The sequence below is a fragment of the Mesoplodon mirus genome (assembly GCF_964341445.2).
Source record: "Mesoplodon mirus genome assembly, chromosome: 14".
NCBI classification, from domain to species: domain Eukaryota; kingdom Metazoa; phylum Chordata; class Mammalia; order Artiodactyla; family Ziphiidae; genus Mesoplodon; species Mesoplodon mirus.
The window spans coordinates 81,487,447-81,559,535 of NC_138990.1; the positions used below are offsets into that span (position 1 = coordinate 81,487,447).

Sequence of the window (72,089 nt, forward strand, 5' to 3'; positions counted from 1 at the left end):
CCAATACATTTAGAAGGACATATTCTGTGTGTAAGCAGAAACAGAGGCAAGTTGTGTCTCTGCCCTGACTGCAGTGGGTCCAAGATGGCAGCAACACAAAATCAGCCTCTAATCTGTTCTTCTCCACCTTACTAGATCAAATCTGCACAGCCACCTCTCCAGAGGCCCTACACTTTCATGTGCATGGGTAAAGGGGAAGAACGAAATTTTCCAAACATAATTTCAGTAGTAATTAGAATGTGTGGGTATGACCTTTGACGTCTGAGCTTACCTTCACTGAATCCAATACCTACTACTACATCATCCTACTACTACTTCCTCAACTTGAATGAGTGATTCCCCCCACCCCACCTGACATCCTGTGGAGATCTAGTCCTGACAGTCACGAGCAACTTTCTCCATGTCGCACTGGAAAAGCACAAGTTTTCCCTTCTACAAAACCCAGGGGATACCTGTAAAAGAGGAAGCCCCTCAAAAAGATCAAGATTATCTAATGCTTCTGAGATGTGAAGTCAACCATGCTCATTTTTTTTTTTTTTTTTTTTTTTTTTTTTGCGGTAAGTGGGCCTCTCACTGTTGTGGCCTCTCGCGTTGCGGAGCACAGGCTCCGGACGCGCAGGCTCAGCGCCCATGGCTCACAGACCCAGCCACTCCACGGCATGTGAGATCCTCCTGGGCCGGGGCACGAACCCGCATCCCCTGCGTTGGTAGGCGGACTCTCAACCACTGTGCCACCAGGGAAGCCCAACCACGCTCATTTTACAGTGGTATTCTTAGATTATTAAAGATAACTCCAGAGAAGAGAAAAGATAAAGTAAAATTTGGAAAACTTTCCATGGAAACATTAAAAATATATGTTGTGGAGAACTAGACAAAAATAAAGGTGTCTTAATTGATTATTTGTAGATTAGCTGTTAACTATTCTTAAAGCATGTGTAAATAGAAGGCTTTCTTCTTGTGATTGTATCAAGTGAACCCTAAGCTTAAAAAGATATCAACACAAATAATCCACTTTTAAATCTTGAAAATTATACAATCTCTTTCTCTGTAGATGAACATTATATTAAGAAAAATTATTTATCATATTAATAGCAAATGTTTTCACAACTTTAAATATGTTCTGTGTAGTCATAATTAAATTAAGATCTTCAAACACAGGCTAATTCTTTTGATTTGAATGAAAGAAACAATCTATGGGCTATATAACTAATATTTTTTGGCCTCTACCACCAGGAAAACATCTGGTTTTCTGGTCTTAAAATAAACTTATTACTGGTTTTCTTATAAGTGTCAAAAAGAAATCCAGAAAACATCAGCCTAAACAGAAAAACCATCTCTCCCGACATTGCCTGGAGCAGTAACACAAGTAAGCATGCGTGTGCACGCGCGTGTGTGTAGTATATGTGTGATGTTGCTGCTTTTCCTGGAATGTTTTCTCATTCCTCTCTTGCTAATACAGGTTTAATTCTTAAATATTAATGCAATCAAGGAATTAATCCCTATGGATTATACCTTAAACACAAGGGATGGTTCATAGTGATATTAAGTTGAAATCTAACACTTAGAGACTAAAGAATAATCCTGTGGTCAAGTTACAGAATAGATATTGCCATAAAAATATTTAAACTAACTACCATGGCATATTACATTTATTCTTTTCTGCTATTGATAGCTACTTGTATTGGGCTGGAATAAATGACAACATTTCTTTACCAGTATGGTCTTAATGAAAAATTATAGATTATGATTATATTCTTTTGCCAAGTGAGGACTCATGGTTTACTTTTTATGTCTTGACATTAATAAGAAAAGAAAAAGTAGGTTTTTCAAATAAAAAAGTTTATTTGAAATCTCCTATTCTTATTAATAGCTTCTTTCTAAAGTATGAAATATATCTTTTTATTGATATTAGGATAATTTTTCATAACTTTTCCTAAACCTTACCTCAAAATGTTTTAGAACATGAGGCAGACGGGAATATGAAATAACTTTAACAAATTGCTGAATAATAGAGACTGATTGCAAAACTCCATAAGAGTTAGCACTGTACCAAGAGCCCAGGATACAATTCGGGCTCTGCCATCTAGAACAGGGGTGGGCAAGCTGCTGCCCATGGACCAAATACAGCCTGGGGCTTGTTTTTGCTGGACTCTCTACCTAGAATAGTTTTCAAAGAATAAACAAGTCCCAAAAGAATATACAACTAAGATAGTATACGGCCTGCAAAGCGTAAAATATTTACCATGTGACCTTTTACAGAATTTCCCCTGGTCTAGAAGGTCACAATTTTGTCAGGGAAACGAGATTTGCATATGTCCAATAATTAGTGAGAAAAAGAAATTATATAGAATAAACTGAAGGTAAGGTGGGAATTCAGAGAAGAGACATTAATCGTTGTGGACCAAAATTACTAGGGAAATTGCTAGGTGCAGATAATCACCTCTCAAACTTGCTTGTGATCATGAATGACCTGGGAATCTTGTAACCATGCAGATTCTGATTCAGCAGGTCTGGGACAGATTCTGCATTTCTAACAAGCTCCCTGGTGATACCTCGGTTGCTCTTCCACACACTACATTTTAAATAATGAGCATTTAAAGGACAGTGAGGGTTTGGAAATGCCAAAAGTAGCAGGTAAAAGGGCCTGCCTGTTGCTGCACTTAGAAGCCATGGTAACAGGCTTAAGAAAATAGTTCAACAGCAGAATAAATGTACCTGTGTTTTCCATATGTTTCTTGCCAATGAGATGACAACCTCCAGGGCCCACTTTTCCCCAACACTGTTACCCAGATTATTGATACTAGACCAAAGCCACATTCATATGAAATATACCAATCATTTTTTCCAGCAGTCTGAAACACAGGAAAACCCCTGTTGAAAGGAAAAATTTCTTACGCTGGGAACTGAATCGACATGAGTAGAGTTAGTTTTGTAATATAGACTTGGCAATTTAACTACCTTCTTGTCTATCCTTTTACATTCAAACTGATCTAAAATGTTATTTATAACTTTAATATGTTTTCAATGCTGTAATTTCATTCCTAAACAATCAAAAGCCATTTTCGGCTCTGACCAGAAGATTCTGTATAAATAACCATTCACAAAAAGAAACATTTGCATGTAGGACACTTCAAGCACCCCTAAGCATGCATTTGGCTAGGCTAACTTAAACACTATTAACAGTAGTAAAAATATTAAGAAGACTTTATTTTTACCGTGAAATAAAGAAATTTGTAATAGTCTCAGATACAGTTTAGGAGTGTTTTAAAATTATGGTGGCAGAGTGAATGATGTGAACCCTGCTGCTTGAAGAAGAGTCAAGGGCAGTCTTTAAAATCAGGCCATCTTCCTGGTGGTCATAGCCGCAGACACGTGGATGATGACTGAATTCCATTACAGCCAGGGAAAAGAAAGTTATTAACTTTGAATAAGACATTTTGGGGCTGTTCGGATTTTTTCCCCCAAGGTTTCCCTTAAAGCAGTAGAGAAAAATATCTTTTTAAATTACCTCCATGACACCCACAGACATTATTCCTGGGTAGATACAGGCCCAATGGGGGCTGGTGCCTGAAATGATCAGTGGGGTTGAATTCAGTTAGTGGCACTGCTAAGTGGTGCCTGCGGAAACCACGGTGTGCAAAATATATGCCCCATTCCAGGATTTGAGTAACTTGCTCTACTTTCTCCTAACATCCCCAGACTGAACTCCCGATTGTCACTCAGTTAGAACGGGTCCCTTCCTCCAGTGAAGCTCCCTTTCCCAGCAACTTTCTAATTTCTCAGCCTTAGTAAGTTGCCCCAGGCTTTCTTTTCCTGTTACATTTACAGCTTGGCTTCATTTTTAAACCTGTAACCTATATATAGTGTAGGACTCTCTGAGTCCAATTCTGAGTGCAATCACTGAATTGGGAGGCTTAAAATTGATGAAAGGTTTGAAAAATAGGTAAGATGAGGAAATGCTGAAGGAAATGCAGTTACTTAAACTGGAGTAAAGAGCATGAGACATAAGAAAATCAGTGGTATGCTATAGCCAACTCATCCTAGCTATTAAATTTTTAGAAATTTTGTGAGCTGCTTGTTAAACACAACCATTAATCACAGGTAAATTATATAAACATATATTACAAACAAAAGTAATACAAAGAAGCACAGGAAGTTTTGGGGGGTGATGGTTATGTTTATTATCTTGATTGTGGTGAAGATTTCAGGAAGTATGTTGAGTACTGTAGAGTGATTGCTAGAACGTTGTAAATCTTATTTATTCCATTGTAAAATTTTATGTAAGATTTATCATAAGCCCATTGCTAGTAATTAAACCCTTCATTTCTCTTATGGTATCTATTCTTTCATAGAAAGTGGTAGAAATTTGGAATCTCTATTTTGGAGTGGGGAAGCATGCATTCTCCTAATCAATGAGATTTGTCACTTTATCATGTGACACTGAAAGCTCCTGGTGACCACAGGTTCATGGTGGCACAGTTGGGAACCTCTCCAACAAACTCAACAACTCAGGGGTGGGAGCTAAGAAAGCTAGTGGCATGACTGGTCCAAAGTTTGAGGCCAGCAAAGAAAATGTACTGGCAGGTTGAGAGGTGAGGAAATTGAGGAAACATAAAACAGGTTATTCTGGAGTACGGGCTGGAAAGACAAACAAATACGGTCCATAGTTTCTAAACTTTTAGGTATTTATAAAATAGTGAGCCAAGAAAAGTTTTTTAAAAATGATTTTAAACAACAGCTGGTGCCCACTATAATTTGTCTCAGGTTCAAATGAATCACTAAAATATTTCAGCTCCCAACTCTATCTTTCAGTGGGATTCTGTTACATTCAATTTTGAACTTTTTGAAATAATATTCCTTTAACTTATTATTTTAAAAAAACACTGCTCAAATCATTTATAATTAAGCATGATTTTACCAAACAACCTTCTTGTCCTTAAGAATGGTTTTGGTATCATGCTTTGCAAACAGCAATTAAAATAAGAACATTCTGGGTACTTCCCTGGTGGCGCAGTGGTTGAGAATCCGCCTGCTGATGCAGGGGATACGGGCTCGTGCCCCGGTCCGGGAGGATCCCACATGCCGCGGAGCGGCTAGGCCCGTGAGCCATGGCCGCTGAGCCTGCGTGTCCGGAGCCTGTGCTCCTCAATGGGAGAGGCCACAACAGTGAGAGGCCCGCTTACCGCAAAAATAAATAAATAAATAAAATAAAATAAAATAAAAGCATTCTGCAGTGGGTATTTCTCTGTTCCCAATTTGTGGCTTCTAATAAAAATTGAGAAACAATTAGACCATAACCCTTAAGCCAAAGCTTTGTTTTAGTTCAGCTTTTGTGCTTATAAGGAATACAGACTTACTGGCATTAGCTAGCTCAAGGAAAGGAAGTTTACTGTAAGGGTTCTCATTGAAAAAGAAAAGGAAATGATTGGAATTACAATAGCACCTGGTCTTAGGGACCCTGGAGCTGAATGGTTGTTCAGTTTCCAGTATCTGAAATCTATAAATATTCATCCCAATGATCCTGATGCTGCTTCTCTTGGTTCCACTATTAGGAGGTTTCCTCAGAGTTTCTGCCCCACCCCCCACCCCCATGTTTTTGCGCAGGGCCCTCTAGCAAATTCTTACTTCAAACGGCCAAGAGGAAATATGATTGTCTCAGTGTATCTTTTTATAACAGTCAGAGGTGGAGAGTCAACCTATGGATTGGCTCCCAAAGTCAAGAGCCCATCTCTAGTCCAATCAGGGATCACCTGGGCAGCAGAGGCTCTCCATGGGGTAGCTCCCCCAGAAGAGGGATAGACATGGTAGGTGATTTTAATTACAATTGCCAGCAGCAAGGAACTACTGTATAGCACAGAGAATTATATTCAACATCTTGTGATAACCTATAATGGAAAATAATCTAAAAACTGAAACTAACAGATTGTAAATCAACTATACTTCAATGAAAAAATTAACTAGTTAGTTAATTAATTTTCAAAAATTGCCAGTAGGTCAGGGCTGAGGAAAAATGGGCCCAGTACTTACCCAAGTGCATTCTGGGGTATATTTAAGAAACACAGTAACAACACTATTAAAAAAATTCTCTAGTCATTTTGTTGCCTATTCAGATTCTGTCAATTGTATCCTGATAGATTTGGAGCTGGGGTAGAGCTCTGTACACAAAGTGTGCTACGTAATAGGACATTATGATTTTAATTATTTTTTCTTGAAACAAAGACCTCTTACAATTGGCCATTGATCCAGAAGATAATATCATTATAATATAAATGACAGGGCAATCACTCCACAAAAAATCTCCTTAGAAAGGCTCTCAATGTCTCAAATTTTTGCTTAATAATCACTGTTAAACTTATGGGTAATTTCTGCAGGTAAAACAAGTCAGAGTTTAACTCTGGTTTATTAAAAAGTTTTTAGTTGTACTAAAATTTACTTATATGTACATGTTATTCAAATGCCTAGAAACGTTATTTTGGCATTTTGAATCATATTGCATTCAGATGTCTACAAGACTTATCTTTTGTTTATTGAAACATTTTATCCAGAAGTTAAGTGTACTGTATTCATTTCAGGAGTTATATTCAGGAAGCACATTTAATTTGAACTATGTTTAGAACTGTAACAGATTGTGTGAATTAAGTAAGTTTAAAACTAAAACTTATGATAGTTTCCTACCACATAATGATTACAGATTACAGCCATCCTGGGGGTGCTAAGATAACAACACATGTCTGTTTTTTGAGCTCAAGTTGTTCCTTTCTACAAGGGTTACCTGGGCACTACAGAACTTGGACAGTTAGGGAAAATTATTCATTGCTATTTTATTTGCAATATTAATATGCTTTAAAGGATTACTACATGGTTATTACTCCTATAAGCATTATTAAATTCTTCAAACACTTTAACTATTTTCTAAGTGTGGGTTAGACGTTTTTAGGATAAATTCAGTCTTAGATAACTATGATGCCATTTATTTAAGAAAGTGTTGTAGTATACATTTGAGTTTTTTTATTCTGCTTCTGGAATTCATGGTCAGTTGAGAGGTAGGAGAGATCCCAGAGAAAAATTACAGTATTCCTATTAATTTAGACAATTAGAGGCTCAAGAAGTTAATTTGAATTTTAAGAGATGTGACCTCCCAAGCAGTCATATCCAGTTATAAATGTATAAAACCAAATAATGGTTTTAAAATATGTAGATTAAAAACAGACAGGAAGGAAGACAGGAAGGAAGGGGATAGGGCACAACCATTAAAAGAATGACATAGGATACTACAAAAACTGATTAGACCCAACTAGGCCCAAGGTGGCAGAAGATTTGACTTACAGTAGACCTTGAACCTCATTGTAATACATTAGCTAAAGGACACACCCTCCAGCACCATGACAGGTGCCATGACAGTTACGAGGCCGACCATAAAAGGCCAAAAAGTGGGCTGTGGCCCAATTCCTGGAAATCCCTGTTCCTTCCCCAAAATAGTTAGAATATTCCTCCCATTCATTAGCCTGTGAAGTTACCTAGCCCACAAAAACTAACCACCTCCATACCTTGGGGCACTCTCACTTTCTGGAATGGTCTGCATTCTGCCTATGGAATGTGTATCTCTCTAAATAAACTTGCTTTCATTTTACTTTGGCTCTTGAATGTTTTCCTGCGCAAAGGGCCCTCAGCTGGTGGCCCATCCCAGGACCTTGCTTGAGACCTGGGACATGACCTTTCTCTCCCTCCCTCTTCTCCTGCAACAATAGCAAGAGAAATATTAGTAGAAAGTCAAGTGCTGAGGAAAAAGAAAATAATTATTTGATCACGATGTTTTACATAATCGCTAGAACCTCAGATTTAGGTCTAGGATTCCTGTCAGCCAAACTAAAGAATAAAAACAGAGTAAATTACAAAAAAGGAATATAAATCAGTTCTTCAGTAGAAACAAAGATTTTTCCTTAAAATTTTAAAACATTTTTATTGATAAATATAACATGTATACAGGAAAGTAAACAAAATGACATGTACAGGAGGGCCTCCCTGGTGGCGCAGTGGTTGAGAGTCCGCCTGCCAATGCAGGGGATACGGGTTCGTGCCCCGGTCTGGGAGGATCCCATATGCCGCGGAGCGGCTGGGCCCGTGAGCCATGGCCGCTGGGCCTGCGTGTCCGGAGCCTGTGCTCCGCAACGGGAGGGGCCACAACAGTGAGAGGCCCGCATACAGCAAAAAAAAAGAAAAAAAAAAAAAATGACATGTACAGGAAAGTAAACAAAATGACATGTTCAGCTCAATAAATTATCACAAAACCAGCAACTAAAACACGACAATGAACAAAGCCAACACATCAGATACTCCCCCTCCCTCTTGGCTTCTAATCATTGCCTCTTCTCGCTTCCCCAAAGTAACCATTATCCTGACTTTTATGGTAATCACTTTCTTGATTGTTCTTTATAATTTTATCACTTAAGCTTACATCCCTATACAATATAGTTTAATTTTGCCTATTGGAATTTATGTAAATGGAGTTATATACTATTCTTGCAGAGGAAGGAGTAGGTAGTCTGGCTTCTTTTGCTCAAGTTTATGTTTATGAGATTTTTTTCCTTGTTGTTGAAAGGAGCTGTAGTTTTTCATTTTCATTACTATGTAGCATTTTGTTGAGCAAATATAGCTCAACATATTTACCCACTCTACTGCTGAAGGGTATTGGGTTGGCTTCCAGTTTAGGGCAATTTTGAATTTACCTGCTAAAAGCATTTTTATAAAATGTATCTTGATGCACAAGTCCATGAATTTCCATTGGTTATAGTCCTAGGAGTGGAACTGCTAAGTCAAAATCCGTTTTCCAAATTGTTGGACCAAGTCATACCCTCACCAGCAGTTCTGTGACAGTTCCCATTGATTGGGGCCTCTGGCTCTGGGTTAGCTGTGGCTGTGGTTTCATCACTGTTTTACTTACTTGATACCCTTATTGTCAGTCTTTTTAATTCTAGCTATTCTGATGGGTGTAAAAGAGTATCATATTGTGGTTTTAATTTTCATTTTCCTCATTACAAATGAGGTTGAGCAAACAAACTTTTCACAAGTTTGTTGATCACTTTGATTTTCTTTTGCAGAGACTGCTGAAGTATTATATCTGACCCATTTTTCTTTTTTTTTTTTTTTTTTTGCGGTACACGGGCCTCTCACTGTTGTGGCCTCTTCTGTTGCGGAGCACAGGCTCTGGACGCGCAGGCTCAGCGGCCATGGCTCACGGGCCCAGCCGCTCAGCGGTGTGTGGGATCTTCCCAGACCGGAGCACGAACCCGTGTCCCCTGCATCGGCAGGCGGACTCTCAACCACTGTGCCACCAGGGAAGCCCCTGACCCATTTTTCTTAACAGTGGTGAGTCATTTCCTTAGTGATTTATATCTGTTCTTCATATATTTTATATATGGGCCCTTACTTTTGCATATTGTAAGTATCTTCTCCCAATTTGTGCCTTGCCTTTCATTCTCTTTAATGTTTTTGGACAGACAGAAGTTCTTAAGTTATGAATTTAATGTAGTCACATTTATAATTATTTTCTTTATAGTTGGTGACTTTTTGTTCCATTTAAAATTCATTTTCTGTAATGAAGACAATTTATACCATCTTATAGAATATTATTTTATCTTTTACAATTCAATATATAATCAATTTGCATTTGATTTGAGGATATGTTTTGAGGCAGAGATTAAGTTTCTTTTTCCATGTGTATATCAAATTGACTAAGCAATATGTATTATCAAAAAGTCCTTTTCACACTGCTCAGGAGGGTCATCTTTGTTTTAATCAACTGTACATTTATGTAGACATCTGTATCTGAGCCATTTATTCTGTTTCTTTCATCTCTTTGTCTAGCCTTTCACCATTGCCACACTGTCTTAACTAACTGGTAGAGATCCAACTTTATTGTTTTTCAGGAGATCTTCAAGAGTTCCTTGGATATTTTTAGCCTTTTGCATTTCCATGTTCATTTTAAAATAAACTTGCCATATTACACACATAGATACACACACCTACTGCCATTTTGAATGGATTTGCATTGAATCTATAGATAAATTTGGGAAGAACATCATAACAATACTGAGTCTTGCAACCTATGAACATAGTATAATTCTCCATTTATTAGGTCTTCAATTTCTTTCAAAAATATTTCATAATTCTCTCTGTAGGGGTGTTGCAATCTGGTTAAATCTATTCCTAGTTAATTGATACCTTGTATGCTACTATAAATCATATTTTTTTAAAAAGTCAATTTATTATTAATCTATTGAAGCATGATTGATCTTCGAATATTGACTTCATATCAGCAACTCTGTTAATTTATGAAGTTAATAACTTTTCCTACATGTTTTGATTTTCTATGCACATATCCTCCATGCCTTCCTTCTTAATCTATACCTTGTATTTCCTCTTCTTCTAAATATTAAACCCCACAAGAACCTGAATCCGAGTAAGCTCAATACAAAGATGCCAGTGGATTCTTTCCATGTCGCATGCTCTCATTCTCAGCTATGGTGGCCAGACGGCTGTCCCTTACTACCAGTTCCTGTCCTGACGAATCCGAGCAGAGTAGAGCAGGTTCGCTATGCGGGCTGCTGAAGCGCGCCGCTTGCACCCTGGCCGCCCCGCCCCTCGTCTGGACAGCCAATCAGAATCCGCCTCTTACGAACGTCCCACCGGCCAAAATGGCGGCGGCCGTAGCCGCGGGCTCCCGCTTGTAGTTCCGTGGTTCCGTCGCTCTACTCCTCCCGTTGCAAAATGTGAAAGGAGAAGCGGCTGGTGGAGGGCGTCCTACGCAATGAGTCGGCGAAGGAAATATGGGGACAGCCCTGGCCTGAAGAACACGCCGCGCAAAGCGGCGGCGACTGAGGAATGCAGCTCGGTGGTCGAAACGGGGAAGAGGCGGCTGAGGTCGGCCCGCGGTTCAGGGCCCTGTGGGGCTGGAGAGAGGCCTCCCCGGTCCCTGCCGCAGCAAGAGCAGCCTCCAGTAGCCGCTTCGTGCAGTAAAAGTAACCCCGAGGGTGAGACGTGGGCAGCGGGGCCTCCCTGGGCTTCGGCGCCGCAGCTTCAGAGGCCAGCTCGTGACCGGGAAACCCCGGGTGCAGGTGGGAGTGGAGTCTGAAGTTGTGTTTTCTTTCCCTGGGCTTCTCCCTCGTGAGTCCAAAATTAACGCGACACCACTCCCCCAGGGCTTTCATCCCCGAGTGTGAGCGCTGCCCCGTTAGGCGTGACAACCCACTTGTCGCTCCTGCCACAGGAATAGATTGTGGGGTTTACCTGTTGGAGGGAGGAAGGCTAATTTGTAGGCTGCTCCTCCAGGCATCAATAGTGGCAGAGCGAGGAGAAATATTATCTTATGCCTTCTGCTTATTCCTACGGGAATTATTTCCCCTTAAACTTTTTGCCCTGATCTGACTTAGAGAAGGGGCCGTGTGGAATATATAGCTATCTCTATCCTCAAAGCCTTGGTGATGTCTCAACTCGTTATGAATAAACCGGAAGTTCCTTTGTATAATGTTCCTCATGGTAGGAAACCAAGGGCCCCTGAGTATTTCATTCTGATCACTTTTTGGTGTTCAATTTTTCCTAATAAATCCTGGTAGGAATTGAAACTCATATGAGAGCTCTTTCCTAGAGCATGTTCTTAAAACACAGCTTTTATTACCTTACTTGTTTTTAGTTTGACAAAGCAATTGCAGAATAAACAAAAACAAAGTGATACTAGACAAAACCAGGAAATGGCTCACTAAAGCTTTTTGAAGTAATTAGTGTAAGTTGGATGGAGTTGGCAAAAGGAAGCTAAACATAGACTTTTTCTGAAGTTTCTGTTGAAATGCTTTTGATTTTTGAAATGTATCTAAATTACAGGTGCTTCCCCAAACCTCCTAGTTCCAGGGGTAATGAATGGAATGACTAGATTATACAGTATTGTACATTTATAGAGCTATTAGATTGTCTTAAAATACTTGCTATTTACAATGTCAAACTTATGAAGTACTACAGGGATTTTATGTGAAACATTTCAGTTGTGGCTAAAGTAATATAATCATCTCTGGGAAAGAAATTTATAATTGGACTATACAAAAAATTTAGTCTAAGCTGGTATTTAACATTGGGGTATTATGAAGTAAAGTAATGCTTTAAAATGCAACAATTGTTATTTTTATCTTATTTTATGTAGAAATGTATGAAACACCAAAGAGAATGCTGCAAATGGATTTATTGTCATCTGCCTTCAGTTCTCCTAATGATCCAGATGGACAGAATGATATCTTTTGGGATCAGAATTCTCCAATGACGAAACAATTAGGTAATTTGTTAAAACATTTTTATCTGGGTGAATATTTGATTAATGATTAGGATTTAACTGTAGAATTTCAGTCGGGTATCCACATCAGGAACTTTTATACTGCAAATGTTTTTCGAGAATATTAAGTGATCATGTTGCTGTGATAAGCGTGTAATGTCAGAATGCGTAGTGATCTAAGCCATGCTAATTAAAATTGTATTCTAAGATGTGACCACTATTTTTAAAAATTATTTTTTTGTTTTTAATTTATAGAAATGTCTTTGTTTCTTTAGGTAAAGGAAGAAAAAAGCAGATTTACACTACAGATAGTGATGAAATCTCACATATTGTTAATCGCATTGCTCCTCAGGTAAATATCAGTATTTTATAGTTTATTTTAAAACAGTGAAAATATGCCACTAAGTTTTTCTTTATAGTTCATTTATGTGAAAAATATGTCATCTTATTCAGTTCTCGTTTTTAAAAACAGAGCAGCAAAGATTTTTACCTTTTCTACCACTGAAATTCATGTTTTGAAAAAAGGACCATAATTTAAAATTGGTAACATATATTTCCCTAAGCATATGTATATACTTTTTTAGAATGATGACTTTTAACTAGAGCTTTGTGTTTATTTTGTTTTTAATGTTATTTAACAATATATGGTATCATTTTTCATGTTACTGAAAGAGTAGAATCAGACAATAAAAGTTTAAACTTCTAAGTTTTTGGTGATGGGTATTTCTTTTTCCTGTCTATAGCACACCTTTTCCTCATTGAAACTGCTTTTCTTAATACTTGTTGGCTTATAATATCATCAAGAAACATAAAAATGGAAAAAACATTGGATTTGGAGTTAGTTCTCAGTCTGCCTCCTATGCTGCATGACCCTAAGCAAGTCCCTTAAACTCTCAGAACTTTAGTTCATTCAGCCATTAAAATAGAATTATTACTTGTATTGCTCTCTTTCTTGGATTAGTATGATTACTGAATTGGATAAAAATTCAGTGTAAACTACAGAACACTACAAATGCTAGGTTAAAGTTAATTATGATAGTTAAATTATTTGCTATAACAAAACTGTATTCAAAAATTTCTTCTTTATTTCAGCTCTTGTAATGCTTGAGTGTAAGAGAAGTATAAGTTTAGGTCAACCTATGTTCTGGACCTCTTTCCTTTATCTTTTTCTTATTTAGCAACATTTAAATCCAGAAAACACCCAATTTTTGCTTAGTATCTTCTCCATAGGAAGTTTAGTATTTTTCCTTGAAATGCCCTTTGATAATGACTATATGTTGACCATAAACAATAGATGACACTGGCCCAAACTGTGGTTGCAAGGATCACCATCATCCAAGTGGAAGAGACAGGAAATAAAGTTTTTCTTAGCAACTATAAAACATCCAGAATTACAACTAACACAGTCAAAACAACTCTGTTGCTACTAGCTCTATATTCCATGTTTGGCATGTCATAGAAATGCATTTTACATACAGTTCATTAGTTAAATAGCCTTTATACCGTATACTGCTTGCTTCATAAGTTAACAATAGATCTTTATTGTGGGTTTCACATGAAAGAAACATAATAAAATGTGTTTGGGCTGGCCAGCCTCAATAGTGATAAAAAGATAATTGAGTAAATTATTGGACTCTTTACCTAAGTGGGCTGGAAATAATAGCTCACATAAAGAAATGGCAACAGTATGCAAGTGGTAACTTGTATATAAGAAAAAGTACAGTGAAATTAGTTGCTTTTAAATATTACCATTTTCAACTAAGCACTTCTAAAGCACGTAAATCTTTGGTAATATCAAGGTCATTTTAAGAACTTGTCATTTTCTCAGAATGACATATTCATGTTTATTTTTAGGCGAGTTATCCTCCTCAAATAATTATTTAAGTCACCTTAATAGTTCCAGAGATGACATTTTTTTTAATTTGCACTTTTAATTGGTCAGTCATTTTGCTTTCTTCAGGGATACTTTTTGTACAATGTTGTTTTTTGAAGATGGTGTATATTTTTCCATCATTTTTACAACTCTGCACAGTATACTCTAAGATATGTGCTTAGATACCTTTTACAGCACCTGGATTATAATTATTGTAATTATGTAATTATTGATGAGGAAATTTAAAAAATATAACATTTACAAATACTATTAAAATACTATAAAAAAACACAGGACCCATGTATATATATAACTAGATGTATAAAGTTATCATACTTTTATATTCTAAAAATGGAATGAATTTAAAATTACTTGGTAAATGGACCCAAAAAAATCCATAATGAAATCATTAAGAATGTTATTTTTCCCTAAATTCAAGATTGTTGAAACAAAAGGGAAAATATGTATTGCGTCTAAAATCAGAATTATTGCTTTTCTTGGGTATTTTGCAAAGGTAAAATCTACTAGGTTCAACTGGACATCTAAGAAAACTGCTTGTTGATTGAGGATTTTGAAATACCAAGTTGTAGGTATCTTTTCACCTAACTTTCTAGGGAATAAACATGAACTGACATCTTTATGCTCAGCATTTTGCTAGATGCTGAACTATCAGGAATAGTCCTTGCCTTCTAGTAATAAGATTATTTTAATTTGTGTGATAGTTGCTTGTTTATGCTCATTCTAGGTACTATAAAAATAGACTAGAAAATGATTAACTTGTTTAATTTATTGGTTTGGTTTGTAACTAATAAATAAATTTATTCTCTAATTTTATGCATGATCAAGTGACTGAAGGGTATAGCAAAAAGATCCAGGACTAAAATGGCTTTTTTCTAGCCTTAATACTGGTTAAACTTCTTTACCTGCTTTCTCTACTTACTTTCTGTTCTTATCCCTCATTCATAGCATCAGTTCTAACCTTGCACTTATCTCTAACTTGGTCCTGATTTAATTCTAAGTTGTCTTAATTCTACCTAAGTGTTGTTAATTAAGGTCAACATGGATTGTCCCAACTTTCGATAAGTGTTATAATGGGGATAGGGAAAATTTGGAGAATCAGGTGATACAAAAAAAACTCCATATGTATCTCTCTTTATTCATAATACTGATGATTCCTGCTACATGGTTTATTTCTGATACTTATGTTTGTTTTATGAATACCTTATGACAACTGAAATAAGTTGTTCAGTTTTCTTTTGATAAAAACATGTGCTTTTACTATTGAATATGCATTTCCTAATTAATTAAATTCTTAAAAACAAAATTTTTTTGAAAATAAGGAATTCCCAATTCTGAGTGTTTTCACTCCCAGAAACATAAATAGATCACTTCTTGCAGCTTGTTAGTGCTGTCCTCCATCTTCTCATTGTTTTGGAGTTTGTTTAGTAGCTATCACCTTACCAGAAATTATTGCTTTAAGAAAATAATTCAGCATAATTAAAGTGGATTTTTGTTTGGTTGGTTTTGGTACTTTTACACCTCTTTTTTTTCCCTTTCTGCCAAAGGATGAGAAACCAACAACAGATTCCATGCTGGGCGTGTGGATTGGTGCAACTGCTATTCCTTGCACTCCTAGTGTAGCAAAAGGAAAATCAAGAGCAAAACTCAGCTGCACAAAGTAAGTTCAAACTTTGCAGTTTTTCTAACATTCAGTGAAGTAAATATTTTTAATATTCTGCTTGGGTTTTGTGAATATGTCAAAATGGTTATAAGTTATTTTCCTTAATTTTGACATGTAAAATTTTGACTTAAAATAATTATAATATCAGTATGTGTTAAAACTTTTGAGTTTTAACATTCAAATATGTTAAACAACAACTGAATATTTATGACCCTTAGAACTTTACTTAGTTGTAATTTTTCAAATATTTGTTTAATAGGTTAAAATCACAAAATCAGGAGGAGGAACTTATGAAATTGGCTAAGCAATTTGATAAAAATATGGAAGAGCTAGATGTGATTCAGGAGGAAAACAAGAGAAGTCATGATCTTATCCAGATGATTTCAGAAGCAGAGACTTTAAATAATTACAGAGATAATGTACAGATGCAATTACTACATGATATAGTTCCTGAAATAGATAATGCTATGATAAAGAAGCCAATGAAAGAAAACAGGATATTTGTGGTAAATGATCAAAATAGCAGTCAGAAGCCATTTGACCAAAATGCTGAAGCAGCCTTTATCGCCATTTTTGATGGTTCTACTCAGAAATGTAGTGGACAGTTAAGCCAAGATCTGTCACATGCTTTCTTGAACACCGGTGATACTACCTTTGGAAAGAAAAACACTTTGAAAGGGGAGAACATCATTACTAATGAAACTCTGGTCACTGAAAAACTACCAAATAAAACCCAAGGATCACTTTCTCGTCAAGTAGATAATCCTGGAATGACAAAATCATATGTGACTTCCTGTACTAAGGAACCAGGAGCTTTTAATAAGCACAGTGATACATATACTACCAGTGATTTTGAGGATGATTGGGAAAACTTACTAAGTAATGAACCTTTTGTTATGCAAAATATTGAAATGTCTGAACTTTTCCCTGCCCCTGAAACGGCCCAGATTACTGATCAAAAGGAAATTTGTACCTTTAACAGTAAAAATGGTAAAAGTAAGTCAGGAATGAATACAAGTCTAGATACCAGGTTAAGAGATTCAAAAATTTTACAAGATCTTCCTTCAAAGACATGGAACAGTGAATTAACAGATGCTGCAAAATACAGATTTTCACCAAAGCCGAATGATAAACCAAATAAATTATCATCCACTAGAAATAAAATGAAATTGGAGAAATCTTTTAATACAATTGTTGTTCAAGACAAAATTCAGGACTGTGCAGTTGCATCTAATCTGGCAAAAGTAAATGAAGATACTCATATTAAATTTACTTCTAATGTAAATGCTTCTGAAAAAAAGTCTACTTTGAACCCAGGATGTTCCAATGAACAAAAAAATAAGTCCATTTTTAATCAGTCTGTGAAGGCACCCACTAATGTTGAGCCTTTAGGCTCTGCAACTTTGGGCAATAAAACCAGTGTTTGTAACCCAAATCAGACTAATGCATCAAAGCTTGGTTCTTTCTTTGATGATTGGAATGATACATCATTTACCAATGAAATTGTTAAAGCCTGTCATCACTTAGAGAATACCTGGGAAGCAGATGATGTAGATGATGATTTATTATACCAAGCGTGTGATGATATTGAAAGACTAACTCAGGAACAAGACATTAGAGTGGACAGAAAGACATCAGAAAGTGTACTTGGGATCAATAATAGTTCTAAACATGGAGCCAAAAATGTGTTTACTACACCTAAACAAGGAAGTCATTTGGTGCAATCAAAGCATTTGAATCTGAACAGCGTTTCAGTGCAAACATCTTCATTGACAGATAGCTTACAAATAAATAAATCAATGAAGATGGAGAAAAGGGAAGTTTGTGGAAATTCTCCGGGATTTTTAGGTGCCACGACAAATTTGACTATATATTCTAAGAACTCAAATTGTCAGATCAATAATCTGCATGTCTCTTGGAATAACACTGATGTTCCAAAACAAGTGAATAGTTCCAAATCGGTTCTTACAGGAAGTTCAAGTTTGAATGTGAGTTCAGATCGTATGAGTACAGAAATTGCTGCTAATAAGAAGAAATTGAGTACTCCACATCTATCGCATAGCACCGTAACAGATGAAGCTCAGAGTGGCTTTAACAGAGCAGTGAGATTTTCTAAGTACATGTTTACAAAGATGAAAAATTCTCAAATTCTTTCTCAGTTTAATAACAATTGTATAACAGGAAGTATTTCTGGTACCAAAATCACACAGGGTTTGCAAAAAAATAAAACTGCCAACCCATTATGTGGGAAGGCTGTTCAACAGCAGTCTTTGGTGAATTTTTCTGAATCTTTGAAACAAACTTCAAAAGGTATGTATGAAATAATTTTCTTTGAAAAGTAACCAAACTAGTTATTTGTTTTATTGAATATGCATAACATACAAGTTAAAAACTATGATGTTTAACTAGACATCTTAAAGTGATTCTTAAAAATAATGATGCTGGAATATACAAACACTGGGTGATTTATGTTTTTAAAAGACTGCATCGAATTCTTTGCCAACATTTAATACAGTGACTAGTGTATAGTAGGCCCTCGATAACTATGTGTTGAATGTTTTCTGAATTATTTCCTGGAAAATTTTACTTACAGATTCATGTATTACTGTGTGAAGATTCCTTGTGTTCACTAAATATCTCATTGTTTTAAAATTTGAATAATCTTACTCCTATGTTTAGCAGAATATTGAGGTGAACAATATTTGAAGATTTAGAGCATTCTAGTTAAATGCCTTTGCTAGAATACCATCTGATATAAAACTGTTAGTTATGATGGTTAGAGATGTTATTTACTTACTCAGTACATCCTGTGATCTTTGATTCTTTCCAGTTCTTCTTTTCCCCAGTTCTCCTTTCTATCAGGTTCCATTGTTTCTACCTCAAAAAATGTATCTGAAAACTGTCCATTTTTCTCACTGTCTCCTGCTACCACCCTTATCCAAGCCAACGTTTCCTGACTGGACTACGGCAGTTCTTTTACCTGTTCCCTGTCAATTCTAGTCTCCAAACAGCAGAATCATCTTTTAAAACAAGAGAAAAAATAAAAAACAAATATGGCATTTGAATGCTTAAAGACAACCTTCAGCCACTGTCCGTCATATTTCAAATAAATCCAGACTTTACCCTGTGATCTACAAGACCATGGATTATCTCTCCTTAACCTTCCTGTCCTCTTTTTTTGCCTTACCTATTAGGCTTCAGCTACACCAGCTGTACTTCAGTTCCTCAAACAGAATAGGTTCTTTTCTAGTTCAGGAGCTTTGACTGCTAGTCCCAGCTAACACTGCTTCCCAGCATGTGACCGCCACTCCTCCTTTGGCTGGTGCTTTTTAAAAAAAAAAAAAATTTTATTTATTTATTTGTGGCTGCGTTGGGTCTTCACTGTTGCATGTGGTCTTTCTCCAGTTGCGGCGAGCAGGGGCTACTTTTTGTTGCGGAGCATGGGCTTCTCATTGTGGTGGCTTCTCTTGTTACAGATCATGGGCTCTGGGCATGTGAGCTTCAGTAGTTGTGGTGTGTGGGCTCAGTAGTTGTGGCTTGCAGGCTCTAGAGCGCAGGCTCAGTAGTTGTGATGTGTGGGCTTAGTTGCTCCATGGCATGTGGGATCTTCCCAGACCAGGGCTTGAACCCGTGTCCCCTGCATTGGCAGGTGGATTCTTAACCGCTGCGCCACCAGGGAAGTCTAGTTGGTGCTTTTTTATCCTTAGGTCTCAGTTTCAGTATTGATATTACTGTCTCACAGATGCCTTCCTTCAACAGTCTATAAATGCTTTCCTTGTTATTTTCAGTCATCTCTCTTATTTCCTTAATTTTTTTATCACAGTTTGCAATCAAATATTGATAACTGTCTCATCAGTGAATACCTAGGCCTACCACAGCAGCTGCCAGTTAGATGTTTAATAAATATTTGAATGAACATCATGCAATATAATGTGAAAAGTCTGTCATTCCCTGATACTGTAGTAGTTTTTAAAAGGGAATATTTCTGGCATAACTACATGTGCTTCTTAATGCCCAGGGCTCTTCACCAGAAACCTAGTGCCCCCACATGCATACACCAAATCTGCTGGCTCTTTTCTGTTTATCCTTTAAAACCCAGTGCGTTTCTAACCCCGCAGAGTGATTAAGGTTCACTCTCTCTGGGTTTCTCCGATACCCAGTGCTAACTTCTGTTACAGCATTTACTATGCTAGCTTGTAATTATAGATTTCCTTAATCAGTCTCCCTCACTTGGGGCTAAACATTAGGATTCTTACCTATTACGTAGATCAATTCTTCTATGGTAAGGGAGTTTTTAGTATCTTTTAACATGATTGTTTTGTGTTTAGATGATGCTTTTCTTGGCATTATTGCTACAACTTTCCTATTTAAGTGATCCTTCCCTTTAAAAAAAATTGTAACAGTAATATGTAGTTTTATAAAAATAAAGAAAACAGTATAGATTAACTTGAAGTAAAAAGGTAAGTCCTCTATTTCTCCTTTCCTCCAACCATTCCTCAGGGAAATTATATAGTATATACCATCTGGCAACTTGGTTTTGCTTTCACTTAATACATTGTAACTATCTTTTCCTGTTAGTACATATAGATTTGCTTTAGTCCTTTGAGTGACTACATAGTATGTCATTATATGGATGTACCATAATTTAACGGTTTCTCTGTTGATGGAGGTTTAGTTTGATTGCAGTTTTTTGCATTATAAACAACAGTACAGTCCTCCAGTGAATATTCTTCTACATAAATTTACACACGGGCCTCCCTGGTGGCGCAGTGGTTGGGAGTCCGCCTGCCGATGCAGGGGATACGGGTTCGTGCCCCGGTCTGGGAGGATCCCATATGCCGCGGAGCGGCTGGGCCCGTGAGCCATGGCCGCTGGGCCTGTGCATCCGGAGCCTGTGCTCCGCAACGGGAGAGGCCACAACAGTGAGAGGCCCGCATACCGCAAAAAAAAAAAAAAAAAAAAAAAAATTTACACACACTTGTGTGATTGTATGTTAATTACTGAAAATTTATGTAAGGTTCAGAATGTTTTAAATTTTGATGGTATCTCCAAATCGTCCCCCCAATTGCATCAATTTATATTCTTATCAGCACTGACAATGAATACTTCTCTACATTGTCACCCAAACTAGAAATTTTGAAGCTTCAAAATTGTTGTCTATAATAGTTTTAAACATTTAAGTTTATGTTTAAATAAGTGTAATTAATTGAAGCATGGTTCCAACATGAATTTATTTACTTATGATTGTAATTCCATTAAAAACTAAATCTCTCTGGAATATTTGAGTTTTTCCAAAACTCCTGTCTCCTGTCTTATCTGCATTTTTTTTTATGGATGGATAATCTGCCTTTCAGCTTACTTTACAATTTTTCTGTTAAGTTTATTGATAGTGCCTAATATTCTAATTAATATTAACATTGTTGATATTTTCTGTTGTTTCTATTTCCTCTTACTTTGGTATAGCAAGCTGCTCTCCAGGAAATATCTTTGAAACAAAACCCTTCTAACTACCTCATTGCTTTAAGCTAGATTTGGCTAACTGTGGCCTGTCCAAATCCAGCCTGTATAGCCTGCTTTTGTACAGCCAGCATACTAAGATGAGTTTCACATTTTATTTATTTATTTATTTTTGGCCACATTGATTCTTCGTTGCTGCGAGCGGGCTTTCTCTAGTTGTGGTGCACGGGCTTCTTACTGCGGTTGGCTTCTGTTATTGCAGAGCACGGGCTCTAGGCGTGCAGGCTTCAGTAGTTGCAGGACGCAGGCCCAGTAGTTGTGGCGCACGGGCTCTAGGGCGCGTGGGCTTCAGTACTTGCGGCGCGTGGGCTCAGTAGTTGGGGCTCGCAGGCTCTAGAGCGTAGGCTCAGTAGTTGTGGTGCATGGGCTTAGTTGCTCCACAACATGTGAGATCTTCCCGGACCAGGGATCAAACCCGTGTTCGTTGCACTGCCAAGCGGATTCTTAACCACTGCACCACCAGGGAAGTCCCACTTTCACATTTTAAGTGGTTGAAAAAAATCAAGAGAAGAATAATACTTCATGACTTTTGAAAACTATATGGAATTCATACTTCATTGTCCATAAACAAAGTTTTATTTGAACATAGCCACATCATTTACAAGGACAGAACTGAATAGTTGCAACAAGAAATCACATGCCTCTTAAAGGTTAACATACTTTCTGGCCTTTTACAGAAGAAAAACGTTTCCTGACTCCTGCTTTGGGATTAAGATTAAAAAGAGCCACTCTTGCTTTGTGCCTCGCAATAGTTTGAGACCTTGCTATGTATTTTTATTGCAGATTGTGTTAAAGGAAGTGCTGATGGGAGAAATGAATGACTCTCATGAAATCAGATTTGCCTAATGAGACTTTATTAATATTACAGAACCAGCTGTAAGGCCAGTTTTAGGGAGCTATGTTCTTTTCTGCCATCATGGATTATTAACCTATTTTCCTTCCAAATTTATGGTCAACTGAATGTAAATTGTGTGTGTGTATTCTGAGTTTCTTGTGTTTCTCAGCTTTCAGACTAAAATAATAGATAAATTCGTCAAGCTAATTTTAAAGTACATTTTAGTATTATTCTCTAAGAAAAAATAGCTACAGTCTGTGAGATAATTGATGTAGAAAATAAAAGGCAACAGAATCATCCAGGGAGTTTGAGATATATGTCTCTTACCCTGAACACCTTCTCTCATTTCTGATTATACTGAGGAAAGAAGGGGAGACAGATGGTATATTTTGAGTAAATATCTACCTTAGTTAACAAGAGAAATGTCATAACAACTAAATTCTGAACCTCTGTCTAGACGTCAGTGTAAATAATATTTCTCTGCTGACAGTGCTGCAAATTCTTATTTACTTCTCTGAAAGGTAGATTTTACAACATAAACAGTTTTACCAATACATGGTCACTTAAATATGTATTAGGCTTCCCTGGTGGTGCAGTGGTTGAGAGTCCGCCTGCCGATGCAGGGGACACGGGTTCGTGCCCCGGTCTGGGAAGATCCCACATGCTGCGGAGCTGCTGGGCCCGTGAACCATGGCCGCTGAGCCTGCGCGTCCGGAGCCTGTGCTCTGTAACGGGAGAGGCCACAGCAGTGAGAGGCCCGCGTACCACAAAAAAAAAAAAAAAATATGTATTAGGATGATGGGCTTGATTTTAAAACATTATTTAAATGAGAAAATAGGTTTGCTAATTTTAAAGTTTGATTTTTATAGCATTACATAGATAATCTAATACTTTAACCCAGAGTGATTTAACTGTGGAATTAATTTTATTAGAAGTCAGAATTTTGGTAGAGGCAGAATTGGATGTGTTATTAAAATAGAACTTTCTCATTTTCGTTTATCTAATTTAAAACATTGTCTATTTTATAGTAGGCTTATCTGAAGTATACACTAAAGTGTGTTGCATAAGAATATATCAGAATGCTTCATATTCTATATATTAAAAGACATTCAGGGGCTTCCCTGGTGGCGCAGTGGTTGAGAGTCCGCCTGCCGATGCAGGGGACACGGGTTCGTGCCCCGGTCTGGGAAGATCCCACATGCCGCAGAGCGACTGGGCCCGTGAGCCATGGCCGCTGAGCCTGCGTGTCCGGAACTTGTGCTCCGCAATGGGAGAGGCCACAACAGTGAGAGGCCCGCGTACCGCAAAAACAACAACAACAACAACAAAAAATGACATTCATATTGAAAATTTTATTCAGATATCCTGCTTCTTGAAATAGTTTTCCAATGTTTGTAGAAAATATATCTTCTGAATAAAAATATAATATCTCACAGTGAGTTACATGTTTATTGATATGCTAGATTTCACTCTATTACTCCAAAATATTTTTCCTGGATAGCTGAAATGAAAATCTTGGAGTTTTGTAGAGGAAAAAAAGTAGGAGTAGGAATATTAACATGGGATATCTTATAGTAAAAATATACTCTTTGAGGTATTGGTATCTAATTTAATCCATTCTATTTTGACTACTTTTCCATTACAATTTATGTAACATTTAAAATTCCAATTTGTTTTTAAAATATATTCATTTATTGGTTATATAAATTAGATGTCATTGTTCACAAAAATTATTTGCTGGGTAGTCAAAATGTACAGGTTTTAATCAAATGGATTTTATCTCACTGTGAAAAGAGTGCATCAAACAGATTGATCAGTGCTTGATTTTATTTTGGCCTAGAGCCTTGTACTGTACTGTATCTGTACTTGTAGTCTTATATTTAGTAAAGTATAGTTTAATAACAAAACAAATGTAGCAAATCTGGGTAATAAAAAAGTAAAAATTAAAACTTATTCAGAACAACTATATAGTCTGTAAAGCTAATATCTATATTTGGTTTCATTTTTAGAGGAAGAAGAGAAAAATAGAAAGTATTCTCCTGAAGAAATTCAGAGAAAAAGACAAGAAGCGCTGGTTCGAAGAATGGCCAAAGCACAGGCATCATCTGTAAAGAAAGACAGCTCCCACTTAACTTGATTTCTTTAATGAAATGTTACTTGGGAGGTAACAAAGACAGTTGATAACTATCTATGATAGGAAATATTTTTTTCTTGATTTCTCTATGAGAAATTTAATGCTGAGTTATAAAGCATGGACTTCTACTTTATTTAATAAATCAGTGTTTACAGTGGTCAGTGAAACCTTTCCTTGGAGATGTATGTGAAAGTAATTGCATGTAAGTTTTGGAAATTTAGGAAAGTTAGCAATTATGTAGTAGAATCATACAGAAGAAAGTAGTTTTATTTTTAAATACTGTGATTGCAGAGGATCATCAAAAAATAGATAATCCACTTAACTTTTATTGTAATAAGTCTTTTCCTAATACAAAGCTTCAACTTACTAATAGAGACTATTTCTTTATAGCTTTTTTTCAATAACTGTTCCTTAAGGTTTTTATACATTTCTGAATTTTAATTAATACTTCCATATTCTTAGGAACATGATTGGTAAGAAATAAAGGACTTCATAAGAAAATTACTATTTTCAATTCCTAGTTTGTAATAGATGTGAATTTAACATTTTCTAAAATGTAATACATTTTGGAAACTTACCACCATTTTTAGGGAAAATGCTGATTTAAGAAGTTTAGTTTTGAAAGAAGAATGTGGATTAGCTATATAAGTAGTGTACCATCAGTAACATTTAGAACTGTCAGAAACTTTAGATATCATCTGGTCCAGCTTCTTCACTGTATAGATGAGAAATGAATACTGTTATTCCAAAAGTCAGAAGGCAAGTTGGAGCTGTGCTAGGATTAGAATGATTTCTTTCATTCTAGTGGATACCTAGGCAAATGGTACCATTTGCTTCAGAGTATTAATTTGTACATAAAATAACTTGTTTGTGGGCGCATTAATTATTTTATAGTATAAAACTTAAAAAAAAGTAACTAAAATACATTAAGCGACTGATAATAATGCTTATTGTTTCTTATATTAAAGAATTAACCATTCCAGGATATAAAAAATGAGAATCTTTTTTGAATTTTCCTATAACTTTGTAATTTTCCCTTGATTAATTTACTGACTTTGCTAATTTGTTCTTCTCTGTTACTCTCTTTTTCATTTTTGCTTGTTTGGAATTTGTGAAGCCAGAAGTAAAAATCTTAGCTGAGGGCATAAGGACGGTAAGAATGCTTTATTTATCCCAAATGGCTTTAGGAGACCTGATGAAAGTTATAAATGTGAAACACCTATGAGGGTGTTCACCACTATTCAGGTATCTTAGAGCTATGATAATATCAAAGTAATTAAATGCATGTTAAGGTATTGCTCTATAGAGATACACAATTTTGAAAATTGTATTTTCATATATATAGTGGAGTAACATATTCTAGGTAATGTTTATTATTTGCCTAAGAATATATAAAAGAGTATCTAAATAAATATAAGGAGTTTTCCTGTGTAAGAAAATGAAGAGCTGAGAATCTTTATCTTTTTCTAAAATGGCTTCACTGTGTTCTTACTATTTGGATATCTCTACTTTTGCTTAAGCTCCCCCCTGCCTACCACTTGATTTCTCTAGAATGCCTTTAGCCTATTCTGTCCAATCATTAAGACTCAGCCCAATAAATTTCAGTTGCTTTGATAATTGTACCTGACCATCCTTACTGGAATTGATCTCTTATCATTGTGGTACTTATTTCTTGTATCTTTTGTTGGACAGTTCTATAATGCCTTATATGTTATTCAGTAGTATGTGTATTCTCGTAATATTTCTAAAAAGTTCTTTGTTTGAATCTCTTCCATAATTTTGTCATATTCTCAATACAGCCTATGCTACTGTTTACTTAACAGTTTTCTTTAAAATGACCCCTTTTCTCTTTAAAGGCTGACTTATAGTACTTAGGGATGGGGGTGGAAGAGTGACCCAGCAAATCTGAGCCTGAACATGCTCTTCACAGATTCCTTTTCTATCCTGATTCCTCTTCTTTTTTTTTTTTTAGATTCTTAGAATTTATTCATAACTGAAAGTATGTACCTTTTGACCAACATCGGTGGGTTGATTTTAATTGACACCTAGGACAACAAGTTGTTCTAATTGAGAATTCCCACAGCAAGGACAGTGAGCTAGCATTTGTTCGGAAAAGCCTTACTCTGGTTGTTTATCTATATTATCTCTGATCAACACTTGAGGCTTTGCTAATTTGTATAATGAACATTTAAAATGTCTTTTCAATCGCAAAATTAGTGCTTGTTATTAGCTTGTGAATGTTAAAAATGGGCTTTCAATGGTCAGATTACTGAGGTTCAGGATATATACACCAACTGAACTATTTAGGGAAATCCCTGCACTGGCATGGATTAAACTGCAGCCAGCCTATCCTGAGGGATGGCTCAGACACACATGTATTTGCACCTCTGTGTCATAGAGAGTACATATCCTTAATGTCATTAGATAATGCCAAGCTGTTTCCTATAAATGTGCACCTTTTACAGTTCCATCACACTTTAAAATGCTTGACAATCTGTTGTGTGTGTACTAACATCTTATTGTGGTTTTAATTGGCAATTTCCCTACTACTAGTAAAGTAGAGCCCTTTTTCATATGTTTATATACCATCTGAATTTCTTCAATTATGAGTTGCTTGTATAGACCCTTTTCTGTTGGGTTGCCCGTTTTTTTTGTTTTTTCTTATTTTCACACACACACACTGTATTTTATTTTTACAAGAGATAAATAAACTGACACCAAGCATTGTAAATGGATGACCACAACAAAAGCAGCAATGATTGCAATTACCAAACACTAAACACACTCATACTATGTCATAATATTGACATTCAGTCCAGTAATCCTCCACTGTAACAGCTCCTTTACTTTGCAGTGAAAATTGATTTGTATATTTTTTACCTCTGAGTCCTTGTGGGCTTTTTTTTTTTTTATTCAAACAGAAAGTCACAAAAATTATAATCATCCTCATCAGGTCACTCAGTTCCATGTAATTAATTTTTTTTCACCTTGATCTTTTGTTTGCACTTTTATGAATTTATCAGTTTTCCATCTGAGTTCTGAAAATACTTATTCATTCAGTTTAGCAGTGTAGTCAGTTACCAGAAACCTGTACTTGTCAAGAGTCTTTTCCATGAATTCCTTGAAGATGAAACCCTTCTATAGGAACATTTTTGCAAAAGCATCAGAGTACACCCAGAACTGACTGTAAAAGACTAAAGACTTAAAAATCACCACAGTTAAAGATTTGATGACAGTTCATAATAATGCAGTTGACAAGGAAATTTAATTATTTCTGAGATATACATTTTAAAGTAATAACTAGAATTATGACTTATAACATTATACCAGAACATATAAGATTTTTAGAAATCTCATGTAATGTCTGAAACATTTATATTAACATATTTCCATACAAATAACCGAAAGAAAGTTTAGTATTAGTTGGTTTTTTTGTTTGTTTGTTTATACAGCAGGTTCTTATTAGTCATCAATTTTATACACATCAGTGTATACATGTCAATCCCAATCGCCCAATTCAGCACACCACCATCCCCATCCCACCGTGGTTTTCCCCCCTTGGTGTCCATACGTTTGTTCTCTACTCTGTGTCTCAACTTCTGTCCTGCAAACCAGTTCATCTGTACCATTTTTCTAGGTTCCACATACATGCGTTAATATACGATATTTGTTTTTCTCTTTCTGACTTACTTCACTCTGTATGACAGTCTCTAGATCCATCCACGTCTCAACAAATGACTCAATTTCATTCCTTTTTTTTGGCTGAGTAATATTCCATTGTATATATGAACCACAACTTCTTTATCCATTCATCTGTCGATGGGCATTTAGGTTGCTTCCATGACCTGGCTATTGTAAATAGTGCTGCAATGAACATTGGGGTGCATGTGTCTTTTTGAATTATGGTTTTCTCTGGGTATATGCCCAGTAGTGGGATTGCTGAATCATATGGTAATTCTATTTTTAGTTTTTTAAGGAACCTCCATACTGGTCTCCATAGTGGCTGCATCAGTTTACATTCCCACCAATGTACACACCCTCTCCAGCAATTTGGTGTTTGTAGATTTTCTGATGATGCCCATTCTAATTGGTGTGAGGTGATACCTCATTGTAGTTTTGATTTGCATTTCTCTAATAATTAGTGATGTTGAGCAGCTTTTCATGTGCTTCTTGGCCATCTGTATGTCTTCTTTGGAGAAATGTCTATTTAAGTCTTCTGCCCATTTTTGGATTGGGTTGTTTGTTTCTTTAATATTGAGCTGCATGAGCTGTTTATATATTTTGGAGATTAATCCTTCATCCGTTGATTCGTTTGCAAATATTTTCTCCCATTCTGAGGGTTGTCTGAGGTAGGTTCCCTCTGTGCCCACTTTCTGGAGAGTTTTTATCATAAATGGGTGTTGACTTTGTCAGAAGCATTTTCTACATCTATTGAGATGATCATATGGTTTCTCTTCTTCAGTGTGTTAATATAGTATATCACATTGATTGATTTGCATATGTTGAAGAATCCTTGCATCCCTGGGATAAATCCCACTTGATCATGGTGTATGATCCTTTTAATGTGTTGTTGGATTCTGTTTGCTAGTGTTTTGTTGAGGATTTTTGCATCTATATTCATCAGTGATATTGGTCTGTAATTTTCTTTTTTTGTAGTATCTTTGTCTGGTTTTGGTATCAGGGTGATGGTGGCCTCATAGAATGAGTTTTGGAGTGTTCCTCCCTCTGTAATTTTTTGGAAGAGTTTGAGAAGGATGGGTGTTAGCTCTTCTCTAAATGTTTGATAGAATACACCTGTGAAGCCATCTGTTACTGGACTTTTTTTGTTGGAAGATTTTTAATCACAGTTTCAGTTTCATTACTTTTGATTGGTCTGTTCATATTTTCTGTTTCTTCCTGTTTCAGTCTTGGAAGGTTATACCTTTCTAAGAATTTGTCCATTTCTTCCAGGTTGTCCATTTTATTGGCATAGAGTTGCTTGTAGTAGTCTCTTAGGATGCTTTGTTTTTCTGTGGTGTCTTTTGTAACTTCTCCTTTTTCATTTCTAATTTTATTGATTTGAGTCCTCTCCCTCTTTTTTTTGATGAGTCCTGCTAATGGTTTATCAATTTTGCTTATCTTCTTAAAGAACCAGCTTTTAGTTTTATTGATCTTTGCTATTGTTTTCTTTGCTTCTATTTCATTTATTTCTGCTCTGATATTTATGATTTCTTTCCTTCTGCTAACTTTGGGTTTTGTTTGTTCTTCTTTCTCTAGTTCCTTTAGGTGTAAGGTTAGATTGTTTATTTGAGATTTTTCTTGTTTCTTGAGGTAGGCTTGTATATAAACTATAAACTTCCCTCTTAGAACTGCGTTTGCTGCATCCCATAGGTTTTGATTCGTCGTGTCTTCATTGTCATTTGTCTAGGTATTTTTTGATTTCCTCTTTGATTTCTTCAGTGATCTCTTGGTTGTTTAGTAACATATTGTTTAGCCTCCATGTGTTTCTGTTTTTTACGTTTTTTCCCTGTAATTCATTTCTAATCTCATAGCATTGTGGTCAGAAAAGATGCTTCATATGATTTCAATTTTCTTAAATTTACTGAGGCTTGATTTGTGACCCAAGGTGTGATCTATCCTGGAGAATGATCTGTGCGCACCTGAGAAGAAAGTGTGATCTGCTGTTTTTGGATGGAATGTCCTATCAATTAAATGTATCTGGTCTATTGTGTCATTTAGAGCTTCTGTTTCCTTATTTATTTTCATTTTGGATGATCTGTCCATTGGTGTAAGTGAGGTGTTAAAGTCCCCCACTATTATTGTGTTACTGTCAATTTCCTCTTTTATAGCTGTTAGCAGTTACCTTATGTATTGAGCTGCTCCTATATTGGGTGTATATATATTTTAAATTGTTATATCTTCTTCTTAGATTGATCCCCTGATCATTATGTAGTGTCCTTCCTTGTCTCTTGTAACATTCTTTATTTTAAAGTCTATTTTATCTGATATGAGTATAGCTACTCCAGCTTTCTTTTGATTTCCATTTGCATGGAATATCTTTTTCCATCCCCTCACTTTCAGTCTGTATGTGTCCCTAGGTCTGAAGTGCGTCTCGTGTAGACAGCATATATATGGGTCTTGTTTTTGTATCCATTCAGCAAGCTTGTGTCTTTTAGTTGGAGCATTTAATCCATTCACGTTTTAGGTAATTATCGATATGTATGTTCTTATGACCATTTTCTTAATTGTTTTGGGTTTGTTTTTGTAGATCCTTTTCTTCTCTTGTGTTTCCCACTTAGAGAAGTTCCTTTAGCATTCGTTTTGAAGCTGGTTTGGTGCTGCTGAATTCTCTTAGCTTTTGCTTCTCTGTAAAGCTTTTGATTTCTCCATCAAATCTGAATGAGATCCTTGCTGGGTAGAATAATCTTGGTTGTAGGTTCTTCCCTTTCATCACTTTAAGTATATCATGCCACTCCTTTCTGGCTTGTAGAGTTTCTGGTGAGAAATCAGTTGTTAACCTTATGGGAGTTCCCTTGCATGTTATTTTTCGTTTTTCCCTTGCTGCTTTCAGTAATTTTTCTTTGTTTTTAGTTTTTGCCAATTTGATTACTAGTGTCTCGGCGTGTTTCTCCTTGGGTGTATCCTGTGTGGGACTCACTGCGCTTTCTGGACTTGGGTGGCTATTTCCTTTCCTGTGTTAGGGAAATTTTCGACCATGATATCTTCAAATATTTTCTCTGGTCCTTTCTCTCTCTCTTCTCCTTCAGGAACCCCTATAATGAGAATGTTGTTGCATTTAATGTTGTCCCAGAGGTTTCTTAGGCTGTCTTCATTTCTTTTCATTCTTTTTTTTTATTCTGTTCCCCAGCTGTGAATTCCACCATTCTGTCTTGCAGGTCACTTATCCATTCTTCTGCCTCAGTTATTCTGCTGTTGATTCCTTCTAGTGTAGTTTTCATTTTCATTATTGTATTGTTCATCTCTGTTTCTTATTTAATTCTTCTATGTCTTCGTTAAACATTTCTTGCATCTTCTCAATCTTTGCCACCATTCTTTTTCCGAGGTCCTGGATCATCTTCACTATCTTTATTCTGAATTCTTTTTCTGGAAGATTGCCTATCTCCACTTCATTTAGTTGTTTTTCTGGGGTTTTATCTTGTTACTTTATGTGGTACATAGCCCTCTGCCTTTTCATCTTGTCTGTCTTTCTGTGAATGTGGTTTTTGTTACACAGGCTGCAGGACTGTAATTTTTCTTGCTTCTGCTGTCTGCCCTCTGGTGGATGAGGCTGTCTAAGAGGCTTGGGGCTTCCCTGGTGGCGCAGTTGTTGGGGGTCCGCCTGCCGATGCAGGGGACATGGGTTCGTGCCCCGATCTGGGAGGATCCCACATGCCGTGGAGCGGCTGGGCCCGTGAGCCATGGCCGCTGAGCCTGTGCGTCTGGAGCCTGTGCTCCACAACGGGAGAGGCTACAACAGTGAGAGGCCCACATACCTTAAAAAAAAAAAAAAAAAAAAGCTTGTGTAAGTTTCCTGATGGGAGGGACTGGTGGTGGATAGAGCTGACTGTTGCTCTCCTGGGCAGAGCTCAGTAAAACTTTATAATCAGCTTGACTGTTGATGGGTAGGGCGGGTTCCCTCCCTGTTGGTTGTTTTGCCTGAGGCAACCCAACACTGGAGCCTACCTGGGCTCTTTGTTGGGGCTAATGACAGACTCTGGGAGGGCTAATGCCAAGGAGTACTTCCCAGAACTTCTGCTGTCAGTGTCCTTGTCCCCAGGTGAGCCACAGCCACCCCCTGCCTCTGCAGGAGACCCTCCAACACTAGCAGGTAGGTCTGGTTCAGTCTCCCCTGGGGTCACTGCTCCTTCCCCTGGGTCCTGATGCAGACACTACTTTGTGTGTGCCCTCCAAGAGTGGAGTCTCTTTTCCCCCCAGTCCTGTCAAAGTCCTGCACTCAATTCCCACTAGGCTTCAAAGTCTGATTCTCTAGGAATTCCTCCTCCCGTTGTCGGACCCCCATGTTGGGAAGCCTGACGTGGGTTTCAGAACCTTCACTCCAGTGGGTGGACTTATGTGGTATAAGTTTTCTCCAATCTGTGAGTCACCCACCCAGCAGTTATGGGATTTGATTTTACTGTGATTGCGCCCCTCCTACTGTCTCATTGTAGCTTCTCCTTTGTCTTTGGATGTGGGGTATCTTTTTTGGCGAGTTCCAGTGTCTTCCTGTTGATGATTGTCCAGCAGCTAGTTGTGATTCTGGTGTTCTCACAAGAGGGAGTGACAGCACGTTCTTCTACTCTCCCATCTTGGTTCCTCGGGTTACGTGTCTGATTCTTCTTTTTCAGCTGTTGTTGGAAACAGGGGTTTAGTAGCCCATTATTGAACACAGAGGACTGCTTAGATAGTGTGTCTAGCTTGGCTTTTTCCAATCTCTAGGGAATCTGTTTTCACACAGGGAAGGTACAGCAGCTGGTAGGTCCCGCAGTTCTATTCCATCTCAAGCTCTGCTGCTGTTCATGCATCTGAAGGTTGGCTGCAGATAAACTGATGATAGTAATGCCATTATTGCAGGAAAGTCTACAGAATAGAGCCTATCATTACTCTTTCTTGCTGAAAACACTCAATTCTGATCCCAGGAAAACTTGGATTGCTTATTACAGACAGTGGTATGCATGCATGTACCACACCGTGGGAAACCCTGCTTATATCATTATACTCTGTTATCACTAATTTTTTTATCACTAAGTATAATCATTATACTCTGTTATCACTCTGTTATCAGAGGTACCTTACTCATCTCTGTCTATCCAATGCTGATATTCAGTGGTTATTTGTTAAATGTCAGACAAATTAAATAGATTCTTGTGGCAGAGAGTCTGCCTTGCCTGACTTGAAGCATTTTGACTCTGATTCCCTGAACTTTAGAGTTGGAAAATGTTTCTAGAAGCAATTTAACACTGATTCTTATAAGTCATAATTTATGTAGAGTATGAGCATGGTTTTCATTTCTTGCTGGGGTGTAGTGATCAGAATCAGTTGTGGGACTCAAGAACAAAACAACAATCTTATGCCTTTATGCTTTCCCTTAGACTTCATAAATGAGTACATTAGGGGTAGATTTCTGTGTGTGTACTTTTAAAGTCCATTGGCTAAAGCCAACAGGGTTGAGAAGAAATTATAATTACTAAACTTACATAACAGTTGCTAAATGTTTTATTTACCAAGCATAGTTTTAAGAAATTCACATTTAACTAAAGACCATGTAAATAACACTTTTACCACCATTTGACAAATAGGGAAATTGAAGTAAGCACATTAAGTGACTTTCTCAAGGTCATACAATTAAAAAGATGTTGGAGCTGGAGTTTGCACTGAAGCAGTATTATTCCAGATATTATGATCTTAACCACTGTCATTCATGGAAACTATTCATAAAAACAAGTGGTTTGTGGAAATTATCTGTATGCACAGAAAGAATTGTAGCATTTTAAGCATGTGTGCCAAAAAACTCACTAGAATTCTATAGCTTAATTTTATAGCACAGGAGAATTTTTTTTTCCAATCTCGATTGCTATTACAGATGACTCTGGTGCTTTATGTGTATGAGAGTGGGTGGGTGGGTATTGATTATATGAATACACAGAGGTCACTTTTTTTTTCATGCAACTATTAAAGAAAAGAATAGAGAAATTCATAAAATGTATAGCTATTTTAAATGTCTTCATTTTACTTCACTAGTTTAGTAACTTCTTGGTGTTCTGGTTTTAAATCTACTGGGGAAAACTTAATTGCCAAGATGTAATGGCATACTCCAAGCTTCTAGTAAAACTCTGATCCAGGTAATAAAATTAAGGTTTCTGTTTAGATTCACACTATATAAAATAGTGGTATTCTACATTTAATTTGTTATAATATGTTGTTATGGTTGAAGTATAAGAACAAAGTCCCATATCACACAGATATGTAGTTGGACAAAGAAGCACTGAAATAATCTTTTCATGTCATTGTAGATATTCTCTTTGGATATTACACAAAAACTTGAGAAGTGGTAGTTTAAATATAAGAAAGTTAGCTGTAATTTCTGTTTCTAGCCATGATGGAAAACAAGGACTGCATGTTCCTTCCTGCTGAAACAACCAAATAAAAAACAGACAAACTACATGGAAAAGTGGACTTCAAGACAGTAGGCCTCAGACAGTGAGGAAAATTGGCAAACAAACAAATGAAGCCCTACAATTTTCCCAGCTTACTGATTTGAGGGAACTTCCAGGTCATGAGGCAAGGAAGCGGAATGGAAGAAGAGCCAAGTAGACTCCTTGAGCTGAGGAAGTGGAGCTAAGAGTCCAGGAAAACCAAGATAGCTAGAGTCCACAGGGAAGAGAACCAGTGAAGAGAGAACACAGAACTCCAGATATCTGTAGATGGTCCCTCTGAGAATTAAACGCAGTCCACATCAGCATGTGTATGTTAGGAAGCAGGCTGGAGAAAGAGCCATCTGAAAGGGTTAGAGAGCTCATGTGGGTCTAGTAACAATGCCCATTCTCAGCAGCCACTGTTTACTGGGTAGTACTTGCCTCAGTAGTAGGGAATAATTAGCTCTAGAATGCACTGCTCTGGCTCCACCCCAACAAATCATAAAACTAAGTTTCAAAAGGATCAAACTATTCTCAAGTAATAACTGTGTCCCAGAACAAGGCTCAAAAGTATTTATAGCAGTACTTTTATAGAAATACAAAAATGCCCAACATCTATGAGATAAAATTCACAATGGTTGTCATCTATTAAAGGTGAGTAGGCATGCAAAGAAGCAAGAAAACACAACCCATAAGAAGGAGAATAATCAGTTGAAACTAGCCTAGGTCTTATACAGATGTTAGAATTAGCAGGTAAGGATATTAAAAAGTTAAAATTGTTATGTACAAAAAGTTTAGAAACTTTGGAGGGTATTAAAAAGACCGAAATCAAACTTCTAGAGATGAAAACTATAATTTCGTAGGTGAAAAATACACTGGATGGGGTGAATGGCAAACTAGACACTGCAGAAGAAAAGATTAGTGAACTTGACATATCAATAGGAACTATCCAAAATGAAATGGAAGAAAAAACAAAACATGAGTGAATTGTGGAACAACTTCAAGTAGCCTGGTATATGGTTGATTAAAATCCCTGCAGTAGGGAGGGGTGGAGAGTATAAAAAATATTTGAGTAAATCATGGTCTAAAAAATTTCAAACCTTTTGAAAACTATTAACCCACAAATCTAAGAATTCAGTGAACCCCAAGCACAAGAAATACGAAGAAGACTACCAAACTACATAACCAGTGTAAAATCATAAAAGCAGCTAAAGGAAGAAAAAGAGCAGAGGACCAAAGATGAGTATAACATCAGAATTCTCATCAGAAACAATCTGAGAACAATGGAGAAACACCTTTATAAAGTACTAACATTTTTTTAAAAGTGTATATAGAATTATATAACTAGCAAAATGTCTTTCAAAAGCAAAGATGAGACTAAGTTTTCAGACATAAAAGGCCTGAAAGAATGCATCACTGCATTCACTACAAGAAATACTGAAGTCTTTCAGGCAGACAAAATGATATTAGATGAAAATGTGGATTTACATGAAGGAATGATGAACACTGGAAGTGATAAACACATGGGTTAATATATAAGAATTTTTTAAATTTATTTAAATCTCTTTAAAAGATAATTAAAAATAACAGTGTTGAGGGTTTTTTAATGTGTAAAAATTAAAGTATGACAATAGTATAAAGGCCAGGAGAAAAAAAAAGAATAGGCAGCCCTAGTTTCGCATTTTTGACATTTATGGGGTTCAGTTAGATGACACCAATTCCCTAACAACACAGTTCAAATTTTTGTGAACATAGTATATTTGCTGTGAATACTTTCATAAAAGTCCAAACTTTACAGTTAGCTTAGTCCACATACCACTACTTAAATAACAGATGTGGATCATGATGCGTGACCTATCTTTCAAAGTCTGTTAGTGATTTGTCACCACACACGGGATTCGGTTCATATGCGATCGACGCTTGTAGTTGTTTTGCCTCCTTGTGTCCTAGTGCTAGCCTATGTGACATTTTACAAAAATGGGTAATTGAAAGAAATTAACCAACAAAGATGAAAATGCAGCAAATAAAAAATAATATTGGAAGTGAAATTCAAGTCAAATGTAAATTAAGTTATAGAATAAATATCTGTTCATGGGAATGTTGGCACTACCACCTTTCAGGAGTTCCCAGATATGCAGCCAGAAACACAGAATGAAGGCAAGCCTAACATAAAAGAAATTAACATGATTAAAAGAATGATTATGTCCCTGAGGAAGTGATGCTGGCAAAAAAACAAAAAAAACCCAACTTTGTATTATGGGAATTCTCAGGGCCATTTTATAACATTAAAAGTACAAAGTTTAAAACGTCAGAAGTTAATCACTCAAGTTTAGAAGCAGTAAGGTAATTCACCAAGGCATAGAAAAAATCCTCATAACCTATGTGAGAGGAAGAAAACAAACACATTATCTATGCTTTTAATTATAGTGTACTAAAATTTTTTTTCTTTTTTAAAAATTTTCGTAGACATTTACAACTAACACAGAGCTTTTAGATTTTTAATAAACATTTTTGAAGGTCTTGAGACAATTGTAAATTTTCCCATTGATTATTAAGATTGCTTTCCATGGGTTTCAATATTCACAGTCATTGTTATGGTCCTGCATTATGTGCTAAGCATCAACTGCCTATATACTGTGGTATAGTTCTTATACCGTACGTGACGTGGTATAATATCACATGAAGGTAAACTGTGATAAAGATGTATACTATAAACCTTAAAGCAATTATTAAAATAACAAAGTGAAGTCAACACAGAAGATTAAAATGGAATAGTTAAAAAAAAAAACCAAAGGCAGAAGAAGAAAAGACATGAAACAATGCATAATGTAATAGTATTATGACAAATCTAACCATATTAATAATCACATAAAATGTAAATTGCCTTAACACTCTAATTAAAAGGCAGAGATGGTCAGATTGGATTTTAAAAAAAAAGACACAACTCTATGCTCCCTACAAGAAATACATTTAAATAAATATAGAGACACAAATAGGTTAAATGTTAAAAAGATGGCACATTTTTATTATGCTAACACTAGTCAAAAGAAATATTGACTAGCTATATTAATATCAAAGTAAATTTTATAGCAAAGAACATTACCAGTGATGAAGGTCATGTCATAATAATAAAGTGATCAATCAAGAGGACATACCTATCCCAAATGTTTATGGACCTAGTAACAGCTTTAAAACTCATAGAATAGAAACTGATAGAACTGCAAGGAGAAATGGATAAATCCACAATTACTGTCTGAGATTTGAATACCCCCTCATTAATTAATAGAATCAATAGAAAAATGGGCAAGAATAGAATAGACTTAAGCAAAACTATCAACCAAGTTGACCTGATTAATGTTTATGGAACACTCTACACCCAATAACAGTAGAATACACATGAACACATGCACAACGTATCAGGATATGACATATTCTGGACCATATAAGTCTCAGTTTAAAAGTATTCTAGTCAAAGTATTAGTATCTCTGATATTAATAGAATTAAATTAGAAGTCGATTACTAAAGGATCCCTAGAAAATCCTCAAATATTTGGAAACAACATGTCTCTAAATCACCCAATAACTTTAAAAAGGGGGGTGAATTATAAAACATTTTGAAATGAATGAAAATGAAGACATGATATACTGCTAAAGAAGTACTTAGGGATGCTAAACATGTTAAAAAACAAGAAAGGTTTCAAATCAATGACCTCAGCCTCCTGCCTAAGAGACTAGAAAAAGAAAAGCAAATTAAAACCAAAATAAGCAGAATAAAGGAAATAAAGACCAAAGCAGATTCAATAAAATATAATAAAAACTAGAAAAAATGAAATAAAAAAATCAGTTATTTGAGAAGATCAATAAAATTGATATATTTTTAGTAAAACTGATCAGAGAAAAGAGAGAACACAAATTACCAATATCAAGAATGAGAGGTGATGTAACTACAGATTGTACTGATAGTAAAAGGATGATAAGGGAATATTATGAACAACTTTATGTCAAATAGATTTGACAGCATAGATGAAATGGACAAATTCCTTAGAAGTCACAAATTACCAAAGCTCATTTAAGAAGAAATAGATAACCCAACAGCTCTATATTTATTAAATTGATATTGTAGTTTAAAACCTTAGAGAAAGGTTTCTTTAAGAAAACTCCAGGCCAGTTGGCTTCACTACTATATTTTACCAAACATTCAGGACAAAAGTAATACCAATTCTACACAAACTCTTCCAGAGAACTGAAGAGGATGGACTGTTTCCCAACTCATTCTATGAGTTGAGCATTGTCCAAATATTAAAACTTGAAGAAGACAATAATAGAAAACTAAAGACCAATATATTTAATGAACATAATTACAAAAATTCTAAACAAAATATTAGCAAAGCAAATCCAACATTATGTAAAAAGAACAATGAATCATGACCAAGTGGCATTTACCCCAAGAATGCAGGGTTGGTTCAGCATTTGAAAGCAAACAATGAAATTCACTATATTAACAACTGTAAAAGAAAAATAATATGATGAATAGATTGGAAGGAAATTTACTCAACCTGATTAAGGGCATCTACAGAAAAGTACAAGTAACATGATAATGGTGAAAATCTGAATGTTTTTCTGCTAAGATTGGGAATAAGAAATGTCTCCTTTTACCATGTCTAATCAGTGTTGTACTGGAGGTTCTTATTAAGGCAAGAGAAAGAAATGAAAATCACCAACATTGAAAAGAAGATATATAACTTTTTATTTGCAGAAAATATCATCTATTCAGAAAGTCAGTGTAATCTACAGAAAAAAATTCTGCTAGAAATAATGTTTACCAAAGTTACAGGATATAACATCAATATGCAAAAGTAAATTACATTTCTATATACTAGCAACAAATGAAATTGAAAGTTAAAAGTATTATTCATAAATGCTTTTAAAAATGGGAAGTACTTAGGGATAAATCTAACAAAAGATATGAAGGACCTGTACACTGAAAACTATACAAAAATGGCTAAAAGAAATTAAAGACCTAAATAAATGAAGAGATATACCATGTTCATGATTCAGAAAACAGTTCTCCCCAAAGTAAGCTATAGATTAATGCCAATCATAATATTATAATATCAACACAATCCCAATCATAATATCAACAGCCAGTTTTTTTGTAGAAACTGACTTTAAAATTCATATGGAAATGCAGAGGACCTAGAATTGCCAAAAGTGACCTTGTAAAAGAATAAAATTGGAACACTCACATTACCTGATTTCAAGATTTGTAAATAAAGTTACAGGAATCAAGACAGTGTGGTAGTGGCTTAAAGATAGACAAATAGACCAATAAAATAGAATAGATAGTTTGTAAGTAGACACACTTATCTGGAAAATTGAATTTTGATAAAGATACAAAAGCAACTCAGTAGAGAAAGAATAATCTTCAATAAATTATGCTGTAACAATTGAACATATGCCAAAAAAAACCCCACTTTCAATTCATACCTCATGCTATACAAAAATTAGTTTGAAATGTATCATAAACCTAAATATAAAACTTAGAACTTATAAACCTCCTATAAGAAAACAGAAGAAACTGTGTGACCTTGGATTACCCAGAGTAGTTTTAGATATGACACCAAAAACAATCCATAAAAGAACAAATTGATAAATAGGAATTTATCAAAATTAAGATACTTTTGCTCTTCAAAAGACACAATATTTTCATCAAGGGGGACAATACTATTTAATGGGGAAAGAATAATCAAATGATGCTAGGACAACTGAATATTGACATGCAAAAGAATTAAATTTGACTACTACCTCACACCATATAAAAAAAAATTACTCAGAATGGATCACCAACCTAAATGTAAGAGCTAAAACTATAGAACTTTTAGAAGAAAACATAGGAGTAAACTTTGAGGTAATAGTTTCTTAGATATGGCACAAAAATCACATGACAAAGAAAAAATTGATAATTTACATCAAAATTTAAAAATTTTGTTCTTCAAAAAATACCATCAAAAGAGAAAAAGAAAAAAAGGACAACCCACAGACTAGGAGAAAAATCTTTGCAAATCACATACTGATTAAGGACTTGTATCCAGAATATATAAATTACTCTAAAAACTCAACCTTAAAAAAAAACTACTCAATAAAAAAGGGAGGGGAGAGCAAAGGTTTGAACAGCTAATTCATCAAGATATACAGATGGCATATAAGCACATGAAAAGATCATCATCAATTGTCATTAGGGAAATAAAAATTAAAACTTTAGTGAGATACCACCATACACATATCAGAATGATTAAAATTAAAAACACTGACTATGTCAAGTATTGGTAACATCTGGAGAGACTGGAACTCATATGCTGCTGATGGCAACATAAACTGATAAAAAAACCATTTAGAAAACAGTTTTATGATTTATATGAAACTCTAGTAAAAGAAAACTACCATATTGTGGCAGAAAGCAGATAGTAATTACTTGGGGATGAGAAGATCAGAGAAGAATGGATGGAAGAGATTACAAAGAGAATTTTGGGGGATGATGAATATGTTTACTATTTGATTTTGGTGACCTTGTCATGACTGTATATGTATTATACTTCAAAACTGATTATTTTAAGTTGAAGTATTATTAAGTTTAAACTGATTAAGTATGTGCAGTTTACTGTATGCCAATTATACTTCAAAGCTGTTTATTAAAAATAAAATTAGTTGTATTTGTACACTCATATTCATAGCAGTATTATTCACAATAGCTAAAACATGGAAGTAACCCAGGTGTCCATCAATGGGTGAATGGATAAGCAAAATGTGCTATATACATACAATGGAGTATTATCCAGCCTCAAAAAGGAAGGAAATTCTGACATACGCTTCAACATGAATGATCCTGAAGATCATTATGCTAAGTGAAACAAGTCACAAAAAGACAAATACTGTATGATTCCGTTTATATGAAATACTTAGATTAGTTAAAATCAGAGAGACAGCCCTGATTGCAAACTATACTATGAAGCTACAGTAATCAAAACAGTATGATACTGACACAGAAACAGACACAAAGATCATTGGAACAGAACAGAGAACCCCAAAATAAACCCACACTTATATGGTCAATCTACAACAAAGGAGGTAAGAATAGACAATGAGGAAAAGACAATGTCTTTAATAAATGGTATTGGGAAAACTGGACAGCTACATGCAAAAGAATCAAACTGGACTACTTCCTCACGCCGTATACAAAAATAAACTCAAAATGGATTAAAGACTTAAATGTAAGGCCTGAAATAATAGAACTCCTAAAAGAAAACATAGGCAGTACACCCTTTGACATTAGTCTTAGCAGTATTTTTTTTGATTTGTCTCTGCAAACAAAGGAAACAAAACCAAAGTAAACAAATGGGACTACATCAAACTAAAAAGCTTTTGCACAGTGAAGGAAACTATCAACATAATGAAAAGTCAGCCTACTGAAGTAGAGAAGATATTTGTAAACAATATATCTGATAAGGGATTAATATCCAAAATATATAAAGAACTCATACATTCAACATCAAAAAAACAAAGGACCTGATTTTTAAAATGGGTGGAGGACCTGAATAGACATTTTTCCAAAGAAGATGTATAGATGGCCAAGGGACACATGAAAAGATGCTCAACATCATTAATCATCAGAGAAGCGCAAATCAAAACCACAATGAGATATCACCTCACACCTTTCAGAATGGCAGACATCAAAAAGACCACAAATAACAAATGTTGGCAAGGATGTGGAGAAAATAGAACCCTCATGCACTATGGGTGGGAATGTAAATTGGTGTAGCCACTATGGAAAACAGTATGGAGATTCCCCCAAAAATTAAAAATAGAACTACAACACAATTTGGCAATTTCACTCCTGGATGTTTACTGGAAGAAAATGAAAACACTAATTCAAAAAGGTATAGGCACTCCAATGTTCACTGCAGTAATTTTTTTTACAATAGCCTAGATATGGGAGCAACCTAAGTGCCCATCAATGCATGAATGGGTAAAGACAATGTGGTATCTCTATAGATATAGAATATTATATATATATATATATATATATAAATATTCCACTATGTGTATATATGTGTATACATATGTATATATGCACACACACACCCAATGGAATATTACTCAGCCCACAAAAATGAAATCTTGCCATTTGTGACAGCATGTATGGATCTGTGGGATATTGTGCTAAGTAAAATAAGTCAAAGAAAAATATATTGAACTTTTCACTCGTGTGATTCCACATCCAATATAAAAACCAAAACAAACAACAACAGACACATAGATATAGAAAAAAATACAGAAAACAAACAGGTGTTTGCCAGAAGAAAGAAGGGTGAGGGGGTGGGTGAAATAGGTGAAGGGGATTAGGAAGTACAAACTTCCAGTTATGTAATAAATAAGTCATGGTGATGTAATACACAGCATAAGGAATATGGTCACTAATATTGTAGTAAGTTTGTATGGGGACACCTGGTTACTAGACTTATCATTGTGATCATAATATGCAAATGTCAAATCATTATGTAACTAACATAACTGAAACTAACATAATATGGTCCGTCAACTATATTTCCATTTTTAACAAAACAATAGAGCCAGAAAGTAGAATGGTGGTTGCCAAGGACTGGGAGTAGGAAGGAATGGGTAGTTATTGTTTAATGGGTTTAGAGTTGCAGTTTTACAAGATGATAAAAGTTCTGGAGATGGCTGGTAGTTGTGATGAGAAAACAGCTATTTTGAGTTGTTGCCTGGTCATTTAACGGTATGACAACTCTGCTCACATCCAGAGTCTGGATATTTAGATAAGGACCTGAGCTTAGAATTCTTACCACAAGTTCCCAGTTTGCTTTCCCCTGGGCACCTTTTAAAATAACCACTTAGAGTTGATCCAGCAAAAAGTTAGTGACCTCCACCCCCACCACCTTATAGTAATGGTGCTTGCTACCCTGCTCTCTTATCTCCTGCTCACTCGTGACCGGGGACAGAGGACTTCCCTTCCCCTGGCTCTTTGCACCCTGCTGCCCTTTTTCTGGGATCTGTAAGTAATAAATCTTGTGACCTTACTTCCTTTATGTGAATGTATTGAAACTGAGCCTTCAGTCAAAGGACCCTGGGGTTTTTACTTCCCCAAAGTGGGAGCTGGGATGCTGAGTGAGCCACCTGCCAACCCTGTGTGGGCGGCTTGTGTCTTCTTCATTCAGGTCATAATCTGATATCCTTAATTGGCTGCACAATGTTACGAATGCATTTTATACCACTGAACTTACCACTTAAAATGGTTAAGATGATAGATTTTAAGTTATGTATAATTTACTGCAATAAGAAAGTGGAAATAAGTAAATAAAATTAGTTGCAATGTAGAATCTGAAGCCAAATCAATTAATTTTCTATGCTCTGGTATATTAAAATCAATTGGTCTATATTGTACTTTAAAGAGATCTTTTATACATGTGTAGTATATCATCACACAATGGTCACTTGGAAAACACTGGTTCACTGAGCTATGCTGATCATCAAAATGCTGACATGTCATATACAACCACCTTTCTGTACTATTGCCACTAATCTCAGGAAATGTCTTCCATGTGTCAAAAAGCTGTCAAACTCATGGTGACTGATACAAGTTTTCCAAGATTCTAAATTTTGTTTGAAAGCTTAAATTCTATCATTGACAACAAAAATAATGTCCATTGTTTTCCTTGAAGTAACAGGCTACCTTTTTCTTTTTTGAGACAGTGTCTGCTAAATACCTAAATCTGAATAACCATACTTTGTCATTCATCCAAGTGAAAATGGTATTCCTTGTAAAAACTAAACTCATCCAGCTTGTACCACTGATTGAGGCAACATTACACTGATTGAGGCAACATTACACACAGGTATGCGGCCACAAGGCTTCTTGTATACTTCCCATTTGGTCTCCCAGAATGTTAAAAAGGCATACACTCAAGAGTTGAAATTTGATAAAATTGATAATTATTGCTTCATTGCAGGCATTAAGTGAAATGCCTTTTCTTTTGTCTTTAACTGCAAGTGTATGGCAGTGACACATACAATGAGTACTAGTACATTTTGTGGCTCCTCTTTTGATATTTACTACAGTGCTACTAGTTTTACCCACCTTTGCTTTCAAACCCCTAGTGTAAATACAAACACAGTGAAAAAGGAAATAATGTCTTACTACTATTATGAAAACAGTTTTGACTTCACATACCCTCTGAAAAAATCTCTTGAGGACTCCATGGGATCTGAAGACCACATTTTGAGAACCATTGCTACAGAGTATACTATGCCAAAATTAGAAGCAACAGACCAGAATTCCATTCGGCAATATGAATAAGGATTAATGGTTCTAGGAGGTGGGGGGAGTAGACAAATACCTATTATATTATACTTTATGGAAACATTAAAAATATATACACATAATACCTGTTTAAAAGAACATTAAAGGATACATATCAAACACATTAGAGAGGCTACTGTGGGGTTGAGAAACATTGTTTTCAGCAACAGCAATTGCTAGGTCAATTTTTATGTTTTTTAACATCTCAGGCCAATTTTGGGTTTTTGCATTACTGTCTAAGAGGTATTGAAATAGTTAAAGTAGTTCCTAAATATTGATGAAAATCTAGCAATGGAAAGGAACACTTAAGAACAAAAAAAAAAGGAAGAGTTAAGAAATGAGCTATGGGAATATGAGTCAAAATGCAAAATCCTAACTACATACTTATTTTCTTCCTCTCCTCTTGGGTAGTACCAGTAATGAAATCTAATGGTTTTTATTCTTTTTGTTGTTGATGTTACATGTTTTCAAATATGAGACACATTGTGCTCAGTTCATTCTTTTGAGTACAACCCCAGAGTCTATTGCTTTATAGCACCCACCCAAACTTCCTTTATGAGGAGAAATTTTATTGCCTATTGACAGCTTATCTGAACTGTGATTCTTTGTCACATAATGAGAGCCTGAGTGGCAGAACTCTAGAACTCTTTACTTGATAACGTAGCTTATATTTGGACCAAACTGACTGATGGTGAGTGAAGGATTATTTCTTTTTCTCACTACTGTCATCAATCTGCATTTAGAGAAAGGGAATGCTCAGAGATCCTGGAGGTTCCTAACAGCTAATACGAAGCTTTCAAAGAAGATGCTCTTTATAACTACCTGATGATTGAAGAAATCCTTACCTCTAATCCTTTCTCTAGTAAGAAGTCTTATTCCATAATTGTTTTACCCATACATAGTTCCATTTTCTAATATTTTTGCGTCTATTTTACTTCCCTGAACCCTCTTGCAATGTTAAGTCCTTCCAGATGGAGCACACCAGGTGGAACTAGCATCAATCATAAATATTAATGTACTAGGTACAGAAGGCAGACTTAGTACACTGGCAGGAGTGGGGAACATGTAAGTAATTACTATTTTTCAGATACTTTTGCTATGTGCTTTGCAAGTTTAATGTCATTTAATTTTCACAACTGCATGGTGGCGTTATTCCCAGGTCAGAGATGAGACAATAGGGACTCAATTTACTTCCTGAGCTACACTCAGTTTGTTTTTTGTTTTGTTTTGTTTTGTTTTGTTTTGCGGTATGCGGGCCTGTCACTGTTGTGGCCTCTCCCGTTGTGGAGCACAGGCTCCGGACGCACAGGCTCAGCAGCCATGGCACACGGGCCTAGCCGCTCCGCGGCATGTGGGATCTTCCCGGACTGGGGCACGAACCCATGTCCCCTGCATCGGCAGGTGGACTCTCAACCGCTGCGCCACCAGGGAAGCCCCTATACTCAGTTTTAAGACCAGTTCAGGTTGACTCCAGATCTCATGCTCCATCCACAGTAATTACTTTCTACTTCATATTTTCCACAGTTACCATTATTATTCTTTTAATATTCATCCATTCTTTTGCTATGATTTGTTTATGGTGTTGGACAGGCCTTCTACTTTTTTTCAATACAACTAGACTATTATATTAAAAGGATGAAAATTTTAAATGTTTAATAGAAAACTTTTCCTTCTTTGGTATGAAAAAGTTAGTACTATATTCTAAATGCAAATACAGACAACATTGTTTAAGTGCTAAAGATATCCTGGACCACTTATTACATCTCCAGGTCTGGGAATACTCTCTGTCGGACAGAGTGAAACAGATGGACAAAACTCCTTGACACTGTTTAGTTACCTCCGATTTCTTTGTGGTTTAGTGTAATTTTAGCTCCCAAAAGACATGCAAGGAATAAAAAATTCTAAGGGAGGAATAATTAAAATGAGGTTTAAAATAGGCTGTTTTCATTTGACAAGACATTTAAGAATATTTAAAAATAAAATTTACTCTTAAAAATACCACCTAGGGCTTCCCTGGTGGCGCAGTGGTTGAGAGTCTGCCTGCCGATGCAGGGGACACGGGTTCGTGCCCCAGTCCGGGAAGATCCCACATGCCGTGGAGTGGCTGGTCCCATGAGCCATGGCCGCTGAGCCTGCGCGTCTGGAGCCTGTGCTCCGCAATGGGAGAGGCCACAACAGTGAAAGGCCCGTGTACCGCAAAAAAAAAAAAAAAAAAAAACCTAATTACTTGCCTGACTCCCTAGTATTATAGTTGTTTTTGTTTTCATTAAGCAGTATTTAAAATGCATTCAGGGAAAGGAAATAAGGGACCTAGTAAATATGTGAAGTATTTGAGTAAAGTATATTAAATTTAGAGAAAAATATGCATTTTAATATGCATTTTACAGCTTTAAGATATGAGACATGCAAATCATTGTCTCTATATCCCAATACACAGAGAAGGAAATTTAAGCCCTGGGGCCACTAGTGCTTTAAACTCCTGGGAAGAGAAACTCCACATCTCTAAGCAGTAATTATTACCAAAACTGTTGAAATGTAATTTCTAGTAGTTGGCAATGGTTTGTTCAGAAAGAGAACCATAGTTCTAGGCTCTCTAGACAGTTTCAGCACTTGTGAATATATCCTTTATTGATGAGCTTGTTCAAATAATTCACCAAGCTGTTAATCCTCTGCTTTAAATTGCAGTTGGCAATGATATTTTTCCACAGTGTGTGGTAGTGCACTTAAAAACACAAAAGATTTATATTAATAATTACATCTTTTAATTAGTTCTGCCATTGCACTTTTTGTGTTATCAGTGGCATAGAAAAAAAAATACATTTTTGAGGGGTGGAACGCTGAGGCAGTATAGCTTACTTTTATTTATAACAAGATGTTTGTAGAGAAAAAAAAATTTCAGGTAGAAGCACTCGACTAGTTATTTAACTATTTCCAAGTATTTTAAAATCAAAATTAAGTAAATAGATAAAATATTTACTGATTTTTTAATGTCTTAAATTTTATTTTTGTGAATTGTCACCTATACATGAAACAAAATCTTTTTTTTTTATTATTATTTCTGCTTCCATTACTGACTTATTCTGTTTTCTTAGGCATACCCTTAGTATTTTCCTGCCTCAGAGTTCTGATATACACAAAGGGAATTATATTTATTATTCACTTAATTAGTACTTTCATTTGTACCTCACATTGCAGGGTCACTTTTTAAAACAGCTAATTGCTAACACTAATTGGGCACTGGCATATGCATTTTACATGTATTATTTCATTTAATTCAGTGAAGAAGATATTGTTGCATTCTTTAGATAAGGAAATACATAAACATAAGGAAACATGAAGTGGTTAACTAGTTCAAGATCACATAGCTTACACATGAGAGAGCCAGAATTCGAACCAGTCTGGCACAAGTGTTCACTCTCTTAACCACTACTCTATTATTTACAATGGAAATGTGACATCCACATCTTGTATATGAGAAAATTGAGACTCAAATGAGGTTAAGTGACTCAGTCAAGGTTATATTCAATGCTAGAACCAGTACTAGAACCCAGACCTTCCCAATATCATCCTACTTAATTTTGTACTAGATCATGCTGTTGGTCTGAACCTCTTTTCTGTTTAGAGTTAAGAAATTAAAAAATTGCTTATACATCTATAATATTTCAACTCTTCACCTGCTCAAGAGTCTATTTTTAAATATATTTGATTAAAATATGCAATAAATAATATAAATAATTTGGCTATATTCAAAAGCCTGAAATATAACTTCCATGTTCCAAAATGCCATCTAAAATAATATTTTATGGATTTACTTTTACTCTTGATTTTATATTTAAAAAAATTATGTTACTTTTAGGGCTTCCCTGGTGGTGCAGTGGTTAAGAGTCCACCTGCTGATGCAGGGGACACGGGTTCGTACTCTGGTCTGGGAAGATCCCACATGCTGCGGAGCGGCTGGGCCCGTGAACCATGGCCGCTGAGCCTGCGTGTCCGCAGCCTGTGCTCCACAATGGGAGAGGCCACAACAGTGAGAGGCCCATGTACCGCAAAAAAAAAAAAAAAAAAAATTATGTTACTTTTAGTAAACCCATGACTAAAATTTTTTCCTCAGTTTTTCACAGCAATTCTATTGGCATACTTTTTTCAATAAAGTTTCCTATCAATACCTAAAATTGTTCATAAATATGTAATAAAACTCAAGACAATAAAATGTTTTCAGAATTATATTTTCAGCATTGTTTATTTTTAAAATCAACAAACATTAAGAACTTTGTGTTCTTATTTGGGGTGTTTTGACTTTGATCTTCAGCAGTTTGACTATGATATCTCTAGGCTTGATTTTACTCATATTTATCTTGTTTCAGATTCACTGAGGTACTTGGATAGTAAATTTTTGTCTTTCAGCAAATTTGGAAAGTTTTCTTTCATTACTTCTTTATATTTTTTTCTTCCTCATTCTCTTTCTCTCTTTTTCTTCTGGAACTTCAATTACCCTTTTGGTACTGTACTACAAGTACTTGAGGCTCTTTATATTTTATTTCCACCTTTTTTCCTCTCTCTTCTTCAGATTGAATATTTTTTATTGATCTATCTTCAAGTTAACTGAATATTTTTACTGTTATCTTCATGTAGCTATTTAATCCATCATATAACTTTTTTAAATTGCACTTTTTAGTTCTAAAATTTCCATTTGTTTCATTTTTTATAGTTTCTTTGCTAATTTTCCTATCATTTTATTCACTGCAAACACATTTTCATTAATATATTTGAGCATGGGGGTTTTTTTGTTTTTTTTTGTTTTTTTTTTTTTTTTTTTGCAGTACGCGGGCCTCTCAGTGTTGTGGCCTCTCCCGTTGCGGAGCACAGGCTCCGGATGCACAGGCTCAGCAGCCATGGCTCACGGGCCTAGCCGCTCTGTGGCATGTGGGATCTTCCCAGACTGGGGCATGAACCCGTGTCCCCTGCATCAGCAGGTGGACTCTCAATCACTGTGCCACCAGGGAAGCCCCATTGAGCATGGTTTTAATAGCCACTTTAAAATACTTGTTTGATTATGGTAACATACTGACCATCTTACAATTGGTCCCTGTGGATTATCATTTCTCTGGAGATTAATATACATTTCCTGGCTCTTCATATGTCAAATAATTTTGGATTGTATCCTAGAAAATATGTTGGTTATGTTGCAGAGACTCTGAATTTGGTTATATTCCTCTGAATAGTCTTGATGTTTTTGTTTTAGCAGGCAGTTAGTTTGGTTAGACTCAGACAGCAACCTCTGCCTTGCCTGTGGTGGGTTGCAGCTCAGGTCTGTCTCAATTTACACTCCTTTCAATCAGCTCAGCACATGTGTGGTTCTAGGGACAGCCAGAGATTTGAGCAGAGTTTATACACAGAATTTTAGATTTGCCCTATCTGGCTCCCTCCTTTCTGATATTCTCTTTCTGGCAACTATGCTTACCTTGTCTCCTTCCCTTGGTTCCTCTCTGCAGGAAAATGGCAGATATTTTCTCAGGATTTTAGCTACTTTTCACTGTGCCATAACTGTGTTTGACCTCAGAGTGAAGTCTCAAATAGAGAAAATTCATCTTCTGAAGATTATTGCCTCCAATTCTTAGTTTCCCTCTAAAGTCTGTCTGCTTTTGTCAACTCAACTCTTTAGAACCTGTAGGTGGTTGAACTTTTAATTTTGTCCAGAGTTTTTAGTTGTTACCTAATGGGGGGCAAGGAGAGGATATGTTTGATAAAAGCTTTCTTTATACTAGAGGAAGAACTGCCAATTTTATTTATTTTGAATAGAAAGCAATAGTATAGAGATTTTGCTCATGAGAAGCTCTCAATCTGGGCATATATGTGTCATATTTCACAAGACCCAAAGCAACACCAAACATCTAGATACAGAAATCCATATTTTAACATCTAAACCAGCTAGGAGACCCAAGTTCTGCTCCTAATCTTGTCATTACTTAATTGCCTAAATAAATTTCTGTGGACATCTGTTTATTCACTATGAAAACAAAGAGTTTATATTAGATATCTAAGATATGCTTAAAGTTCTATGCTTCTAAAAGAAGTAGGTTCATTTGAGGCCTTATGTTTATGTGTTACTATTTCTAATATATTTTGAAAATGATAATGCTTCAATTCAATACCAAAATTTTAATTAGAAGGTTTTAATTGTATAACTTCATATAATACATGGTTCCTGGAAAGATTATATAAATTAATATCAAATAATATTACTAGTACATAATGGATGACTGTCATTTATAGGAATTGTATGGATTATTTTTTTGTAAAGATCATTTTTGTTAAAATAATCACTTCCTAATTTAGCTTTTGTTTAAATGTAAATTCCCACAAAAAGACTGGTTACTGACACCTGATTTATGTTAGAAATTTCCATATAATTTATTGCCATGATTTGAGGTACCAATAACCTGTAAGCTTTGTTGTATAGAATTATTGGCTTTTACCAACAGATTATTTTTGTTGAATAAAGTACCTGTATAATATTAATTAATATGTATATAAAAAAACTTTAAAAATTTAAAACAACATTTTCAGTCTTTTACTTAGCTAAAAATAGTTTATATAGACATTGCTAATCATTTAAAATACATTTTAAATTAAATTATGACTTATTTCATTATTGCTTAATTTATTAATATTTTGTTATGCTCTCATTTTCAGATCTATGCTGACTTTACAATTTCTTGCTATGAGCAAAGTAGTCACTGATTTACCTCAACATAATATAAATTCCCTCTTTTTACAAATTCAGTCCATTTCAATATGTAGATTTTTATTTATCTCACAGTGGAGATTTTTGTTTTTATTTTTGTTGCTCTCAACTACTCCAATATGTTATCAAATTTGGCTTCTTTTCTTTTTTCAGTGAGTAAATAAAAAGTTCTTTTAGTGTCAAGATAGTTGTAGCAGGGTATGGCAACTGTTAGAAATGTTTTTTTATGTGTCTTTTTTGTAATTTATTTGTTATATATAATCTTGTTTGGGTTATATTCATTGTTTTAACACCACCTATGATTAGTCCCTTAATTTTTTTTTCTATAAACCATCTAAGAAATACATGTGAAAGCTGAAGTCCTAAAAATTTAACAATCAACTTTAAAAGAGATTTTGTTTCCAAACTTTAGAATTATCTAAACCTATTAAGATTGGCACATTCATTATTCAGTTTTCCACTCAATTTTGTAAAATATGGGCACAATATTTTAAAATATCCAAATAACTGCACAAACGCCATTTTATAAGAATGGTAATGCTAAGAAAACAGTACAGTAGGCTTTTATAAGGTGCATAAATTTAATTTTAATGAATGTGGCATACAAAAAGCGGTATAAGGACTATTGATATGTGGTATTTCAAATTTTAGGTTTATAGCTGTATTCTACAAGTATGTTTGTTTCCAAAATAGTTGAAAATAATCTAATGAAATTAACCATTTTACCCTATTATGTAAACTCTCTTAGTCTTTTCATGCTTTAGGTATAGCTTGATCCAAGTGCTTAAATGATGTCTTGTGGTCAGTCTGTCACTCTATCTCTATCTCTGTGTTCCTGTCTGTTGACTTCACCTTCAGCCAAGCTCTCTCTACATAGTAAGAAAAATGGATCCTAACATTTCTACTTTTACATGCCTTTTCATCTCAACCTCTAGGAGGAGACCCCCCCCCAACACAATTTCCATCTCAATCACAGAACATGAGCTCTGGTTATCCCTGCTTGGTCACATGCAAACTTTGGGGTAGGGAAGTGGCCCCTTATTGACAACCCTACCAGAATCATGTGACATACAAGAGGGGCAATTTCCAAAAAGGAGAAATGTGGGACAGACAGAAAAGTAACAATTTTTTCTTGAGTTGACCCTTGTCCATCCCCCTAAAATGTTGTTTATTGTTATTGTAGACTTACTGTCCTTTGTTTTGTGAGACAGCAAGAAATAATACAGTTCCTTTCAACACTAGGCAACTATATAATGTTGCAAACACATTTGCCTTTTTTAAAAATGTTGGATGTAGTATTTATATTTGAGAGAAGACAGAATACTGCTGATGAAAGGGATGGATTACTTTAGGAAAGTACTATTGAAATCTCACATAACTCTCATATTTTTTATTCCAAGTTGGGTATATTCCACATCAAAGAGAGCCAAATACTTTAAGCAAGTTATGGGATATAACATAGGAACAGTAATATGTGTCTGGAAAAAGCTCTAAAATTGATGAGTTGAGCTTAAAATAACAACAAATAATCAATTCAAATGGTATCATATGACATACAGAACATATTTAAATGTGCCCACAAATTTCCCAATGAATGTTTACATATAGAACATATAAATGTTTCCTGCCATGTCAACCTTGGTTATCCATCTATATACATTTTCATTTCTCTGATGCTGGGCTCCTGATCAAGCTTCTACTCCTGCACTGTGTCTGGAACTATAAATGCATGAGTCATAATACTACTTTGTGAAACAAGTTGAAAAAGTCAATCTAAAAGCTTAACCACAGAAATCATGGGTTTGAAACATAGCCATCAATTAGGTAAAGAGGACAAACTAAATATTGTTCTTCTTTAGGTAACCATGTTAAAGAGGGAATTTGTGAGCAAAATTCTCCAAAGACCTACAGATAAGGTTTACCCAATATTGAAAATGTTTCTCCAAATAATTAAAGATTATTTAATATTAGAATCTTACATTAGGATTGTTAACTAAGTGATTTAAAATAGACTTTTAATTACTCTAGAGAGTAAAAAGCTGCCTAATCAACCCATATAGTCATGAGAGATGATAAATGTTTATATTTTAAGTCCATAATTTTTAGGTGTGTGTTGTATACATCAATAGATAACCAAAACAATTGATAAGTTCTTTTCATTCTTTACAAATTTGATTTCTCTCATTTATGTATTTTTATTTGTAATGTCTAGTAACTACAAGAGAACTGTTAAATAACTGTGGTCATTGTGGGTATCCTATCTTGTGTTTTTTGCTGAATATGTCTCAGGGCTTTAGAATGAGCTACATATCCTGCTAATAGTTTTTATTGTATTTACCCTATTATTTACCTCATTTTTTTAAAAAATCAAGGATTTCTGGGTTTTTAAAAAATGTTTTATTATCATCATTAATGGAGATGACTATGGTGGACACTACTTGATATCCTCCAATATCTATTCTCCCTTTCTTTGTTTATTAAAATTTCTAATTTTAGTTAGAAAATTGGGGTCCATAAGCTTCCCAACACTAGGGTGCCACTATATCATTTCTGCACTGTTTACACTCAATTTATTTCAGTAGAGAGAAGTAAAATTTTATTTTGTTTAAGCTACTGTTACTTGGAGTGTTTTTACAGAAAGTAAGCTTGTTGCCTAATTAATAAAATGACTATGTGAGTTTTCTCTTCTTTTCCTGGTTTCAATTTTATATTTATATTGTTAGACTTCCTCATACTAAGCCATCCTTGCTGTACTAGAATAATCCAACCCACTCAGTCATATTCTTGTACTGTTCTTGGAATGTGCTGACGGATTCTATGTGCTAATATTTTGTTTGGGATTTTTTTAGAGACATTGGTTTTCTTTCTTTTGTATGTGAAATCTATTTTATGCATTGGTATCAATGACATGGCCACATTATAAAAAGAATGTAGAATACTCCTTCTTTTACTATACTCTAGAATAATCTAAATAATATAGGATTATCTATGATAGAATTAATTTTTGAAACCCTCACAGTCTGGTATTTTTGGAGGAATAGCTATATGACTATTTTATTTATCCTATGGTAATTGGTCATTCAGATTTTCTATCTCTTTTCAGGTAATTTTAGGAAAATTCATGAAAAGATAATTGTTTCAAGTGAAATAGTAACAAGGTATTGTGAAGATTATGAAATATGTGGAATTAAAATATAATTCAACAATTATATAAAGTATCAAAGGGAGGAACTCTAAGTATACTGTTGTAAGTTTTTTCAATATACACAAGTGAAACCAAGTTATTTAGGTAAAATGTGATGTTAAAGATACATGCTGCAAAATCTAGAGTAACAACTAAAAATTAGAAAAGGAAAACTAAGAATCCAATAGTGGAGGTACATTAACATCATTTAAATATTTGGTTAATCCAAAAGAAGGCAAGTAAGAAAAAAGAAAAAGAAACAAAGAATAGATGACACAAATAGTGCACAATCCGCAAGATGTTGTCTTACCTGGTTTTATGGAAACCATCTCATCTCATTCTCTGTCGAAGGTGAAGCGGTTTGTGTGTTCTATCTCTCCTTAGAGGAACTTGTCACTTTTTTAAAAATTGTACCAATTTTTTAATTGGAGTACAGTTGATTTACAACGTTGTGTTAATTTCTACTGTACAGCAAAAGTGATTCAGTTATACATGTATATACATTCTTTTTTAATGTTCTTTTCCATTATGATTTATCATAGGATATTGAATATAGTTCTCTATGCTATACAGTAGGACCTTGTTGTTTATCCATTCTACATATAAAAGCTTACATCTGCTAAGCCCAACCTCCCACTCCATCCCTCCCCAACCCACTTCCTCTTGGCAACCACCAGTCTGTTCTCTATGTCTGTGATTCTGTTTCTATTTCATAGATAGGTTCATTTGTGTCACCTTTTAGATTCCACATATAAGTGATATCGTATGGCATTTGTCTTTCTGACCTAATCCACTTAGTATGATAACCTCTAGGTCCATCCATGTTGCTGCAAATGGCATTATTTTGTTCTTTTTTATGGCTAAGTAGTATTTCATTGCACATATGTACCATATCTTCTTTATCCATTCATTATTGATGGACATTTAGGTTGTTTACATGTCTTGGCTATTGTGAATAGTGCTGCTATGAACATAGGGGGACATGTATCTTTTGGAATTATAGTTTTGTCTGGATATATGCTCAGGAGTGGGATTTCTGGATCATATGGTAATTCTATTTTTAGTTTTCTGAGGAACCTCCATACTGTTTTCCATGGCTGCACCAACTTACATTCCCACCAACAGTGTAGGAGGGAGGAGCTTGTCACTTTTTAAAATTCAGTTCCTAGGTTGCCTTGTAACCTCAGCTCTCTAATAGGTTCCAGAAAACAATATATTTTTCTGTCTCAGTTTTATTTTTATTTTTTTACATTATCCAGCTATATCTCAGTTTTAAGATGAGAAATACGTTCTCTTGTGACTTCCTATATCTTAAACAGGTGTGGAACTCCTTTTCAATGGTTTCTGTCTTTTGATTAATGTACCCAAGTTATTGGGTATACAAATTTATAACTATTATATTTTATTTTTTTATTTTACCATATGGTTTTATAAAGTAAACTTTGTCTCATTTAGTGATTTGAAGCCTGAGTTTCATCTTGCATGATATTAAAATTGTGAATTTTGCTTTTTGTTTCTTTGTATTTGCTTGATACACTTTTGCCCAACCTTCGATTTTCCTTTATTTCAGGTGTGTTTTTTTTACACAGTATAGAGCTGGGTTTCACTTTATCTTAATGGGTGAGTTAACTTATTTATATTTACTATGATGATAAATATATTTGGTCTTAGTTGTCATACTTTATGTTTCTCTTTTTGTTTTTATACCTGTTAAAAACCTTTCAGATGTAGCCTTTTCCCCTCCCATGTGTATGTTTATTCATTTTTTTCTGTTAATTAGGAAATTTATTTTTATTTATGTTATTTATATATTTATTTATTTTTAGGAAATTTATATTTTTGTTCTCATGAATACCTTTATAATAAGAACATTTCTTAATCCTCTATTTCTCCATTTCTTTAAATATACCTAAGTTGTTATCATAAGCAATAATAAATTTACTATAGTTCCGTTTTTTCTTCTCCATTCCTTCACATCTAGCATTCAATTTTTGTTGATTATATTATCTTTCATGTTATTAACCTCTATACATATATTAATGATTTGTTAGCTTTTAGCAATGTGCTTTGATCTGCAGCTATTAAAGAGGAGGAAATTGGAAAACTTAATTACTTCTCTCTTTCTTTACTCCTGCCCTTTCCACCTTTTATTAGTTTTATTATATCTACATTCCTAAGGCATGCAGCATTTATACTCTTTTGTACCTGTAATCCTACATCTTTTTAAATTCTTCAGCATTCATAGAATCAATGCTCAACATCAGCCATTTTTTTCTATAGTTTTTCTTAGTCTAGTAGATTATTTAGGATGGACCCATGGGAATAATATTTTCTAAGTTCTCAGAGGTTTAGTATTTCCTGTGTTCTTATGCATTGGTTTATTTTTTAAATCATAGTTTGGCTAGGTATAAAATTCTTAGAGTCCCCTTCACCCCCACAGCTTTCTTTTCTTAATGATGTTGTAGAATTCCTCTGCAATCTGTAGCATTGAATTTTTATATGGAAAAGACTGAGACCAGCTTGATCCCACACCCACACCCCATACCTTAAAAGTAACGTAAACTTTTTTCCTGGTTACCCAAATACTCTTTCCTTTTTCATTGAAATCCTGTAAATTTGCTAAGATATGCCTTATTTATTATTTTGAATACATACTGCTTTGAAGAGTGGTTCTTTCACTATGTGAATCCAAATATTTTATTTCAGAGAAATAGACTTGAACTATATTGTTAATTACTTGTTCTTTTTCACTTTTTTTCCTTTTAGAACTGTATGCAGATTTGGAGTCAATCTGCCTCTATTCCATTTTACCTCTTTATTTCAATTTTATTTTTCTTTTCTTATATCTGTCTTCTATTTATCTTTATTGTTTTCTGCAATCTTTTATTTATTGTGCTTCCTATTTTGCCTTTATTTTTGTGATGGTTTTGTTATTTTTTTCTTTCACTTTATCCGTGAACTTTTATTTTCTCTCTTCCTATTGTCTTATGATTTCTTCCTTAAGCTCTTAAATATATCTTTACACTCTTTCCTCATAAGGGGTATTGCTTGATTGAGCTATTTAAATTTCTGTTGAAAAACTGGTCCCAGTTTATCTGCTACAGTAGAAAAACAAAGCATATACCTAATATGCTTTGTTTTTAAGATATTCTGAATTGTTTCCTCTTGTTTGTTTTCTGTTTTTTCCCTTGTAGTATATTTCTGTAACTGGTGATACTTTCTTTTTTCATTACTCATTACTCATCTTTAAAGCAGATGAGTTACTACAGGATCAATTATTTTTAGGAGTTTTGTGTATGGAAAGGTTCATGCCAATATTCCAGTTTAGCTGGAATTATTATCTTGAGGACACAGAATTTTGTATATGAGTTTGTCTAGTCTTTAATTTTCACAAGTCAATGAGGATAGCCACTATGGAGGTTTTTCACAATGGCAAATCTCTACTCTTTCTGTGAGAAAGACTTCTACAAATATAGCTAAATTTTATGATTCCTTGTTTGTTGACATCCTTCTGATTCTCAAAAGTAAACCAGGTCCAGAGGAGTTCCTGCCTCCAGCACAGTTCCTGCCTCCAGGATTCAATGGAATCCTGTTTCCATTGTTGCACACAAGGCATTTGGATTTTGCATCTCAGAGAGTGACCCTTATTTTTTTTTTTTTAACATTTTTACTGGAGTAAAATTGCTTTACAATGGTGTGTTAGTTTTTGCTGTATAATAAAGTGAATCAGCTATATGTATACATATATCCCCATATCCTCTCCCTCTTGCATCTCCCTCCAACCCTCCCTATCCCACCCCTCTAGGTGGACACAAAGCACTGAGCTGATCTCCCTGTGCTATGTGGCTGCTTCCCACTAGCTATCTATTTTACATTTGGTAGTGTATATATGTCCATGCCACTCTCTCACTTCATCCCAGCTTACCCTTCCCCCTCCCCATGTCCTCAAGTCCATTTTCTACATCTGTGTCTTTATTCCTGTCCTGCCCCTAGGTTCTTCAGAACGATTTTATTATATTTTTTAGATTCCATATATATGTGTTAGCATACGGTATTTGTTTTTATCTTTCTGACTTACTGAGTGACGCTTATTTTTAAGAATTGTGTTTTGCTGACTCTGAGATCTGAAGCTACAATGTTATTTCCCTTGTTCCTTTTGCATACATCCTTGCCTGACCTCCCCTCTTATGGGAAACCTACACTTACTTTTTAGTTTATTGATTTAGCATTTGTTTTGAAAAAAAGAAGTTTGTATTATTATCTCTTCCTCCGTGTTACTTTGGGTGACTTCCAGGAAGAAAATGGGGAAATTCTAACTTTAGCATCATCTTCATTTTTGATGCCATTCATCTGAGACATTGTATTCAACACCATAGAGCTTATCTCCATTGACTTGTTCCAATGTACAGAGATCGTTAAAGCATATTTCAGAAAATACAGTTTTCAAACACATCTGCATTTGAGTTTCTATCTGTTTTTGCCTGTTTAAGTAACTCTCAGTTTTATCTCTGACTTCTCACTATTTAAGTCACAATTGTTTCAACTTAGTTTTCTTAACCAGCCAGATGTTTAGACCTAAAATATATAATAAATGAATTTAGGTAACATGGTAGCTGTATTTTTGTAGCCAGTTATATTTCAGCTACTTTTTGGAAAGACCTCTTTGGAGGGTGCAGATTTAAAATCTGTACTTTCGTGTATTTTACATCAATGTTCCTAGAACTCTATTGGCTCAGATTTCAATTCATCAGCACAATGGACAATTAAAGCACCTGCTTTCTGGACCTGTTTTCAGGCTACAGTTTTATTTTGACTGCATTGCCATTTTATGCGGCAATGTTTGGACCATTATATAAACAATTTAGTGCATTTTGTTCTATTTTATAAAATTTCGTGGGAAGAAAAGGAATGAAATTGCTAAACTATGATTTTAAAGGAAACATATAAAGTCCCTTTTTAGAAATTAAGCTTTCTGTAACTTGCAACCAAAAAAATCTGGCCTAACATAAGAAGAAAACGAGACCCAGTTTGACATGAAACCAGGATTAAGATTAGGATGAAAAATGTATGTTGTAAGTCTGGTTCATTTTCAGCCAGTGGGTAGAAATTTGGCTTTTAAGCTTTTCAGCATGAAGGAGATTTTCTGGATTTCTTTTTTTATGTAGTGGCAGGGGAGAAGGTTCTGGGTCAGTTCTGCTTTGGGCTGCTATTAGCACTATTATGCCCTCTATAATTCTGTGTTATTTCATCTATTAATCAGGAATACCAATGATAATCAGAATTTCTATTTTGTCTTCAAATGTTTTAATTTTACCCTCCCTCAGTTTACTTTTAACAGTAATGAACTTTTTATTTGTTAGTCTGATCCATTTACGCTGGACATGCAGAAGAATTCCAGAAATACCCTTGGTGCCAAGATGTTCAGCAGGCTTAGTTCTGTTTTGATCTCTTTCAGGGCCCGTTGGTGCACATTTTTTGTTGTAAGATGCTGATTAAGCCTGGTGTAGGTCCCTTTACATTTTACCTTACAAAAAAAATGTAAAGGATGTGCACCACTTTTGAGAATCATTGTCCTAAATTTTAGCCACTGACTTGAATTAGTTAAACCTTTTCAGAAGAGCCTTTGCTACCACAGAAGTGTTTTATTTTTCAGAGGTAAATGAGCTCACTACTTACTTCTTAGGGGATAGGAATTAGAGTGGCAGAAGAACTAAGGTTAACACCATGAAATAAGCAATGGAAAACAGCTGATATTTCTAACCAGGCAGTAAAGAATCTCTTTTCCTTGTGACCTCTCAAACCACAGAAGCCATGTCTTTGAAATACTCTTTTATATCAGAAAGGCTTTTTACTCCATCCTTTGCAGGATTGTGAACTCTGGTTGGGCAAAGGGGGAGGATAGTGGGGAACCTTTGGAAGCAGAACTGGTAGGGAATTTTAAAACGTCATGGACAATGTGAAAGAGGGAAAGAGATTTTTTTTAATAGATCTTTATTGGAGTATAATTGCTTCACAATACTGTGTTAGTTTCTGTTGTACACCAAAGTGAATAAGTCATATGCATACATATGTCCCCATATCCCTTCCCTCCTGAGCCTCCCTCCCATCCTCCCTATCCCACCCCTCTAGGTCATTGTAAATCACTGAACTGATCTCCCTCCGCTATGCTGCTGCTTCCCACTAGCTAACTACTTTACATTTGGTAGTGTATATATGTCAATGCTACTCTCACTTTGCCCCAGCTTCCCCCCAAACCCTGTGTCCTCAAGTGCATTCTCTATGTCTACATCTTTATTCCTACCCTACAACTAGGTTCATCAGTGCCTTTTTTTTTTTTTTAGATTCCGTATATATGCGTTAGCATATGGTATTTGTTTTTCTCTTTCTGACTTCATTCTGTATGACAGACTCTAGGTCCATCCACCTCACTACAAATAACTCAGTTTCATTTCTTTTTATTTCTGTTTTTGTGCCAGTACCATACTGTCTTGATTACTGTAGCTTTGTGGTATAGTTTGAAGTTGGGGAGTCTGATTCCACCAACTCCATTTTTTTCCATTGTATATATGTGCCACATCTTTATCCATTCATCTGTCAAGGGACATTTAGGTTAGTTCCATGTCCTGGATATTGTAAATAGTGCTGCAATGAACATTGTGGTGCATGACTCTTTTTGAATTATGGTTTTCTCAGGGTATATGCCCAGTAGTGGGATTCCTGGGTCATATATTACTTCTATTTTTAGTTTTTTAAGGAACCTCTATACTGTTTTCCACAGTGGTTGTATCAATTTACATTCCCACCAACAGTGCAGGAGGTTCCCTTTTCACCACACCCTTTCCAGCATTTATTGTTTCTAGATTTTTTGATAATGGCCATTCTGACTGGCATGAGGTGATACCTCATTGTAGTTTTGGTTTGCATTTCTCTAATGATTAGTGATATTAAGCATCTTTTTATATGCCTCTTGGCCATCTGTATGTCTTCTTTGGAGAAATGTCTATTTAGGTCTTCTGCCCATTTTTTAATTGGATTGTTTGTTTTTCTGATATTGACATCCATGAGCTCTTTGTATGTTTGGAGATTAATCCTTTGTCTGTTGTTTCATTTGCAAATATTTTCTCCCATTCAGAGGGTTGTCTTTTCATCTTGTTTATGGTTTCCTTTGCTGTGCAAAATTTTTAAGTTTAGTTAAGTCCCATTTAATTAACTAAGTTTATTTTTGTTTTTATTTCTGTTACTCTAGGAGGTGGGTCACAAAAGATCTTGCTATGGTTTATGTCAAACAACGTTTTTCTTATGTTTTCCTCTAAGAGTTTTATAATATCTGGTCTTACATTTAGGTCTTTAATCCATTTTGAGTTTATTTTTGTGTATGGTGTTAGGGAGTGTTCTAATTTCCTCCTTTTACGTGTAGGTGTCCAGTTTTCCCAGCACCACTTATTGAAGAGGCTGTCTTTTCTCCATTGTATGTTCTTGCCTCCTTTGTCATAAATTAGGTGACCATATGTGTGTGGGTTTATCTCTGGGCATTCTATCCTGTGCCATTGATCTATATTTCTGTTTTTGTGCCAGTACCATACTGTCTTGATTACTGTAGCTTTGTGGTATAGTTTGAAGTTGGGGAGCCTGATTCCTCCAACTCCGTTTTTTTTTTTTCCTCAAGATTGCTTTGGCTATTTGGGGTCTTTTGTGTTTCCATATGAATTGTAAAATTTTTTGTTCTAATTCTGTGAAAAATGCCATTGGTAGTTTGATAGGGATTTCACCGAATCTGTAGATTCCTTTGGGTAGTATAGTCATTTTCACAATATTGATTCTTCCAGTCCAAGAACATGGTATATATCTCCATCTGTTTGTATCATCTTTCATTTCTTTCATCATTGTGTTACAGTTTTCTGAGTGCAAGTCTTTTGCCTCCTTAGGCAGGTTTATTCCTAGGTATTTTATTCTTTTTTGTTGCAATGGTAAATGGGTGTTTCCTTAATTTTTCTGAGGGGAAGGGATTTAAGGACTTCAAGTGAAATAGACATTTCCTCTCCTGACAGATCCTAAAGAGCTGTATTGAAAGTGATCTTCAAACTATCAATTTTAATTTTGTCTATTGGATATAATTTTATAGCTTGCAGTTGTAGCCATTTCAGTTGATTTTCATGACTCTTGGGCAGTTTTTATTAGTTATAGTTAGTGATTTGATCTTTCTATTAGATGGCATAATAATTGTACATTTTGGAAAAGTAATTATGCGTATTTCTACTTCTGACTGAGGATGAAGTAAAAACTATATCTCTGAAAGAACTAGATTGACTAATGGGGTTTTGAATACTTAATCAGTGTTCCAATTCTTTTAATGAAGAGAACTGAATTAATAATAGCAAATGAAAAAATAAAATAAAAAAATAATAGCAATATGTTTTGTTTGGCAGAATTATAGGATAATGAACAAAAAACATCATTCAAAATATGCTCCTCTTAATCTATGGACCAAGGCAGGAAGTATCCTAAACCACTGACTGCCCATTGGAATCACCTGGGAAGCATTTAAATAAATACCAGTGTCCATCTGCGGATATCATCTATGCATCAATATTTTTAAAAACTCCTCAGGCAATTTTAATCAGCATCCAGTGTTCAGAACCATTAAGTTATCCTCAGTTAGACTCATTCCAATATTTACTAAGCCCAATACTGCTAAAATTGAGATAGGAATTATGAAACAAAATATATTGAGTCTTAGTTATGGCCCTTAAAGCTTCATTGCCCTGGGAGAATTACTTTAAATGAAACAAAAAATTTCAAAAAGAACATTATTAAGAGCCAAGTATGGTAGAGAATTTGTTCTAAAGGTTTTCTGAGAAGAAAGAAATCATAAAGGAGTGGTGATCAGAGAAAACTTCTGGGAGAAGCTAAGACTCAGTCTGTAACCAAGCAGGACCGTATGGGACCTTCCCAGAACACACCCCCCCACATGTCCTCTGCCTGCCTCCTGTTTGTAGCAAAGTTTAGCCTCCTAGGCCTCCCCTGAGTTCCAAAGAACAAATTTAATCAGAGAAGTGAGAAAAGGCTGCAACAAAAGAAAGCAATCAAATAAGACAAAATAATAATACTTTAGTCATTAAACAAAGCCAAGGACCTTTAGTTTCTCCTCAAGGCCTATGATAATATTCTGAGACATATCCTTTGAGCTGTTTTGCAGATACTGAAACCCCTACCAGGTAGAAGAAGTTAAATGAATGCTGACCATAAGCATGTAGACTCCAGACCTTCTGGTTGGAACCAGAAGGTTGATTATGTTGATTCCCAATTACCTCACCACCAACCAATCAGAAGAATGTCTGTGAGCCGATCATGCATCCTGCAACCCTTTCCATCACCCTATCTTTAAAAAACCTTTCCCTGAAAGCCACCAGGGAGTTCAGGTCTTTTGAGCATTTACAGCCCAGCCTCCTTGTTTTGTGCATACAATTAACTCTGCACTTTCCTTCGCCACAATCCAGTATGAGCATATCCAAATCTGGTTCAGTAACAAGTCTGGGCTTCTAAGTGTGATAGCTCTAGTAGATAGCCAGCCACCAAGATGACTCCCAATAATCCCCACTCCTGGTATTCACATCCTTGTGGCTTTCATATTATTCTCCTTTTTCCCCTCTCACAACTTTGGAGGAAGCCAGTAGTGATGACATGCAAGCAGCTTATGGAGAGGCCTATGTGGGAAGGAATGGAGGTGTTGGCTAACAGACAACAGCCATGTGAGTGAGTTTGTAAGTGGATTCTTTAACACCAGCCAAGTCTTGAGATGACTGCAGCGTCTGCTGACACCTGGACTGCCACCTAGTGAGAGACCTTGAGACAGAACTGTTCAGGCCAAGAATAGAAGATGAGGCATTGGGAAGAACATAATGAGCAAAGGAATAAAGTGGGACTGAAATGGTACTGCTGCAATATTCTGGCTGGAGACACAGGTATGTTGCCTATTGGGTGTGTGTTGGGGGATAAAAATTATTGAGGATATTGAAAGATTTACTAAATACTAGATGTGAGAGCGAATAAGAAGCCATTGGGCTTTTGTTTTATTTCTCCTCTCAAAATTTTGGAAACATATTTTAAAAAACATAATTCAAATGCAGAGGGGAAAATATTTTGTTGTTTGTAAATTAGCAAAAGAAAAATATATATGTTTTATATAAAGAAAGATGAGAACCACTCATAAAAAATGTTTTTGTGCAAAGGGTTTGAGTAGAATAGATTTGATGTAGGAGGTGAAATGCATCAATCACTAGTAAACACTGAAACTAACAACAAATTTATATACCATAGATCAGTAGCCTGGCCTTTAATCTAAAAAATCTATGTTTTAGAGAGACAACAAAATCCTTTTCTTCACTAAGGCTTGCTTTCCAATATTGATTCCAATTGACGTCAAATATATTTACTAAAGGTCATCACATTAACAAACATTAATTGAGTGTCTTATACATTTTTCACACAGCCACTTATTTCCTACAAGCATATGCATAATAAATTGAAAGTTCAAGGGCAGCAACTTTTAATTTTTTTATGATGTTATGACAGGAGCAGGAAAGAATTTTATGAATGAAAATTCACCTGGTTTAAGTACAGGCTGACAACCTTCTTTTAGCAGTTGGAATGTTTTCCTAAAGAGTTTTGCCTTAGGCAAGTCTCTGCTTTTAGAATAAATCAGATCAAGTTCAATTTTATCAGTGTTTTACTTTTGGCTCACTGTTTATTTTGCAAGTAAAACTCAAAATCAACAGTTGGGTTTAGGGTGAACATTAAGGAAATTGTGCCCACACTGCAGGGTCTGCATGAACCACCCTTGGGGAGTAATTTATTTGCTATTTTCCACATTATTTTGGAAAAGCAGATAGAACATCTTGCCTCTTTTTTTAAAAAATTTATTTATTTATTTATTTATTTTTATTTTTGGCTGTGTTGGGTCTTCGTTTCTGTGCGAGGGCTTTCTCGTTGCGGTGAGTTGCGGTGAGCGGGGGCCATTCTTCATCACGGTGCGTAGGCCTCTCACTAGCATGGCCTCTCTTCTTGCGGAGCACAGGCTCCAGACGCGCAGACTCAGTAGTTGTGGCTCACGGGTCTAGTTGCTCCACGGCATGTGGGATCTTCCCAGACTAGGGCTCGAACCCGTGTCCCCTGCATTAACAGGCAGACTCTCAACCACTGCGCCACCAGGGAAGCCCCAACATCTTGCCTCTTAAATTAAAAGAAATTTTTTTCCATTTTAAAACAATGCACACTTACTACATAAATTTCTGAAAATCAGAAAAATAGAAGGAATTGTTTTTAATGTACATTGTAATACCACAAGCAGAAGATATCACTATTCTATTCTTTCTTTCCTTCTGACATTGTTTTTCTTATATATATATATATATATATATTTGGATTGTATTATATAATTATGATTATTCAGGATTCACAATTTTTATCCTGTTTTTCCCCCCACTTGGAATTCATCGTTTTATTCATTCAACAAATATTCATTGAGCAATATAGCATACATTTGTACTTTAATTTTATACACATAATTTTTAATAGCTGCATAAAATCCCATAAAATACTTTTACCATAGCTTATTTAACCAACTTTCTATTATTGGATGTTAAGTTTCCTATTACTTTTTGACCTGAAAATTTTCTTTTTTTCTTTTGATTCTTAGTTTCTTTTAATTGGAAAAGTAATACATACAAATCATAAATCCAAATGGTAAAAAAGGGTTTATATGACCTCCCGTCCATACCGCCAAATTCCTAGTCTTTCTCTTATTATCTGTTTCACATCTCCTTCTTTCAAAACAGCCTACATATATAAAAACTGCCTTTTATTCCTATACAAATAGAAGCATGCTATATACAATGTTTTCAATGCTTTATACCTTATTTTTCATTTTTATCTCAACTACATGGAATTAGTCCCTTATCTGCAGAAGACTCTTGATATTATAGGGAAAAATGATTAAGTATCATTTACTTAATCAGTTCTCTATTGATGTATACCTAGATTATTTACAATTTTTTTCTAGGTCTCTAGCCTATTGCATTCGTTAGTTAGTATGGATTGAACAATGTTAATTTGTTCCTCACTTTAATAGGGAAGTATCTAGTTATCCAACATTAAGCACGATCCTGGCTTTTGGGTTCAGATAGAAAATCTTGTTAAGGTATTATCCATCTATTATTATATTAATGTTATAAAAATTAAGAATGGATGTATTTTTGCTATCTATGGAAATGAATGCAATTTTCTCCATTGATCTATTAATTGGTGGAAGTATATTAAAATTTTTCTTAGAATCAAGTCATCTATATATTCCTAGGAATTTAGGCAATATTTAGAGTTCCAATCATACTGTATATACAATTTGAATCATTTATTTTTACCTTAGCATAACAAAATCTTTTATGATTTTATTTTAAATCCTTTATAAATATTATTTTATTGACTGCATAATTTTCTATCTAGCAGATTCATTATTATTTTCTTCTTTTTCTATTGTTGAGTATTTAATTTTCCATTTCAAGCTATTCTAAACAATGGGGAACAGATTAAACAATGTTCTGACAAATGCAGTATAACTCAGATGTATGCCTCAGTCTTCTAGCCATAAGGGTTTTAATATTTAAATTCAAATAATTTGAGTGTCCATCTCACTGTGGTGGAAAATCTTGTGTGTACCCCAATGTGTATCTTTGAGGATCACCTGGGACTTGCTTCTAACCATCACATCTACTTCAGATTTTTGGCTTCTGCTGAATTTTTTTTTTTTTTTTTTTTTTTTTTGTGGTACGCGGGCCTCTCACTGTTGTGGCCTCTCCTGTTGCGGAGCACAGGCTGCGGACGCACAGGCCCAGCGGCCATGGCTCACGGTCCTAGATGCTCCACAACATATGGGATCTTCCCAGACTGGGGCACGAACCTGTGTCCCCTGCATCGGCAGGCGGACTCTCAACCACTGCACCATCAGGGAAGCCCTTCTGCTGAATTTTGATCTCATTTATCTGTGAATTCTTAAGGAACGTCCCTTTTCTTTCTTTTGTTGACTCAACAAAGATCAGAACCCTTTTTAAAACTTCTCCAAAGCACAATCCAAACAAGGCAGTTTTCGAAGATAGTTATGTATAATAGACTTTTATTGTTGATATAGTGAGTACTTACCCTGAGTTATAGTACAATTGATGAGATTAATATTAGACATGCATGTTCTTAAAAGTTCTTGGCCATTTGTGCTATTGAGAACTAGTCATTTTGTGACTTTTCCTTGAACGTTATTTTCCTCCTTCTCCTTTCACCTCTGTACTGTCCAGAGCTGAGATGTCCCTCTCTCATGCCTGTCCTTAAAAATTGAAAATTCTTCCTATTTATTATGCAGAGCAATTCAGTGCTCTCTTTATTTACCCTTATCTCACAACCAGCCACGCACGTCCCAAGACCTATTTTCCACAACTGAAATGATCTTTCAATTTTTTTCTTTTTTCTAATCAAAAGACATTTCTCTCCTAAGAATTGCCCCTCCAGATTTTAACCCACTCCCACAGCCCCATTCCAACCCTCTCCAGGACTGCTGATCAGTTTATAACATAGTCCTGAGTCTTTAACAGGATGAGCTGGATAATGCTGCACTAGCTAGCACTTGTGTGGCATTCCTTCCTGTATTTTTTAAGTCTTCTGATAATGTGGTAATTATCTGCCTTCTCTGTTGATGGAAGAATTAGATTGTTGGGATCCTAACATGATGTATCTGTCAGCAGCATTGATTCATCATCACTGAATGCCAAGGTTTTCTCTGAGTTGAAAGACTGGAGGATTAATTGATTGGCATCTTTCACCTCCTCCCTCTCCCCAGTTTTTAATTCCCTCTGCATTCTTGCCTATGTTTCTGCTCCCTGTTTTATTCACTAAGAGACATATCATGGTATAGGGAGTGGGAGTTGGGAAGGTTGGACATAGTGCATTCATTCTTTCCTTTAGGCACTAATCTAACTTGTATTTTGTTTAGAAATCTTCTGAGCAGTGCGTAATGGGTTAGGAATTTTTTTCCCCTATTTTGTCCTATAAACCCTCCAGCCAAACATTCCTCTGTGGCTTCCACTGGCCTCTCAGAACTGTCTCTGGTTAGGTTATGTTTGTCCTCTTTATATACAAGAGATTGGACTTATATTTAGTGTGTTGATATAGGAATTATGGTCCCTATGTATCGTGTGTGAGTTACATATATTCAGCTGAGCACAGAATAGTGAATGCTCTCTATCTACAAACAGTTCAGTGATCAGAATCTGAGTGTTGATTTGTCTCATAAGACGTTCCTTAAATATCTTAACTAGGACTTTGGATCTGGCTTGCTTCCCCTTATGGCTAGAAGTTGTCATGGTCATCAGCATCCTCAATCACCTCTCTCCACTCTGCTTTCTAGAGTTGCACTCCTCCTACCCTCTCTTTCTTGCCTAGAACCAGTGGACAAGAAATGCCACACAGAGCTCTAAGAGAGGTCAAGGGCACAGAGGGTGTCAGGAATGGCCAGGTGGTGAGAAATGAAGTCACAGAAGCAGATGACATTAGGAGTAAGTGTGAAGAAAGGAGAGTCATGAGTCAAGGGTGTGTATATTGCTGAATGGGAGGAGGAAAGCCCTAGAAGTATCAGAAAGGAACAATCCAATTAAGCATGATTCATGCTAACAGTGTGCTCCCAACACTAATTACTCATGGGGGAAAAATTGCACACAGAGCACTCCTCTCTGAAGTTATTCATTTAATATAGATAATTTATATATGACTAAATCTCTTATTTATATTGATCAGAGACAAAATAAAATCCAAGCATAATCCTCAAACATTATTTACATTTATAATTCCAACACACCTGCACTACCTTTTTCCAGCACAAAAAAGGCAAATGAATGGTCAGTACTTCTCTTATTCTTCCAAGTCTAGGATGAGGATACAAATTGCAGTGAATTGATCACCATTTGAGGCAACTTGAGGACAAAAGAAAAACTGGTAATAAGGATCTTTACAACTCAAATGTGGAGTGATAGGTTCCCAAAATTTGATTTTTTGATGTCTCACTGAGGTGACTCTGGGTTCAGTGTCCTTGCATTTCATTTCTGATGCCACCACTTACATACAAGTCCTTGGAAGTGAGGAAGTTAACCTCACTGAGCCTTACTTTCCTCATCTCTTAGAGATGTTGAAAAGAATAAAGGAGATAATATGTATAATTCACATACTTGGCCCACAGTAAGCACTGAATAAATGCAAGCCATTACTATGACCCAGACGGTGATTAAGTAAACGCTAGCTAGCGACCACAGTATTCTCAGGTGCTCAAGCTCAAGACCTGGGAGGCATCCTAATCCTAATCCTGTCTCACTGCCTCATCAAATCTTTGACAAAGTCCTGCTTTCTTACTTTCAGTGTAAGTCCTAAATCCCTGCTCTTGTCCCCACTTCCACTGTGAGCACTCATGCCCAAGCCACCACCATCACTCATGCCCAAGTCACCTCCATCCACCTCCTCACGGGTCCCGCACTTCTACCCTTGTCTTCTTCAGTTCGTTCCCCAAACTGTAACCAGAGTAGACTTGTAAAACTACAGAACCTATTGTTAGTGGGGGCACTTATAAACTGTCTGCTACTTCTCTCCATTCTTATAATAAACCCAAACTTAGCGTCGTGGCCTATGGGGCCTGGCTGAATTTGGCCCCTGGTTCTTTTCCCAGCTCCACCTTGTTCCACGGTCCTACTCACCCTCTAACGTTCAGCCAATGACCACATTTCAGTTCCTTGTCGACATCAAGCCCTTTCTCCAGCAATTGCTCTTCTCTCAGCTTGCCCTGCTCCTTCTCCCTTTCTCTGAATGGTTGGCTCATTGTCATTCAGACCTCAGCTCAGGTGTTGCCTTATAGGAAAGCCTTCTCCATCAGTCCAGTCCAAGGTAGCCGCCTCCAGTAACTGTTAGCTCATCACCTGGTTTTTTTCTCCATGGCATTCATCACAACCTGGAATAATGGTCTGCATTTTTTGTTGTCTTACTGAGTCTCTGTAACTTGCACTAGAATGTCAGCCCCATGAGGGCAGAGATGACTCTTGTTTTTTGTTGTACCTCTAGGGCTTAGCACTTAGTAGATGATCAATAAGTATTTGCTAAAATATTGAATAAATAAGTAAGTAGTGCTTCTAGGGGTGAAACACATGTGTATATACTACACCCTAAGCTTAGGATGTGAATATGTGTGCATGTCAGAGTGCATGTGTGTGAACATGTGTGTGTTTATGTGATTGTGTGAGTGTAAGGGTGCACTATCGCATATGAATATGCATGGGAAGGTGTGAATGTGAGTGTATGCCTGTGAATACATGTATGAGTGAGGGTGTGTTACTGCCTGCGTATGTGTGTGAGAATGTATCAATGTGTGTGAATATGTGTGTGTTTGTATATTTGAAGAACATTAGAGAAACGATTTCTCTGATTTGGCTTGAATTAAATACTTTAATTAAATACTTAACAATGAAGGTTTAATCAAGCCCTTTAATTAAAATAATCCCATGATGACAAACTAGTGTTAGAACAAAGGAATATTTTATAGTCCTCTACATTAAGAGATTGACCTCATAAAGCTAATCACTAAAATGGGATATGTTGGGTAAGAACTGTGGGATTTTTGTTAAATCCTATGGGAACACAAGGCTTTCTCTATTTATCTCCTCTTCAAGGAGACAACGTTGTGATGTGCAGGGATTTGCTGGGTAAATGCATACCTTTCCTGCCTAGCACCCATGCCATTCCTGCTACCTGGCATTTTCTGGTCTCGCCTTTTTGCTTGGCTGAGGTCAACTCATCTCCCAGGTCTCAATTCAAATGTTTGATCCTCAGAGACTCCTTCCCCAACCCACTCCCCTGATCCTACACTAGGATAGATACCCTTCTTATTTGTTCCCAGAGAACCCTGTACTTCTCTTTGGATGCAGGCACACAATCAGTTACCCTTGTGATACTTAGGAATTTACAGCCTGTCTCCTTCTGTAAGCTCCAGCAGTGCAGAGACCTCCCCTTTCTTGTTCATTATCACATCCCAGCATCTAACATAACATCTGACATAAGTAAGTGCTCAATAAAAGCTTATGGAATAAATAAAAAAGAAATCAATTTCCATATATATATATGTATATAATTATATATATACATAATTAAAATATTTAAAATAAATTTACCACATAGATGCATCTAACAAATGATTACCTTTCCCAGGGAAGGGCAGGACTTGCTTGGTGTGTGACACACACAC

The 72,089-nt window shown here is 35.6% G+C and overlaps 1 protein-coding gene across 2 annotated transcripts; it reads left to right on the forward strand.

The window, feature by feature from the left end:
* Nucleotides 1-10,693: 10,693 nt before the first annotated feature.
* ETAA1 (ETAA1 activator of ATR kinase) lies at nt 10,694-27,569 on the forward strand. Of its 2 annotated transcripts, none has more exons than XM_082642842.1 (6): nt 10,694-11,114; nt 12,191-12,319; nt 12,592-12,668; nt 15,755-15,867; nt 16,130-18,180; nt 24,232-27,569. In XM_082642842.1, exons 1-6 carry the CDS (start codon nt 10,808-10,810, stop codon nt 24,357-24,359), a joined length of 2,805 nt encoding a protein of 934 aa, XP_082498968.1. In that variant the 5' UTR covers nt 10,694-10,807; the 3' UTR covers nt 24,360-27,569. The 2 variants fall into 2 exon arrangements, with proteins under 2 accessions (XP_082498968.1, XP_082498969.1); XM_082642843.1 differs by having other exon boundaries at nt 10,694-11,030.
* Nucleotides 27,570-72,089: the final 44,520 nt, after the last annotated feature.

Coding starts and splice junctions, on each gene's coding strand:
- ETAA1 (XM_082642842.1), top strand. CDS start 10,808: ATGAGTCGGCGAAGGAAATATGGGGACAGCCCTGGCCTGAAGAACACG. Junction 12,320..12,591: donor TCCAATGACGAAACAATTAG/GTAATTTGTTAA, acceptor TTGTTTCTTTAG/GTAAAGGAAGAAAAAAGCAG. Junction 12,669..15,754: donor TTAATCGCATTGCTCCTCAG/GTAAATATCAGT, acceptor TTTCTGCCAAAG/GATGAGAAACCAACAACAGA.